The sequence below is a fragment of the Athene noctua genome, unplaced genomic scaffold, assembly GCF_965140245.1.
Source record: "Athene noctua unplaced genomic scaffold, bAthNoc1.hap1.1 HAP1_HAP1_scaffold_180, whole genome shotgun sequence".
In the NCBI taxonomy this organism is placed as follows: Eukaryota; Metazoa; Chordata; class Aves; order Strigiformes; family Strigidae; genus Athene; species Athene noctua.
Window position 1 is genome coordinate 136,828 of NW_027437651.1, and position 67,676 is coordinate 204,503.

Below are 67,676 nucleotides of genomic sequence, written 5' to 3' on the forward strand. Positions count from 1 at the left end.
CCAGGCAGATTAGACAACTGTTTTACCTTTTCTGTATTCACACTGGCCACACCAAAAGCCCATCGGTATCCTTTTGGGTCTTTGAAGTATCCCCTCTTGAGATAGTCAATGCCCAAGATGCAAGGGGCTTCTGGGCCAGTTACAATGGGATGTTTTTCCCACTTGTCCCCAGTCAAGCTAACCTCGGCCTCCAATACTGATAGTTCTTGACAGCCCCCTGTCACTCCTGAGATCCAGATAGGTTCTGCCCCTCTATAACTTGATGGCATTAGTGTACATTGTGCCCCGGTGTCAATTAAAGCCTGGTACTTCTGTGGATTTGATGTGCCAGGCCATCGAATCCACAATGTCCAATACACCCGATCATCCCTTTCCTCCTCCTGGCTGGAGGCAGGGGCCCTCTATTCCCATTCCTGGTCGGAGTACTCACTGTCTGACTCTTGCCGTGCCAGGCCGGAGGTTCCTTCTTCAGGGTCAAGGGAGGTGATCTCAGTCTTTCTGTATCTGGGAGATCGCTGGTTACTTCCTTGTGGTTTTACACCAGCTACATTAACAACCTTCTTGGATGTCTTCTTGTTGGCAGGGGTCTTTCCTCGCAATTCATGTACACGTGCTTCCAACTTAAAGGTGGGTTGACCATCCCACTTCCTCATGTCCTCCCCCTGGTCGCGCAGGAAGAACCAGAGTTCGCCACGTGTCATGCGCCTTGGCTTTCCTTTCCCCCTGACTGGGACAGAAGAGAAATGATTTCTTGGGGAGCTCCCAACATCCAGGGCACTCGCCCGTAGAGATGAGGAGGTACCAAGACTCTCTTCAAAGTTCTGAAGCCAGGAAGAGACTGCCTCCACAGTTGGCGTACATCTTAGTCCTTCTCCTGCATCCATTTCTGGGTAGTACATTGCGGCCAAGCCGGCAGAATACGAGGATGGCGCACCTTTAATCACCTTCCTCCACATGGCCCGTGTGCATGGGACATCCTCTGGATTTTTAGGGGCTTCATCATTATCTGGATCACCATAGATGACTTCCATCACTGCTAATTCTCTCAGGTACTGGACACCTTCATCTGCAGTAGCCCACTTCCCTGGGGTGTGGTCCATAAGATCTTCCTTAAAAGGATACCTTGCTTTAACACTTGAAAGGAGTCGTCTCCACAGACTGCAAATTGCTGTCTCTTTTCCAATTCCCCTTTCAATTCCTCGATTTCTAGCAAGGGAACCCAGTTGTTGGGCTTCCTTACCTTCCAACTGTTGAGCATCTGCCCCATTATCCCAGCAGCCAGGCAGCGATCCGCTCACCTGGCTGGTGGAAATAGTCTTTTTGCAGATCTCGCAGTTCTGATGATGTCACGGACCGGGTAGTTTCTGCCTCCTGTTTCAGTTCTGTTATTCCCTCTTCTGATACCTTTGCTGAAGGACCAGCTTCTTCCTCCTCTTTCTCCTCCCTTATTAATCTAGGGTATGGGCCTGTTGTTCTCCTTGTCCATTGTTTCTTTTTTACTACTGGGGCAATCTCTGTTGTTGTTATTGTTTGAGTTCCCATGTCAACCACAGTCCTTTGAGAGTGCTGAACTGCAGCTCGATAAGCACAGGCCAGGCCCAGTAAAGTGCTAGAAGTTGCTGATTCTCACTGGGATAGGCAAGACACCCCTCTATCAGGTGGTGTGTCAATTTTGTGGGGTTGCTTGCCTGTTCAGGGGTGAGATCCCAGGCTACAGGATGTGATAACCGTCCTAGGAATCTGCCCAACTCCTTCCACTCTCCCTGCCACCCAGGAACAGGCCGCCTCAGAGCACATTTTGGCACCGATTCACTCAAAATTTGCGTTCTCTTACACCAAGAGCATACCGAGCTCCACACAACCCACAACAGGCGAACAGCATTAATAAAGAGTATCAATGAGCTAACATAAGGATGACTAAGTACCTCGGGAGCCTGCAAAATAAAACCACTAGTGATGTTCCCAATTCCTTGCAGCATGTTCCCGAGCTTAACAAAACAAAGATAAGCAGCGCAATAAACAAGCCCGTGACCAGCACAAGAGCTTGTTGCTTAATAACTAATATAGCTACAGCACATTTAATATAAAACTGCCGTTGTTTTGCCCCACGTTGGGCGCCAGAATAGACTGTGATGGTTTGACTCTGGCTAAATGCCAGGTATCCACCAAGTCGCTCTATCACTTCCCCCCCCCCCTTCCCTTTGTTTTCTCAACAGGGTAAAGAGGGGAAAGAAGATAAACTAACCCTTGTGGGTGAAACAAAAGCAGTTTTAATATAAGCAAAGCAAAGCAAAAGTCCGCGCGCGGAAGCAAAAGCAAACAGATTTATTCTCTACTTCCCATGAAGAGGCGATGTTGGGCCTTCTCAGGAAGCAGGGCTCCAATACACGTAGTAGTTGCCTCGGAGGACCAAGGGTGAGCCCACCCCCTTCCTCCTTTCTCCCAGCTTTATACTGAGCAGACGTCATATGGTATGGAATATCCCTTTGGTCGGTTTGGGTCAGCTGTCCTGGCTGTGTCCCCTCCCAATATCTTGCCCACCCCGTCCCACTGGGGAAAATATCAGAAAGAGCCTTGGTGCTGTGTAAGCGCTGCTCAGCAGCAGCCACAACACCAGGGTGCTACCAACACCCTGCCAGCTCCCAGCATAAACCACAGCACCGTGAGGGCTGCTATAGGGGAAAAGCGATTCCAGTTCAGCCAGACACAATACACCGAGCCCAGCCCAGAGCCGAGCCGAGGCCAGGTACCTGCCCGAGCCAAGAGGAGACGAGCCCAGAGCCGAGCATCGAGCTCAGCCTTGAGCCGAGCCCGAGGCCAGCTCACAGCCGAATCGAGCCGAGCCCAGAGACTGACCTAAGCTGAGCCTCGAGCCGAGCCCCGAGCCCAGCCTAGAGTCACGGCGAGCCGAGCCCAGAGCCCAGCCTTGAGCCACGCCTCGCCAAGCGCCGAGCCGAGCCCAGACCTGATACCCTAGCCCAGCCCAGAGTCTAACCTCGAGCCGAGCCCCGAGCCAAGTCGAATCCCAGGCTCGAGCCGAGCCCAGAGCCGTGAGCCCATCACCTAGCCAAGCCCAGACCCGAGCACCGAGCCCAGGCTAGAGCCGAGCCGAGCCGAGTCAGAGCCCAGCCCAGAGCCAAGCCTCGAGCCGAGCCCCGAGCCCAGCCTAGAGCCGCATCGAGCCGAGACCAGAGCCGATCACTGAGGCCAGACCAGAGCCGAGACGAGCCAGCGCAGAGCCGAGCCTCCAGACGATCCCCGAGCACAGACCAGAGCCCAGGCCAGAGCCGAGCCGAGCCGATCACAGTGCCGAGTCTAGCCGAAGACCGAGCAGAGCGCTTAGCCCAGCACCGAGCCGAGAGCCGACCCCGAGCCGAGCCGAACCGAGAGCCGAGGCCCGAGCCCAGCCTTATGCCGAGCAGAGCCAAGCCCAGAGACTGGCCTCGAAACGAGCCTCGAGCCGAGACCCGAGCCAAGCCTACAGCCGAGCCGAGACAGCCCAGAGCCGAGCCTCGTGCCGATCCCAGAGAAGAGCCCAGAGCCCACCCCACAGCTGAGCCGAGCCGAGCACAGAACCGAGTCTAGCCGAAGACCGAGCTGAGACCAGAGCCCGGCCTCGAGCCGAAGAAAGACCAGAGCTGATCCCTGAGTACAGCCCAGAGCAGAGCTGCACCGAGCCCAGAGCCAAACCCAGAGCCGAGCCCCGAGCTCAGCCTCGAGCCGAGACGAGCCGAACCCATAGCCCATCCCCGAGTCAAGCCCAGACAGAGCCACTAGCCAAAAGCCATGCCGAACACAGAGCCGAGCCAAGCCCATAGCCGAACCCCGAGCCCAGCCCTGAGCCGAGTTGAGCCGAGTCCAGTTCCGAGCGCCGAGCCCTGACTAGAGCCGAGCAGAACCGAGTCCAGAGCACAGTCCAGAGCCCAGCCGAGCCGAGGCGAACACAGAGCCAAGCCCTGAGCCGCGCCGAACCCAGAGCCGAGCCCGGAGCCCAGCCTAGAGCCGAGCCGTGCCGAGTCCAGAGCCGAGCCCAGACCCGAGACGAGAGACCAGCCGCGAGACGAGCCTCGAGCCGAGCCAAGAGCTCAGCCTAGAGCCGCGCCGAGTCGAGTCCAGAGCCGAGCCGAGAGCTCAGCCCTGAGCCGAGCCCCGAGACAAGCCTCGACCCGACCCCCGAGCTCGGCTCAGATCCGAGCCAAGCTGAGCCCAGAGTCGAGCCCCGAGACGATCCTCGAGCCGAGCCCAGAGCCCAGAACCGATCCCCTAGCCCAGCCCAGAGCCGAGAGGAGACGAGCCCAGAGCCCATCCCCGAGTCAAGCCGAGCCCAGAGCCGATCCCCTAGCCCAGCTCAGAGTGCACCCCAGAGGCGAGCCAAGCCGAGCCCAGAGCCAAGCCGAGTGCAGAGCCAATCCCCGAGCCCATTCCGGAGCTGAGCCGAACCCAGATACGAGCCTCGAGCCAAGTCCCGGGCCCGGATCAGAGCCGAGCCGAGTCCAGAGACCGGCCCAGAGCCCAACCTCGACCCGAGTATCTCCAAGCACCGAGCCGAGCCCAGAGCCTATACCCTAGCCCAACCCTGAGCCAAGCCGAATCCCAGACTCGAGCCATGCCCAGAGCCAAGCCGAGTAGAACCCAGAGCCAGGCCCCAAGCCCAGACACTGGCCCCGAGCCAAGACGCGAGCAAGCCCCGAGCCCAGCCTAGAGCCTTGTCGAGCCGAGCCCAGAGCCGAGGCTCGAGCTGATCCCAGAGCCCAGCCAATAGCCGAGACGAGACAGGCCAGAGTCGAGCCTCGAGCCGATCCCCGAGCCCAGACCAGAGCCCAGCCCAGAGCCAATCACAGTGCCGAGTCTAGCCGAAGACCGAGCCAAGCCCAGAGTCCAGCACCGAGAGGAGTCAAGTGCCGAGCCAAGTCCAGAACTGGGCCCGAGCCGAGCCGAACCCAGATCCGAGCCCCGAGCCCAGCCTAGAGCCGAGCCAAGCCGAGACCAGAGCCGATGCCTGAGACCAGCCCAAAGCCGAGAGAAGACAAGCCCAGAGCCGAGCATCGAGACGAGCCCAGAGGCAATCCCTGAGCCGAGCCAAGCCTAAAGCAGAGAGAAAACGAGCCCGAGACAATGCCTGAGCCCAGCCCACAGCCGAGCAGCGCAGAGCCTGGAGCCGAGCCCTGAGCCGATCCAAGCCTAGAGCCCGAAGCCAATCCCCTAGCCTAGCCCAGAGCCGAGCCTCAAGCCGAGCCGAGCCCAGAGCCTATCCCTGAGGACAGCCCAGAGCCGAGCCCAGAGACGATCCCCCAGCACAGCGCAGAGCCCAGCGCAGAGCCCAGTGCAGAGCCCAGCCCAGAGCCTAGCCCAGAGCCCAGCCCAGAGCCGAGTCTAGCCGAAGACCAAGCCGAGGGCAGAGCCCAGCCTCGAGCCGAGTCAAGACCAGAGCCGATCCCTGAGTCCAGCCCAAAGACGAGAGAATACGTGCCCTGACCCGAGACTCGAGACGAGTCCCGAGACAATCCCCGAGCCCAGCCCAGAGCCAAGCTGAGCCGACCCCAGAGCCTATCCCCAGAGCCCAGTACAGAGCCAAGCAGAGCCGGCCCAGAGCCGAGTCTAGCCGAATGCCGAGCCGAGCCCGGAGGCAAGCCTGGAGCCGACTCAAGACCAGAGCCGATCCCTGAGCCCAGCCCAGAGCAGAGATGCACCGAGTCCAGAGTCGAACCCAGAGCTGAGCCCCGAGCTCAGCTTAGAGCCGAGCTGAACCGAGCACAGAGCCCAGAGGCGAACCAAGCCCAGAGCCCATCCTCGAGTCGAGCCCAGACAGAGCCACTAGCCAAAAGCCGTGCCGAACACAGAGCCGAACCGAGCCCAGAGCCGAACACCGAGCCCAGTCCAGATCCGAGCCCCGAGCCCTGATTAGAGCCAAGCAGAACCGAGTCCAGAGCCCAGCCCGGAGCCGAGCCCAGAGACCAGCCCCAAGACGAGCCTCGAGCCAAGCCAAGACCTCAGCCTAGAGCCGAGCCGAGTCGAGTCCAGAGACGAGCTGAGAGCCCAGCCCTGAGCCGAGCACCAAGCCAAGCCTCGATCCGACCCCTGAGCTCGGCTCAGATCCGAGCCGAGCTGAGCCCAGAGTCTGGCCCCGAGCCGATCCTCAAGCCAAGCCCAGAGACCTGAACCGATCCCCTAGCCCAGCACAGAGCCGAGAGGAGACGAGCCCAGAGCCCATCCCTGAGTCAAGCCGAGCCGAGAGCCGATCCCCTAGCCCAGCCCAGAGCGCACCTCAGAGGCGAGCCGAGCCGAGCCCGGAGCCGAGCCGAGCTGAGCCCAGAGCCAATCCCCGAGCCCATTCCGGAGCCAAGCCGAGCCCAGAGCCGAGCCTCGAGCCGAGTCCCGTGCCCGGCTCAAAGCCGAGCTGAGCCCAGTGACCGGCCCAGAGCCCAGCCTCGACCCGAGCCTCTCCAAGCGCTGAGCCGAGCCCAGAGCCTATACCCTAGCCCAGCGCTGAGCCAAGCCGAATCCCAGACTCGAGCCGTTCACAGAGCCGAGCCGAGTCGAATCCAGAGCCCAGCCTAGAGCCAAGCCCAGACACTGGCCCTGAGCCAAGCCGCGAATGAGTCCCGAGCCCAGCCTAGAGCCGCGTCGAGCCGAGCCCAGAGGCGAATCTGGAGCCAAGCCTCGAGCCGAGCCGAGCCAATCCGTGAGCCCAGCCCAGTGACGAGACGAGCCAGCTAAGAGCCGAGCCTCATGCCGTTCCCCGAGCCCACCCCACAGCCGAGCCGAGCCGAGCATAGAGAAAGGCACCAAACCGAGTCTCGAGCCAAGCCGAGCCCTGAGCCCAGCCCAGAGCCGAGCCGAGCGATCCCAGAGCCGAGCCTTAAGCCGATTCCTCAGCCCAGACCAGAGCCGAGCCTCGAGCCGAGGCCAGAGCAGAGCCGAGCACAGAGACCGGCCCCGAAACGTGCCTCGAGCTGATCGCCGAGCCCAGCGACCGTCCAGGAGCCTAGCCTCGAGCCGATCGCCGAACCCAGAGACCGTTCAGGAGCCTAGCCTCGAGCTGAGCTGAGCCCAGAGCCGATCCCCTAGCCCAGCCCAGAGCCGAGCCTCGAGCCGAGCCGAGCCAATCCGTGAGCCCAGCCCAGAGCCGAGACGAACCAGCAAGAGCCGAGCCTCCAGACGATCCCCGAGCCCAGCCCGGAGCCCAAGCCAGAGCCGAGCCGAGCCAATCACAGTGCCGAGTCTAGCCGAAGACCGAGCAGAGCCCTTAGCCCAGCACCGAGCCGAGAGCCTACCCCGAGCCGAGTCGAACCCAGAGCCGAGGCCCGAGCCCAGCCTTATGCCGAGCAGAGCCGAGCCCAGAGACCGGCCCCGAAATGAGCTTCGAGCCGAGATCCGAGCCGAGCCCCGAGCCAAGCCTACAGCCGAGCCGAGACAGCCCAGAGCCGAGCCTCGTGCTGATCCCCAAGACCAGCCCAGAGCCCAGCCCACAGCCCAGCCCAGAGCTGAGTCTAGCCAAAGACCGAGCCGAGGCCAGAGCCCAGCCTCAAGCCGAGTCAAGACCAGAGCCGATCCCCGAGTCCAGCCCAGAGCAGAGCCGCACTGAGCCCAGAGCCAAACCCAGAGCCGAGCCCCGAGCTCAGCCTAGAGCCGAGCCGAGCCGAGCACAGAGCCCAGAGCCGATAACGTAGCCCAGTCCAGAGCCGAGTCGAGCCAAGCCCAGAGCCCATCCCCGAGTTGAGCCCAGACAGAGCCAATAGCCAAAAGCCGTGCCGAACACAGAGCCGAGCCTAGCCCAGAGCCGAACACCGAGCCCAGCCCAGATCCGAGCCCCGAGCCCTGATGAGAGCCAAGCAGAACCGAGTCCAGAGCCCAGCCCAGAGCCCAGCCGAGCCGAGGCGAACACAGAGCCCAGCCCCGAGACGCACCAAACTCAGAGCCGAGCCCGGAGCCCAGCCTAGAGACGAGACGAGCCGAGTCCAGAGCCGAACCCAGAGCCGAGACCAGAGTCCTGCCCCGAGATGAGCCCAGAGCCGAGCCAAGAGCTCAGCCTAGAGCCAGGCCGAGTCGAGTCCAGAGTCGAACCCAGAGTCGAGCCCAGAGTCCTGCCCCGAGACGAGCCTCGAGCCGAGCCAAGAGCTCGGCCTAGAGCCGAGCCGAGTCGAGTCCAGAGCCTAGCCGAGAACCCAGCCCTGAGCCGAGCCTTGAGCCGAGCCTTGAGCCGATCCCCGAGACCAGCCCACAGCCCAGCCCAGAGCCGAGTCTAGCCGAAGACAGAGCCGAGGCCAGAGCCAAGCCTCGAGCCGAGCCGAGACCAGAGCCGATCCCTGAGCCCAGCCCAAAGCCCAGAGAAGACGAGCCCAGAGCCGAGCATCGAGACGAGCCCACAGACAATCCCTAGAGCCGAGCCAAGCCCAAAGCAGAGAGAAAACGAGCTCATAGTTGAGACCCGAGACAATCCCCGAGCCCAGCCCAGAGCCGAGCCCTGAGCCGATCCAAGCCCAGAGCCCAAATCCAATCCCCTAGCCCAGCCCAGAGCCGAGCCTCAAGCTGAGCCGAGCCCAGAGCCTATCCCTGAGCCCAGCCCAGAGCCGAGCCTCGAGCCGATCCCCGAGCCCATCCCAGAGCCCAGCCCACAGCCCAGCCCAGAGCTGAGTCTAGCCAAAGACCGAGCCGAGGCCAGAGCCCAGCCTCAAGCCGAGTCAAGACCAGAGCCGATCCCCGAGTCCAGCCCAAAGACGAGAGAATACGTGCCCTGACCCGAGCCTCGAGACAATCCCCGAGCCCAGCCCAGAGCCGAGCCGAGCCGACCCCAGAGCCTATCCCCAGAGCCCAGTCCAGAGCCGAGATGAGCCAGCCCAGAGCCGAGCCTCGAGCCGATCCCTGAGCCCAGCCCAAAGCCGAGAGAAGACGAGCTCAGAACCGAGCCTCGAGACCAGACCGAGACAATCCCCGAGCCGAGCCGCGCCGAGCCCAGAGCCGAACCCAGAGCCCAGCCCAGATCGCAGCCCCGAGCCTTGATTAGAGCCGAGCAGAACCGAGTCCAGAGACCAGACCAGAGGCCAGCCGGGCCGAGGCGAACACAGAGCCCAGCCCCGAGCCGCGCTGAACCCAGAGCCAAGCCCGGAGCCCAGCCTAGAGCCGAGCCGAGCCGAGTCCAGAGCTGAGCCCAGATTCCTGCCCCGAGACGAGCCTCTAGCCGAGCCAAGAGCTCAGCCTAGAGCCGAGCCGAGTCGAGTCCAGAGCCGAGCCGAGAGCCCAGCCCTGAGCCGAGCCCCGAGTCAAGCCTCGATCTGACCCCCGAGCTCGGCTCAGATCCGAGCCGAGCTGAGCCCAGAGTCGGCCCCCGAGACGATCCTCGAGCCGAGCCCAGAGCCCAGAACCGATCCCCTAGCCCAGCACAGAGCCAAGAGGAGACAAGCCCAGAGCCCATCCCTGAGTCAAGCCGAGCCCAGAACCGATCCCCTAGCCCAGCCCAGAGCGCACCCCAGAGGCGAGCCGAGCTGAGCCCAGAGCCAATCCCCGAGCCCATTCCGGAGCCGAGCCGAGCCCAGAGCCGAGACTCGACCCGAGTCCCGGGCCCGGCTCAGAGCCGAGCTGAGCCCAGAGACCGGCCCAGAGCCCAGCCTCGACCCGAGTCTCTCCAAGCGCCGAGCCGAGCCCAGAGCCTATATCCTAGCCCAAACCTGAGCCAAGCTGAATCCCAGACTCGAGCCGTGCCCAGAGCCGAGCGAGCCGAACCCAGAGCCGAGCCCCGAGCCCAGCCTAGAGCCGATCCCAGACACTGGCCCCGAGCCAAGCCGCGAGCGTGTCCCGAGGCCAGCCTAGAGCCGCGTCGAGCTGAGCCCAGAGCCGAGGCTCGGGCCGATCCCAGAGCCCAGCCAAGAACCGAGACGAGACAGCCCAGAGCCGAGCCTCGAGCCGATTCCCGAGCCCAGCCCAGAGCCCAGCCCAGAGCCGATCACAGTGCCGAGTCTAGCCGAAGACCGAGCCGAGCCCAGAGTCAAGCCCCGAGACGAGTCAAGTGCCGAGCCGAGCCCAGAACCGGGCACGAGCCGAGCTGAACCCAGATCCGAGCCCCGAGCCCAGCCTAGAGCCGAGCAGAGCCGAGCCCAGAGCCCGGCCCGGGACCGAGTCTCGAGAAGAGCCGAGACCAGAGCCGATCCCTGAGCCCAGCCCAAAGCCCAGAGAAGACGAGCCCAGAGCCAAGCATCGAGACGAGCCCACAGACAATCCCTGAGCCGAGCCAAGACCAAAGCAGAGAGGAAACGAGCTCAGAGCCGAGACCCAAGACAATCCCCGAGCCCAGCCCAGAGCCGAGCCGCGCTGACCCCAGAGCCGAGCCCTGAGCCAATCCGAGCCCAGAGCCCGAAGCCAATCCCCTAGCCCAGCCCAGAGCCGAGCCGAGCCCAGAGCCTATCTTTGAGCCCAGCCCAGAGCCGAGCCTCGAGCTGATCCCCGAGCCCAGCCCAGAGCCCACCCCACAGCCCAGCCCAGAGCCGAGTCTAGCCGAAGACCGAGCTGAGGCCAGAGCCCAGCCTCAAGCCGAGTCAAGACCAGAGCCGATCCCTGAGTCCAGCCCAAAGACGAGAGAATACCTGCCCTGACCCGAGCCTCGAGACAATCCCCAAGCCCAGCCCAGAGCCGAGACGAGCCGACCCCAGAGCCTATCCCCAGAGCCCAGTCCAGAGCCGAGATGAGCCAGCCCAGAGCCCAGCCTCAAGCCGATCCCTGAGCCCAGCCCAAAGCCGAGAGAAGACGAGCTCAGAACCGAGCCTCGAGACGAGCTCCGAGACAATCCCCGAGCCGAGCCGAGCCCAGAGCCGAAGCTGGAGCCAAGCCTCGAGCGGAGCCGAGCACATAGCCGATCCCCAAGCCCAACCTAGAGTCGAGCCGAGTCCGGAGCCGAGCCCAGAGCCGAGCCTCGAGCCGAACCCAGCTCACAGCCGAGCCGAACCCAGAGACCGGCCCAGAGCCAAGCCTCGAGCCGAGCCCAGCTCAAAGCCGAGCCGAGCCCCTAGCCCAGCCCAGAGCCGAGCCTCGAGCCGAGCCGAGCCAATCCGTGAGCCCAGCCCAGTGCCGAGACGAGCCAGCCCAGAGCCGAGCCTCGAGCCGAGCCGAGCCAATCCGTGAGCCCAGCCCAGTGCCTAGACGAGCCAGCCAAGAGCCGAGCCTCGTGCCGATCCCCGAGCCCACGCCAGAGCTGAGCCGAGCCGAGCACAGAGAACGGCACCAAACCGAGTCTCGAGCCGAGCCGAGCCCTGAGCCCAGCCCAGAGCCGAGCCGAGCGATCCCAGAGCCGAGCCTTAAGCAGATTCCGCAGCCCAGCCCAGAGCCGAGCCTCGAGCCGAGCCCAGAGCTGAGCCGAGCTCAGAGACCGGCCCCGAAACACGCCTCGAGCCAATCGCCGAGCCCAGCGACCGTCCAGGAGCCTAGCCTCGAGCCGAGCCGAGCCCAGAGCCGATCCCCTAGCCCAGCCCAGAGCCGAGCCTCGAGCCAAACCGAGCCAATCCGTGAGCCCAGCCCAGAGCCGAGACGAGCCAGCGCAGAGCCAAGCCTCCAGCCGATCCCTGAGCCCAGCCCAAAGCCCAGATGAGCCCAGCCCAGAGCCGAGCATCGAGCCGATCCCCTAGCGCAGAGACCGGCCCCGAAACACGCCTCGAGCCGATCGCCAAGCCCAGCGACCCTACCCGAGACTAGCCTTGAGCCGAGTCAAGACCAGAGCATATCCCTGAGCCCAGCCCAGAGCAGAGCCGCACCGAGCCCAGAGCCAAACCCAGAGCCGAGCCCCGAGCTCAGCCTAGAGCCGAGCCGAGCCGAGCACAGAGCCCAGAGCCGATAACGTAGCCCAGTCCAGAGCCGAGTCGAGCCAAGCCCAGAGCCCATCCCCGAGTCGAGCCCAGACAGAGCCAATAGCCAAAAGCCGTGCCGAACACAGAGCCGAGCCGAGCCCAGAGCCGAACCCCGAGCCCAGCCCAGATCCGAGCCCCGAGCCCTGATGAGAGCCAAGCAGAACCGAGTCCAGAGCCCAGCCCAGAGCCCAGCCGAGCCGAGACGAACACAGAGCCCAGCCCCGAGACGCACCAAACTCAGAGCCGAGCCCGGAGCCCAGCCTAGAGACGAGACGAGCCGAGTCCAGAGCCGAACCCAGAGCCGAGACCAGAGTCCTGCCCCGAGACGAGCCCAGAGCCGAGCCAAGAGCTCAGCCTAGAGCCGGGCCGAGTCGAGTCCAGAGTCGAACCCAGAGCCGAGCCCAGAGTCCTGCCCCGAGACGAGCCTCGAGCCGAGCCAAGAGCTCAGCCTAGAGCCGAGCCGAGTCGAGTCCAGAGCCGAGCCGAGAACCCAGCCCCGAGCCGAGCCTTGAGCCGATCCCCGAGACCAGCCCACAGCCCAGCCCAGAGCCGAGTCTAGCCAAAGACAGAGCCGAGGCCAGAGCCCAGCCTCGAGCCAAGCCGAGACCAGAGCCGATCCCTGAGCCCAGCCCAAAGCCCAGAGAAGACGAGCCCAGAGCTGAGCATCAAGACGAGCCCAGAGACAATCCCTGAGCCGAGCCAAGCCCAAAGCAGAGAGAAAACAAGCTCAGAGGCGAGACCCGAGACAATCCCCAAGCCCAGCCCAGAGCCGAGCCCTGAGCCGATCCGAGCCCAGAGCCCAAATCCTATCCCCTAGCCCAGCCCAGAGCCGACCCTCAAGCCGAGCCGAGCCCAGAGCCTATCCCTGAGCCCAGCCCAGAGCCGAGCCTCGAGCCGATCCCTGAGCCCATCCCAGAGCAGAGCCGCACCGAGCCCAGAGCCAAACCCAGAGCCGAGCCGAGCCGAGCACAGAGCCCAGAGCCGATAACGTAGCCCAGTCCAGAGCCAAGCCGAGCCGAGCCCAGAGCCCATGCCCGAGTCGAGCCCAAACAGAGCCAATAGCTAAAAGCCGTGCCGAACACAGAGCTGAGCCAAGCCCAGAGCCAAACCCCGAGCCCAGCCCAGATCCGAGCCCCGAGCCCTGATGAGAGCCAAGCAGAAACGAGTCCAGAGCCCAGCCCAGAGCCCAGCCGAGCCGAGCCGAGCACAGAGAATGGCACCAAACCGAGTCTCGAGCCGAGCCGAGCCCTGAGCCCAGCCCAGAGCCGAGCCGAGCGATCCCAGAGCCGAGCCTTAAGCCGATTCCTCAGCCCAGGACAGTGCCGAGCCTCGAGCCGACCCCAGAGCTGAGCCGAGCCCAGAGACCGGCCCCGAGACGCGCCTCGAGCCGATCGCCGAGCCCAGCGACCGTCCAGGAGCCTAGCCTCGAGCCGAGCCGAGCCCAGAGCCGATCCCCTAGCCCAGCCCAGAGCCGAGCCTCGAGCCGAGCCGAGCCAATCCGTGAGCCCAGCCCAGAGCCGAGACGAGCCAGCGCAGAGCCGAGCCTCCAGCCGATCCCTGAGCCCAGCCCAAAGCCCAGATGAGCCCAGCCCAGAGCCGAGCCTCGAGCTCAGCCTAGAGCCGAGCACAGAGCCCAGAGCCGATAACGTAGCCCAGTCCAGAGCCGAGTCGAGCCAAGCCCAGAGCCCATCCCCGAGTCGAGCCCAGACAGAGCCAATAGCCAAAAGCCGTGCCGAACACAGAGCCGAGCCGAGCCCAGAGCCGAACCCCGAGCCCAGCCCAGATCCGAGCCCCGAGCCCTGATGAGAGCCAAGCAGAACCGAGTCCAGAGCCCAGCCCAGAGCCCAGCCGAGCCGAGACGAACACAGAGCCCAGCCCCGAGACGCACCAAACTCAGAGCCGAGCCCGGAGCCCAGCCTAGAGACGAGACGAGCCGAGTCCAGAGCCGAACCCAGAGCCGAGACCAGAGTCCTGCCCCGAGACGAGCCCAGAGCCGAGCCAAGAGCTCAGCCTAGAGCCGGGCCGAGTCGAGTCCAGAGTCGAACCCAGAGCCGAGCCCAGAATCCTGCCCCGAGACGAGCCTCGAGCCGAGCCAAGAGCTCAGCCTAGAGCCGAGCCGAGTCGAGTCCAGAGCCGAGCCGAGAACCCAGCCCCGAGCCGAGCCTTGAGCCGATCCCCGAGACCAGCCCACAGCCCAGCCCAGAGCCGAGTCTAGCCGAAGACAGAGCCGAGGCCAGAGCCCAGCCTCGAGCCAAGCCGAGACCAGAGCCGATCCCTGAGCCCAGCCCAAAGCCCAGAGAAGACGAGCCCAGAGCTGAGCATCAAGACGAGCCCAGAGACAATCCCTGAGCCGAGCCAAGCCCAAAGCAGAGAGAAAACAAGCTCAGAGGCGAGACCCGAGACAATCCCCGAGCCCAGCCCAGAGCCGAGCCCTGAGCCGATCCGAGCCCAGAGCCCAAATCCTATCCCCTAGCCCAGCCCAGAGCCGACCCTCAAGCCGAGCCGAGCCCAGAGCCTATCCCTGAGCCCAGCCCAGAGCCGAGCCTCGAGCCGATCCCTGAGCCCATCCCAGAGCAGAGCCGCACCGAGCCCAGAGCCAAACCCAGAGCCGAGCTGAGCCGAGCACAGAGCCCAGAGCCGATAACGTAGCCCAGTCCAGAGCCAAGCCGAGCCGAGCCCAGAGCCCATGCCCGAGTCGAGCCCAAACAGAGCCAATAGCTAAAAGCCGTGCCGAACACAGAGCTGAGCCAAGCCCAGAGCCAAACCCCGAGCCCAGCCCAGATCCGAGCCCCGAGCCCTGATGAGAGCCAAGCAGAAACGAGTCCAGAGCCCAGCCCAGAGCCCAGCCGAGCCGAGCCGAGCACAGAGAATGGCACCAAACCGAGTCTCGAGCCGAGCCGAGCCCTGAGCCCAGCCCAGAGCCGAGCCGAGCGATCCCAGAGCCGAGCCTTAAGCCGATTCCTCAGCCCAGGACAGTGCCGAGCCTCGAGCCGACCCCAGAGCTGAGCCGAGCCCAGAGACCGGCCCCGAGACGCGCCTCGAGCTGATCGCCGAGCCCAGCGACCGTCCAGGAGCCTAGCCTCGAGCTGAGCCGAGCCCAGAGCCGATCCCCTAGCCCAGCCCAGAGCCGAGCCTCGAGCCGAGCCGAGCCAATCCGTGAGCCCAGCCCAGAGCCGAGACGAGCCAGCGCAGAGCCGAGCCTCCAGACGATCCCCGAGCCCAGCCCGGAGCCCAAGCCAGAGCCGTGCCGAGCCAATCACAGTGACGAGTCTAGCCGAAGACCGAGCAGAGCCCTTAGCCCAGCACCGAGCCGAGAGCCTACCCCGAGCCGAGTCGAACCCAGAGCCGAGGCCCGAGCCCAGCCTTATGCCGAGCAGAGCCGAGCCCAGAGACCGGCCCCGAAACAAGCCTCGAGCCGAGATCCGAGCCGAGCCCCGAGCCAAGCCTACAGCCGAGCCGAGACAGCCCAGAGCCGAGCCTCGTGCTGATCCCCAAGACCAGCCCAGAGCCCACCCCAGAGCCAAGCCGAGCCGAGCACAGAGCCGAGTCTAGCCGAAGACCGAGCCGAGCCCAGAGCCCAGCCTCGAGCCGAGTCAAGACCAGAGCCTATCCCTGAGCCCAGCCCAGAGCAGAGCCGCACCGAGCCCAGAGCCAAACCCAGAGCCGAGCCCCGAGCTCAGCCTAGAGCCGAGCCGAGCCGAGCACAGAGCCCAGAGCCGATAACGTAGCCCAGTCCAGAGCCGAGCCGAGCCGAGCCCAGAGCCCATCCCCGAGTCGAGCCCAGACAGAGCCAATAGCCAAAAGCTGTGCCGAACACAGAGCCGAGCCGAGCCCAGAGCCGAACCCCGAGCCCAGCCCAGATCCGAGCCCCAAGCCCTGATGAGAGCCAAGCAGAACCGAGTCCAGAGCCCAGCCCAGAGCCCAGCCGAGCCGAGGCGAACACAGAGCCCAGCCCCGAGACGCACCAAACCCAGAGCCGAGCCCTGAGCCCAGCCTAGAGCCGAGCCGAGCTGAGTCCAGAGCCGAACCCAGAGCCGAGCCCAGAGTCCTGCCCCGAGACGAGCCTCGAGCCGAGCCAAGAGCTCGGCCTAGAGCCGAGCCGAGTCGAGTCCAGAGCCTAGCCGAGAACCCAGCCCTGAGCCGAGCCTTGAGCCGATCCCCGAGCCTAGCCCAGAGCCCAGCCCACAGCCCAGCCCAGAGCCGAGTCTAGCCGAAGACAGAGCCGAGGCCAGAGCCAAGCCTCGAGCCGAGCCGAGACCAGAGCGATCCCTGAGCCCAGCCCAAAGCCCAGAGAAGACGAGCCCAGAGCCGAGCATCGAGACGAGCCCACAGACAATCCCTGAGCCGAGCCAAGCCCAAAGCAGAGAGAAAACGAGCTCATAGGTGTGACCCGAGACAATCCCCGAGCCCAGCCCAGAGCCGAGCCCTGAGCCGATCCAAGCCCAGAGCCCAAATCCAATCCCCTAGCCCAGCCCAGAGCCGAGCCTCAAGCTGAGCCGAGCCCAGAGCCTATCCCTGAGCCCAGCCCAGAGCCGAGCCTCGAGCCGATCCCCGAGCCCATCCCAGAGCCCAGCCCACAGCCCAGCCCAGAGCTGAGTCTAGCCAAAGACCGAGCCGAGGCCAGAGCCCAGCCTCAAGCCGAGTCAAGACCAGAGCCGATCCCCGAGTCCAGCCCAAAGACGAGAGAATACGTGCCCTGACCCGAGCCTCGAGACAATCCCCGAGCCCAGCCCAGAGCCGAGCCGAGCCGACCCCAGAGCCTATCCCCAGAGCCCAGTCCAGAGCCGAGATGAGCCAGCCCAGAGCCGAGCCTCGAGCCGATCCCTGAGCCCAGCCCAAAGCCGAGAGAAGACGAGCTCAGAACCGAGCCTCGAGACCAGACCGAGACAATCCCCGAGCCGAGCCGCGCCGAGCCCAGAGCCGAACCCAGAGCCCAGCCCAGATCGCAGCCCCGAGCCTTGATTAGAGCCGAGCAGAACCGAGTCCAGAGACCAGACCAGAGGCCAGCCGGGCCGAGGCGAACACAGAGCCCAGCCCCGAGCCGCGCTGAACCCAGAGCCAAGCCCGGAGCCCAGCCTAGAGCCGAGCCGAGCCGAGTCCAGAGCCGAGCCCAGATTCCTGCCCCGAGACGAGCCTCTAGCCGAGCCAAGAGCTCAGCCTAGAGCCGAGCCGAGTCGAGTCCAGAGCCGAGCCGAGAGCCCAGCCCTGAGCCGAGCCCCGAGTCAAGCCTCGATCTGACCCCCGAGCTCGGCTCAGATCCGAGCCGAGCTGAGCCCAGAGTCGGCCCCCGAGACGATCCTCGAGCCGAGCCCAGAGCCCAGAACCGATCCCCTAGCCCAGCACAGAGCCAAGAGGAGACAAGCCCAGAGCCCATCCCTGAGTCAAGCCGAGCCCAGAACCGATCCCCTAGCCCAGCCCAGAGCGCACCCCAGAGGCGAGCCGAGCTGAGCCCAGAGCCAATCCCCGAGCCCATTCCGGAGCCGAGCCGAGCCCAGAGCCGAGACTCGACCCGAGTCCCGGGCCCGGCTCAGAGCCGAGCTGAGCCCAGAGACCGGCCCAGAGCCCAGCCTCGACCCGAGTCTCTCCAAGCGCCGAGCCGAGCCCAGAGCCTATATCCTAGCCCAAACCTGAGCCAAGCTGAATCCCAGACTCGAGCCGTGCCCAGAGCCGAGCGAGCCGAACCCAGAGCCGAGCCCCGAGCCCAGCCTAGAGCCGATCCCAGACACTGGTCCCGAGACAAGCCGCGAGCGTGTCCCGAGGCCAGCCTAGAGCCGCGTCGAGCTGAGCCCAGAGCCGAGGCTCGGGCCGATCCAAGAGCCCAGCCAAGAACCGAGACGAGACAGCCCCGAGCCGAGCCTCGAGCCGATTCCCGAGCCCAGCCCAGAGCCCAGCCCAGAGCCGATCACAGTGCCGAGTCTAGCCGAAGACCGAGCCGAGCCCAGAGTCCAGCCCCGAGACGAGTCAAGCGCCGAGCCGAGCCCAGAACCGGGCCCGAGCCGAGCCGAACCCAGATCCGAGCCCCGAGCCCAGCCTAGAGCCGAGCAGAGCCGAGCCCAGAGCCCGGCCCGGAACCGATCCCCTAGCCCAGCACAGAGCCAAGAGGAGACAAGCCCAGAGCCCATCCCTGAGTCAAGCCGAGACCAGAGTCGATCCCTGAGCCCAGCCCAAAGCCCAGAGAAGACGAGCCCAGAGCCGAGCATCGAGACGAGCGCAGAGACAATCCCTGAGCCGAGCCAAGCACAAAGCAGAGAGAAAACGAGCTCAGAGCCGAGACCCGGGACAATCCCCGAGCCCAGCCCAGAGCCGAGCCGCGCCGAGCCCAGAGCCGAGCCCTGAGCCAATCCGAGACCAGAGCCCAAATCCAATCGCCTAGCCCAGCCCAGAGCCGAGCCTCAAGCCGAGCCGAGCCCAGAGCCTCTCCCTGAGCCCAGCCCAGAGCCGAGCCTCGAGCCGATCCCCGAGCCCAGCCCACAGCCCAGCCCACAGCCCAGCCCAGAGCCGAGTCTAGCCGAAGACCAAGCCGAGGCCAGAGCCCAGCCTCGAGCTGAGTCAAGGCCAGAGCCGATCCCTGAGTCCAGCCCAAAGATGAGAGAATACGTGCCCTGACCCGAGCCTCGAGACAATCCCCGAGCCCAGCCCAGAACCGAGCTGAGCCGACACCAGAGCCTATCCCCAGAGCCCAGTCCAGAGCCGAGACGAGCCAGCCCAGAGCCGAGCCTCGAGCCGATCCCTGAGCCCAGCCCAAAGCCGAGAGAAGACGAGCCCAGAACCGAGCCTTGAGACCAGACCGAGACAATCCCCGAGCCGAGCCGCGCCGAGCCCAGAGCCGAACCCAGAGCCCAGCCCATATCCGAGCCCCGAGCCTTGATTAGAGCCGAGCAGAACCGAGTCCAGAGCCCAGACCAGAGGCCAGCCGGGCCGAGGCGAACACAGAGCCCAGGCCCGAGCCGTGCTGAACCCAGAGCCGAGCCTGGAGCCCAGCCTAGAGCCGAGCCGAGCCGAGTCCAGAGCTGAGCCCAGATTCCTGCCCCGAGACGAGCCTCTAGCCGAGCCAAGAGCTCAGCCTAGAGCCGAGCCGAGTCGAGTCCAGAGCCGAGCCGAGAGCCCAGCCCTGAGCCGAGCCCCGAGTCAAGCCTCGATCTGACCCCCGAGCTCGGCTCAGATCCGAGCCGAGCTGAGCCCAGAGTCGGCCCCCGAGACGATCCTCGAGCCGAGCCCAGAGCCCAGAACCGATCCCCTAGCCCAGCACAGAGCTGAGAGGAGACAAGCCCAGAGCCCATCCCTGAGTCAAGCCGAGCCCAGAGCCGATCCCCTAGCCCAGCCCAGAGCGCACCCCAGAGGCGAGCCGAGCTGAGCCCAGAGCCAATCCCCGAGCCCATTCCGGAGCCGAGCCGAGCCCAGAGCCGAGACTCGACCCGAGTCCCGGGCCCGGCTCAGAGCCGAGCTGAGCCCAGAGACTGGCCCAGAGCCCAGCCTCGACCCGAGTCTCTCCAAGCGCCGAGCCGAGCCCAGAGCCTATATCCTAGCCCAAACCTGAGCCAAGCTGAATCCCAGACTCGAGCCGTGCCCAGAGCCGAGCGAGCCGAACCCAGAGCCGAGCCCCGAGCCCAGCCTAGAGCCGATCCCAGACACTGGCCCCGAGCCAAGCCGCGAGCGTGTCCCGAGGCCAGCCTAGAGCCGCGTCGAGCTGAGCCCAGAGCCGAGGCTCGGGCCGATCCCAGAGCCCAGCCAAGAACCGAGACGAGACAGCCCAGAGCCGAGCCTCGAGCCGATTCCCGAGCCCAGCCCAGAGCCCAGCCCAGAGCCGATCACAGTGCCGAGTCTAGCCGAAGACCGAGCTGAGCCCAGAGTCCAGCCCCGAGACGAGTCAAGTGCCGAGCCGAGCCCAGAACCGGGCCCGAGCCGAGCCGAACCCAGATCCGAGCCCCGAGCCCAGCCTAGAGCCGAGCAGAGCCGAGCCCAGAGCCCGGCCCGGAACCGAGTCTTGAGCCGAGCCGAGACCAGAGCCGATCCCTGAGCCCAGCCCAAAGCCCAGAGAAGACGAGCCCAGAGCCGAGCATTGAGACGAGCCCACAGACAATCCCTGAGCCGAGCCAAGCCCAAAGCAGAGAGGAAACGAGCTCAGAGCCGAGACCCAAGGCAATCCCCGAGCCCAGCCCAGAGCCGAGCCGCGCCGACCCCAGAGCCGAGCCCTGAGCCAATCCGAGCCCAGAGCCCGAAGCCAATCCCCTAGCCCAGCCCAGAGCCGAGCCGAGCCCAGAGCCTATCTTTGAGCCCAGCCCAGAGCTGAGCCTCGAGCTGATCCCCGAGCCCAGCCCAGAGCCCACCCCACAGCCCAGCCCAGAGCCGAGTCTAGCCGAAGACCGAGCCGAGGCCAGAGCCCAGCCTCAAGCCGAGTCAAGACCAGAGCCGATCCCTGAGTCCAGCCCAAAGACGAGAGAATACCTGCCCTGACCCGAGCCTCGAGACAATCCCCAAGCCCAGCCCAGAGCCGAGACGAGCCGACCCCAGAGCCTATCCCCAGAGCCCAGTCCAGAGCCGAGATGAGCCAGCCCAGAGCCCAGCCTCAAGCCGATCCCTGAGCCCAGCCCAAAGCCGAGAGAAGACGAGCTCAGAACCGAGCCTCGAGACGAGCTCCGAGACAATCCCCGAGCCGAGCCGAGCCCAGAGCCGAAGCTGGAGCCAAGCCTCGAGCGGAGCCGAGCACATAGCCGATCCCCAAGCCCAACCTAGAGTCGAGCCGAGTCCGGAGCCGAGCCCAGAGCCGAGCCTCGAGCCGAACCCAGCTCACAGCCGAGCCGAACCCAGAGACCGGCCCAGAGCCAAGCCTCGAGCTGAGCCCAGCTCACAGCCGAGCCGAGCCCCTAGCCCAGCCCAGAGCCGAGCCTCGAGCCGAGCCGAGCCAATCCGTGAGCCCAGCCCAGTGCCGAGACGAGCCAGCCAAGAGCTGAGCCTCGTGCCGATCCCCGAGCCCACGCCAGAGCTGAGCCGAGCCGAGCACAGAGAACGGCACCAAACCGAGTCTCGAGCCGAGCCGAGCCCTGAGCCCAGCCCAGAGCCGAGCCGAGCGATCCCAGAGCCGAGCCTTAAGCCGATTCCTCAGCCCAGCCCAGAGCCGAGCCTCGAGCCGAGCCCAGAGCTGAGCCGAGCTCAGAGACCTGCCCCGAAACATGCCTCGAGCCAATCGCCGAGCCCAGCGACCGTCCAGGAGCCTAGCCTCGAGCCGAGCCGAGCCCAGAGCCGATCCCCTAGCCCAGCCCAGAGCCGAGCCTCGAGCCAAACCGAGCCAATCCGTGAGCCCAGCCCAGAGCCGAGACGAGCCAGCGCAGAGCCAAGCCTCCAGCCGATCCCTGAGCCCAGCCCAAAGCCCAGATGAGCCCAGCCCAGAGCCGAGCATCGAGCCGATCCCCTAGCGCAGAGACCGGCCCCGAAACACGCCTCGAGCCGATCGCCAAGCCCAGCGACCCTACCCGAGACTAGCCTTGAGCCGAGTCAAGACCAGAGCATATCCCTGAGCCCAGCCCAGAGCAGAGCCGCACCGAGCCCAGAGCCAAACCCAGAGCCGAGCCCCGAGCTCAGCCTAGAGCCGAGCCGAGCCGAGCACAGAGCCCAGAGCCGATAACGTAGCCCAGTCCAGAGTCGAGTCGAGCCAAGCCCAGAGCCCATCCCCGAGTCGAGCCCAGACAGAGCCAATAGCCAAAAGCCGTGCCGAACACAGAGCCGAGCCGAGCCCAGAGCCGAACCCCGAGCCCAGCCCAGATCCGAGCCCCGAGCCCTGATGAGAGCCAAGCAGAACCGAGTCCAGAGCCCAGCCCAGAGCCCAGCCGAGCCGAGGCGAACACAGAGCCCAGCCCCGAGACGCACCAAACTCAGAGCCGAGCCCGGAGCCCAGCCTAGAGACGAGACGAGCCGAGTCCAGAGCCGAACCCAGAGCCGAGACCAGAGTCCTGCCCCGAGACGAGCCCAGAGCCGAGCCAAGAGCTCAGCCTAGAGCCGGGCCGAGTCGAGTCCAGAGTCGAACCCAGAGCCGAGCCCAGAGTCCTGCCCCGAGACGAGCCTCGAGCCAAGCCAAGAGCTCGGCCTAGAGCCGAGCCGAGTCGAGTCCAGAGCCGAGCCGAGAACCCAGCCCCGAGCCGAGCCTTGAGCCGATCCCCGAGACCAGCCCACAGCCCAGCCCAGAGCCGAGTCTAGCCGAAGACAGAGCCGAGGCCAGAGCCCAGCCTCGAGCCAAGCCGAGACCAGAGCCGATCCCTGAGCCCAGCCCAAAGCCCAGAGAAGACGAGCCCAGAGCTGAGCATCAAGACGAGCCCAGAGACAATCCCTGAGCCGAGCCAAGCCCAAAGCAGAGAGAAAACGAGCTCAGAGGCGAGACCCGAGACAATCCCCGAGCCCAGCCCAGAGCCGAGCCCTGAGCCGATCCGAGCCCAGAGCCCAAATCCTATCCCCTAGCCCAGCCCAGAGCCGACCCTCAAGCCGAGCCGAGCCCAGAGCCTATCCCTGAGCCCAGCCCAGAGCCGAGCCTCGAGCCGATCCCTGAGCCCATCCCAGAGCAGAGTCGCACCGAGCCCAGAGCCAAACCCAGAGCCGAGCCGAGCCGAGCACAGAGCCCAGAGCCGATAACGTAGCCCAGTCCAGAGCCAAGCCGAGCCGAGCCCAGAGCCCATCCCCGAGTCAAGCCCAAACAGAGCCAATAGCTAAAAGCCGTGCCGAACACAGAGCTGAGCCAAGCCCAGAGCCAAACCCCGAGCCCAGCCCAGATCCGAGCCCCGAGCCCTGATGAGAGCCAAGCAGAAACGAGTCCAGAGCCCAGCCCAGAGCCCAGCCGAGCCGAGCCGAGCACAGAGAATGGCACCAAACCGAGTCTCGAGCCGAGCCGAGCCCTGAGCCCAGCCCAGAGCCGAGCCGAGCGATCCCAGAGCCGAGCCTTAAGCCGATTCCTCAGCCCAGGACAGTGCCGAGCCTCGAGCCGACCCCAGAGCTGAGCCGAGCCCAGAGACCGGCCCCGAGACGCGCCTCGAGCTGATCGCCGAGCCCAGCGACCGTCCAGGAGCCTAGCCTCGAGCTGAGCCGAGCCCAGAGCCGATCCCCTAGCCCAGCCCAGAGCCGAGCCTCGAGCCGAGCCGAGCCAATCCGTGAGCCCAGCCCAGAGCCGAGACGAGCCAGCGCAGAGCCGAGCCTCCAGACGATCCCCGAGCCCAGCCCGGAGCCCAAGCCAGAGCCGTGCCGAGCCAATCACAGTGACGAGTCTAGCAGAAGACCGAGCAGAGCCCTTAGCCCAGCACCGAGCCGAGAGCCTACCCCGAGCCGAGTCGAACCCAGAGCCGAGGCCCGAGCCCAGCCTTATGCCGAGCAGAGCCGAGCCCAGAGACCGGCCCCGAAACGAGCTTCGAGCCGAGATCCGAGCTGAGCCCCGAGCCAAGCCTACAGCCGAGCCGAGACAGCCCAGAGCCGAGCCTCGTGCTGATCCCCAAGACCAGCCCAGAGCCCACCCCAGAGCCAAGCCGAGCCGAGCACAGAGCCGAGTCTAGCCGAAGACCGAGCCGAGCCCAGAGCCCAGCCTCGAGCCGAGTCAAGACCAGAGCCTATCCCTGAGCCCAGCCCAGAGCAGAGCCGCACCGAGCCCAGAGCCAAACCCAGAGCCGAGCCCCGAGCTCAGCCTAGAGCCGAGCCGAGCCGAGCACAGAGCCCAGAGCCGATAACGTAGCCCAGTCCAGAGCCGAGCCGAGCCGAGCCCAGAGCCCATCCCCGAGTCGAGCCCAGACAGAGCCAATAGCCAAAAGCTGTGCAGAACACAGAGCCGAGCCGAGCCCAGAGCCGAACCCCGAGCCCAGCCCAGATCCGAGCCAAGAGCTCAGCCTAGAGCCGAGCCGAGTCGAGTCCAGAGCCCAGCCCAGAGCCCAGCCGAGCCGACGCGAACACAGAGCCCAGCCCCGAGACGCACCAAACCCAGAGCCAAGCCCTGAGCCCAGCCTAGAGCCGAGCCGAGCTGAGTCCAGAGCCGAACCCAGAGCCGAGCCCAGAGTCCTGCCCCGAGACGAGCCTCGAGCCGAGCCAAGAGCTCGGCCTAGAGCCGAGCCGAGTCGAGTCCAGAGCCTAGCCGAGAACCCAGCCCTGAGCCGAGCCTTGAGCCGATCCCCGAGCCTAGCCCAGAGCCCAGCCCTCAGCCCAGCCCAGAGCCGAGTCTAGCCGAAGACAGAGCCGAGGCCAGAGCCAAGCCTCGAGCCGAGCCGAGACCAGAGCCGATCCCTGAGCCCAGCCCAAAGCCCAGAGAAGACGAGCCCAGAGCCGAGCATCGAGACGAGCCCACAGACAATCCCTGAGCCGAGCCAAGCCCAAAGCAGAGAGAAAACGAGCTCATAGGTGAGACCCGAGACAATCCCCGAGCCCAGCCCAGAGCCGAGCCCTGAGCTGATCCAAGCCCAGAGCCCAAATCCAATCCCCTAGCCCAGCCCAGAGCCGAGCCTCAAGCTGAGCCGAGCCCAGAGCCTATCCCTGAGCCCAGCCCAGAGCCGAGCCTCGAGCCGATCCCCGAGCCCATCCCAGAGCCCAGCCCACAGCCCAGCCCAGAGCTGAGTCTAGCCGAAGACTGAGCCGAGGCCAGAGCCCAGCCTCAAGCCGAGTCAAGACCAGAGCCGATCCCCGAGTCCAGCCCAAAGACGAGAGAATACGTGCCCTGACCCGAGCCTCGAGACAATCCCCGAGCCCAGCCCAGAGCCGAGCCGAGCCGACCCCAGAGCCTATCCCCAGAGCCCAGTCCAGAGCCGAGATGAGCCAGCCCAGAGCCGAGCCTCGAGCCGATCCCTGAGCCCAGCCCAAAGCCGAGAGAAGACGAGCTCAGAACCGAGCCTCGAGACCAGACCGAGACAATCCCCGAGCCGAGCCGCGCCGAGCCCAGAGCCGAACCCAGAGCCCAGCCCAGATCGCAGCCCCGAGCCTTGATTAGAGCCGAGCAGAACCGAGTCCAGAGACCAGACCAGAGGCCAGCCGGGCCGAGGCGAACACAGAGCCCAGCCCCGAGCCGCGCTGAACCCAGAGCCGAGCCCGGAGCCCAGCCTAGAGCCGAGCCGAGCCGAGTCCAGAGCCGAGCCCAGATTCCTGCCCCGAGACGAGCCTCTAGCCGAGCCAAGAGCTCAGCCTAGAGCCGAGCCGAGTCGAGTCCAGAGCCGAGCCGAGAGCCCAGCCCTGAGCCGAGCCCCGAGTCAAGCCTCGATCTGACCCCCGAGCTCGGCTCAGATCCGAGCCGAGCTGAGCCCAGAGTCGGCCCCCGAGACGATCCTCGAGCCGAGCCCAGAGCCCAGAACCGATCCCCTAGCCCAGCACAGAGCCAAGAGGAGACAAGCCCAGAGCCCATCCCTGAGTCAAGCCGAGCCCAGAGCCGATCCCCTAGCCCAGCCCAGAGCGCACCCCAGAGGCGAGCCGAGCTGAGCCCAGAGCCAATCCCCGAGCCCATTCCGGAGCCGAGCCGAGCCCAGAGCCGAGACTCGACCCGAGTCCCGGGCCCGGCTCAGAGCCGAGCTGAGCCCAGAGACCGGCCCAGAGCCCAGCCTCGACCCGAGTCTCTCCAAGCGCCGAGCCGAGCCCAGAGCCTATATCCTAGCCCAAACCTGAGCCAAGCTGAATCCCAGACTCGAGCCGTGCCCAGAGCCGAGCGAGCCGAACCCAGAGCCGAGCCCCGAGCCCAGCCTAGAGCCAATCCCAGACACTGGCCCCGAGCCAAGCCACGAGCGTGTCCCGAGGCCAGCCTAGAGCCGCGTCGAGCTGAGCCCAGAGCCGAGGCTCGGGCCGATCCCAGAGCCCAGCCAAGAACCGAGACGAGACAGCCCAGAGCCGAGCCTCGAGCCGATTCCCGAGCCCAGCCCAGAGCCCAGCCCAGAGCCGATCACAGTGCCGAGTCTAGCCGAAGACCGAGCCGAGCCCAGAGTCCAGCCCCGAGACGAGTCAAGCACCGAGCCGAGCCCAGAACCGGGCCCGAGCCGAGCCGAACCCAGATCCGAGCCCCGAGCCCAGCCTAGAGCCGAGCAGAGCCGAGCCCAGAGCCCGGCCCGGAACCGAGTCTCGAACTGAGCCAAGACCAGAGTCAATCCCTGAGCCCAGCCCAAAGCCCAGAGAAGACGAGCCCAGAGCCGAGCATTGAGACGAGCGCAGAGACAATCCCTGAGCCGAGCCAAGCACAAAGCAGAGAGAAAACGAGCTCAGAGCCGAGACCCGGGACAATCCCTGAGCCCAGCCCAGAGCCGAGCCGCGCCGAGCCCAGAGCCGAGCCCTGAGCCAATCCGAGACCAGAGCCCAAATCCAATCGCCTAGCCCAGCCCAGAGCCGAGCCTCAAGCCGAGCCGAGCCCAGAGCCTCTCCCTGAGCCCAGCCCAGAGCCGAGCCTCGAGCCGATCCCCGAGCCCAGCCCACAGCCCAGCCCACAGCGCAGCCCAGAGCCGAGTCTAGCCGAAGACCAAGCCGAGGCCAGAGCCCAGCCTCGAGCTGAGTCAAGGCCAGAGCCGATCCCTGAGTCCAGCCCAAAGATGAGAGAATACGTGCCCTGACCCGAGCCTCGAGACAATCCCCGAGCTCAGCCCAGAGCCGAGCTGAGCCGACCCCAGAGCCTATCCCCAGAGCCCAGTCCAGAGCCGAAACGAGCCAGCCCAGAGCCGAGCCTCGAGCCGATCCCTGAGCCCAGCCCAAAGCCGAGAGAAGACGAGCCCAGAACCGAGCCTCGAGACCAGACCGAGACAATCCCCGAGCCGAGCCGCGCCGAGCCCAGAGCCGAACCCAGAGCCCAGCCCATATCCGAGCCCCGAGCCTTGATTAGAGCCGAGCAGAACCGAGTCCAGAGCCCAGACCAGAGGCCAGCCGGGCCGAGGCGAACACAGAGCCCAGGCCCGAGCCGTGCTGAACCCAGAGCCGAGCCTGGAGCCCAGCCTAGAGCCGAGCCGAGCCAAGTCCAGAGCCGAGCCCAGATTCCTGCCCCGAGACGAGCCTCTAGCCGAGCCAAGAGCTCAGCCTAGAGCCGAGCCGAGTCGAGTCCAGAGCCGAGCCGAGAGCCCAGCCCTGAGCCGAGCCCCGAGTCAAGCCTCGATCTGACCCCCGAGCTCGGCTCAGATCCGAGCCGAGCTGAGCCCAGAGTCGGCCCCCGAGACGATCCTCGAGCCGAGCCCAGAGCCCAGAACCGATCCCCTAGCCCAGCACAGAGCTGAGAGGAGACGAGCCCAGAGCCCATCCCTGAGTCAAGCCGAGCCCAGAGCCGATCCCCTAGCCCAGCCCAGAGCGCACCCCAGAGGCGAGCCGAGCCGAGCCCAGAGCCAATCCCCGAGCCCATTCCGGAGCCGAGCCGAGCCCAGAGCCGAGACTCGACCCGAGTCCCGGGCTCTGCTCAGAGCCGAGCTGAGCCCAGAGACCGGCCCAGAGCCCAGCCTCGACCCAAGTCTCTTCAAGTGCCGAGCCGAGCCCAGAGCCTATATCCTAGCCCAACCCTGAGCCAAGCCGAATCCCAGACTCGAGCCGTGCCCAGAGCCGAGCCGAGACGAACCCAGAGCCGAGCCCCGAGCCCAGCCTAGAGCCGATCCCAGACACTGGCCCCGAGCCAAGCTCCAAGCGTGTCCCGAGGCCAGCCTAGAGCCGCGTCGAGCTGAGCCCAGAGCCGAGGCTCGGGCCGATCCCAGAGCCCAGCCAAGAACCGAGACGAGACAGCCCAGAGCCGAGCCTCGAGCCGATTCCCGAGCCCAGCCCAGAGCCCAGCCCAGAGCCGATCACAGTGCCGAGTCTAGCCGAAGACCGAGCCGAGCCCAGAGTCCAGCCCCGAGACGAGTCAAGCGCCGAGCCGAGCCCAGAACCGGGCCCGAGCCGAGCCGAACCCAGATCCGAGCCCCGAGCCCAGCCTAGAGCCGAGCAGAGCCGAGCCCAGAGCCCGGCCCGGAACCGAGTCTCGAGCTGAGCCAAGACCAGAGCCGATCCCTGAGCCCAGCCCAAAGCCCAGAGAAGACGAGCCCAGAGCCGAGCATCGAGACGAGCCCAGAGACAATCCCTGAGCCGAGCCAAGCCCAAAGCAGAGAGGAAACGAGCTCAGAGCCGAGACCCGAGGCAATCCCCGAGCCCAGCCCAGAGCCGAGCCTCGAGCCGAGCCGAGCCAATCCGTGAGCCCAGCCCAGAGCCGAGACGAGCCAGCGCAGAGCCGAGCCTCCAGCCGATCCCTGAGCCCAGCCCAAAGCCCAGATGAGCCCAGCCCAGAGCCGAGCATCGAGCCGATCCCCTAGCGCAGAGACCAGCCCCGAAACACGCCTCGAGCCGATCGCCAAGCCCAGCGACCCTACCCGAGACTAGCCTTAAGCCGAGTCAAGACCAGAGCATATCCCTGAGCCCAGCCCAGAGCAGAGCCGCACCGAGCCCAGAGCCAAACCCAGAGCCGAGCCCCGAGCTCAGCCTAGAGCCGAGCCGAGCCGAGCACAGAGCCCAGAGCCGATAACGTAGCCCAGTCCAGAGCCGAGCCGAGCTGAGCCCAGAGCCCATCCCCGAGTCGAGCCCAGACAGAGCCAATAGCCAAAAGCCGTGCCGAACCCCGAGCCCAGCCCAGATCCGAGCCCCGAGCCCAGCCCCGAGCTGCGCCGAACTCAGAGACGACCCCGGAGCCCAGCCTAGAGCCGAGCCGAGCCGAGTCAAGAGCCGAGCCCAGAGTCCTGCCCCGAGAGGAGCCTCGAGCCGAGCCAAGAGCTCAGCCTAGAGCCGAGCCGAGTCGAGTCCAGAGCCCAGCCGAGAGCCCGGCCCTGAGCCGAGCCCCCAGCCAAGCCTAGACCCGAGCCGAGACACTGGCCCTGAGCCAAGCTGCGAGCGAGCCACGAGCCCAGCCTAGAGCCGCGTTGAGTCCAGCCCAGAGCCAAGGCTCGAGACGATCCCAGAGCCCAGCCAAGAGCCGAGACGAGACAGCCCAGAGCCGAGCCTCGAGCCGATCCCTGAGCCCAGCCCAAAGCCGAGAGAAGACGAGCCCAGAACCAAGCCTCGAGATGAGGCCCGAGACAATCCCCGAGCCGAGCCACGCCGAGCCCAGAGCCGAACCTGGAGCCAAGCCTCAAGCGGAGCCGAGCACAGAGCCCAGAGCCGATCCCCAAGCCCATCCTAGAGTTGAGCCGAGTCCAGAGCCGAGCCCAGCTCACAGCCGAGCCGAACCCAGAGACCGGCCCAGAGCCAAGCCTCGAGCCGAGCCGAGCCAATCCGTGAGCCCAGCCCAGTGACGAGACGAGCCAGCCAAGAGCCGAGCCTCGTGCCGATCCCCGAGCCCACCCCACAGCCGAGCCGAGCCGAGCACAGAGAAAGGCACCAAACCGAGTCTCGAGCCGAGCCGAGCCCTGAGCCCAGCCCAGAGCCGAGCCGAGCGAACCCAGAGCCGAGCCTTAAGCCGATTCCTCAGCCCAGCCCAGAGCCGAGGCTCGAGCCGAGCCCAGAGCTGAGCCGAGCCTAGAGACTGGCCCCGAAACGCGCCTAGAGCCGATCGCCGAGCCCAGCACCGATCCCCTAGCCCAGCCCAGAGCCGAGCCTCGAGCCAGCGCAGAGCCGAGCCTCCAGCCGATCCCTGAGCCCAGCCCGGAGCCCAAGCCAGAGCCGAGCCCCGAGCTCTGCCTAGAGCCGAGCCGAGCCGAGCACAGAGCCCAGAGCCAATAACGTAGCCCAGTCCAGAGCCGAGCCGAGCTGAGCCCAGAGCCCATCCCCGAGTCGAGCCCAGACAGAGCCAATACCCAAAAGCCATGCCGAACACAGAGTTGAGCCGCGCCCAGAGCCGAACCTAGAGCCGAGCTCAGAACCGATCCCCGAGTCCACCCCAGAGCCGAGACTAGCCGAAGACCGAGACCAGCCCAGAGCCGGAACTGAGCCGAGATGAGCCGAGTCCAGAGGCGAGCCCCGAGCCCAGAGACCGGCCCCAGCTGAGCCTCGAGCCGAGCCCCGAGCCCAGCCTAGAGTCGAGGCGAGCCGGGCCCAGAGCCCAGCCTCGAGCCGAGCCTCGCCAAGCGCCGAGCCTCGCCCAAAGCCGATACCCTAGCCCAGCCCAGAGCCCGGCACCTAGCCGAGCCCCGAGACAAGCCTCCATCCGACCCCCGAGCCCGGCTCAGAGCCGAGCCGAGGTGATCCCAGAGTCGAGTCCCGAGCCGAGCCTCGAGCTGAGCCCAGAGCCCAGAACCGATCGCCTAGTCCAGACCAGAGATCAGACGAGCCCAGAGCCGATACCCTAGCCAAGCCCACAGCCCGGCATAGAGTCGAGCCCCGAGACAAGCCTCGATCCGACCCCCGAGCCCGGCTCAGAGCCGAGCCGAGCTGATCCCAGAGTCGAGCCCCGAGCCGAGCCTCGAGCCGAGCCTAAAGCGCAGAACCGATCCCCTAGTCCAGACCAGAGATGAGACGAGCCCAGAGCCGAAGCTCGAGCCAAGCCTCGAACCTAGCCGAGCACACAGACCAGAGCGGATAACGTAGCCCAGTCCAGAGCCAGTCGAGCCCAGACAGAGCCACTAGCCAAGAGCCGTGCCGAACACAGAGCCGAGCCGAGCCCAGAGCCGAACCCCGAGCCCAGCCGAGCCAAGGCGAAAAAAGAGCCCAGCCCCGAGCTGTGCCGAACCCAGAGCAGAGCCTGGAGCACAGCCTAGAGCCGAGCCGAGCTGAGTCCAGAGCCGAGCCGAGAGCTGAGCCCATTGTCGGGCCCCGAGTCGAGCATCGAGCCGAGCCCAGAGCCCAGAACCGCTCCCCTAGCCCAGCCCAGAGCCGAGACGAGACGAGCCAAGAGCCGATCCCCTAGCCAAGCCCAGAGCGTACCCCAGAGGCAAGCCGAGCCCAGAGCGAAGACGAGCCGAGCCTCACCAAGCGCCGAGCCGAGCCCAGAGTGCAGAGCCAATACCCTAGTCCAGACCAGAGACGAGACGAGCCCAGAGCCAAATCGAATCCCAGATTCGAGCCGAGCCCAGAGCCGTGAGCCGATCCCCTAGCCAAGCCCACAGCTAAGCCGAGCCGAGCCCGTTGCCGAGCCCTGAGCCTAGCCTAGAGTCGAGGCGAGACGAGCCCAGAGCCCAGCCTAGAGCCGAGCACCGAGCCCAGCCTAGAGCCGAGCCATGCCGAGTCACAGCCGAGCCCAGAGCAGAGCCTCGAGCCGAGCCCCAGGCCAAGCCTAGAGCTGCGTCGAGCTGAGCCCAGAGCCGAACTCCTAGCCCAGCCCAGCCTAGAGCCGAGCCACTCCGAGCCCAGAGCTGAGCCCCAAGCCCAACCTAGAGCCGAGCCGAGCACAGCCCAGAGCCGAGCCTCGAGCCAATACCCGACCCCAGCCCCGAGCCCAGGCCAGAGCCGAGACGAGCCCAGAGACCGGCCCGAGCCGAGAGGAGACGAGCCCAGAGCCGAGCCTCAAGCCCAACCTAGAGCCGAGCCCCGAGGCCAGCTCTTAGCCGAGCAGAGCCCAGAGACCTGCCCGAGCTGAGCCTCGATCCGATTCCCGAGTCCAGCCTAGACTCACGGCGAGCCGAGCCCAGAGCCCAGCCTCGAGCCGAGCCTCGCCAAGAGCCGAGGCGAGCCCAGATCCGATACCCTAACCCAGACCAGAGACGAGACGAGCCCAGAGCCGAGGCTCGAGCCGAGCCCCGAGCCGAGCCGAGTCCAGAGCCAATCCCCAAGCCCATCCCAGAGCCGAGCCGAGTCCAGAGCCAATCCCGAGCCCAGCCCAGAGCCGAGCCGAGCCCAGAGACCGGCCCGAGGTGAGAGGAGACAAGCCCAGAGCCGAGGCTCGAGCCGAGTCCAGAGCCAATCCCCGAGCCCATCCCAGAGCCGAGCCGAGCACAGAGACTATCCCCTAGCCCAGAACAGAGCCGAGCCGAGCCGAGCTCAGAGCCCGGACGCGAGCCGAGCCCAACATCAATCCGAGCCCCGAGCCAAGCCAAGCTGACCCAGAGCCGAGTCTAGCCGAAGACCGAGCCGAGCCACTAGACCAGCACCAAGCCCAGCCCAGAGCCGAGCCGAGCCGAGCCCAGCGCCTGGCCCCTAGCCGAGCCCAGGTGTGATCGCCGTGCCTAGCACAGAGCCAAGCCGAGCCCAGCGCCCGTCCCCGAGCCGAGCCGAGTCCAGAGCCAATCCCCGAGCCCAGGCCAGAGCCGAGCTGCACCGAGCCCAGAGCCGAACCTAGAGCCAAGCCCAGAGAGATCCCTGAGCCCACCCCAGAGCCGACACTAGCCGAAGACCAAGCCCAGGCCAGAGCCGGCACCGAGCCGAGATGAGCTGAGTCCAGAGCCGAGCCCTGAACCTAGCTCAGAGTGGAGTACAGCCGAGGCCAGAGACCGGCCCGAGCTGAGCCGAGTCCAGAGCCAATCCCCGAGCCCAGGCCAGAGCCGAGCTGCACCGAGCCCAGAGCCGAACCTAGAGCCGAGCCCAGAGCCCAGCCTAGAGACGAGCCGTGCCGAGTCCAGAGCCGAGCCTCAAGCAAAGCCCCGAGCCCAGAGCCCAGAGCCGAGCCGAGACCAGAGCCTATCCCTGAGCACAGCCCAGAGCCGAGCTGAGCCAGCCCAGAGCCGAGCCTCGAGCCGATACCCGACCCCAGCCCAGAGCCCAGCCCAGAGCCGAGCCGAGCCGAACCCAGAGCCGATAACCTAGCCCAGCCCAGAGCCGAACCTCGAGCCAGCCCAGAGCCGAGCATCGAGCCGATACCCGACCCCAGTCCACAGCCCACCCCAGAGCCGAGCCGAGCCGAGCACAGAGCCAAGTCTAGCCAAAGACCGAGCCGAGGCTCGAGCCAAGCCCCGAGCCGAGTCAAGACCAGAGCCGATACCTGAACCCAGCCCAAAGCCGAGAGAAGACGAGCCCAGAGCCGAGCCCAGAGACAATCCCCGAGCCCAGCCCAGAGCCGAGGCGCGCCGAGCCCAGAGCCGAGCCCCGAGCCCAGCCTAGAGCCAAGCCGCGCCGAGCCCAGACCCGTGCCTCTGGCCGAGCCAAGAGCTCAGCCTAGAGCCGAGTCCAAGGCCGAGCCGAGAGCCCAGCTCCGAGCCAATCCCAGAGCCTATCCCTGAGCCCAGCTCCGAGTCGTGCCTCGAGCCGAGCCCCGAGCCGATCCGGGCCCAGAGACCGGCCCCGAAACGCTCCTCGAGCCGATCGCCGAGCCCAGTGACACTCGAGCCGAGCCTAGCCTCGAGCCGAGCCAAGACCAGAGCCGATCCTTGAGCCCAGCCCAAAGCCGAAGCGAGCCGAGTCCAGAGCCGAACCTAGAGCCAAGCCCCGAGCCCAGCCTAGACACGAGCCGTGCCGACTCCAGAGCCGAGCCTCGAGCAAATCCCCGAGCCCAGAACCCAGAGCCGAGCTGAGACCAGAGCCTATCCCTGAGCACAGCCCAGAGCCGAGCTGAGCCAGCCCAGAGCCAAGCCTCGAGCCAATACCCGACCCAAGCCCAGAACCCAGCCCAGAGAACGGCCCGAGCCGAGAGGAGACGAGACCAGAGACGAGCCCAGCCACGAGCCGAGCCTCACCAAGCACCGAGCCGAACCCAGAGCCGATAACCTAGCCCAGCCCAGAGCCGAACCTCGAGCCGAGCCCAGAGCCAAATCGAATCCCAGACTCGAGCCGAGCCCAGAGCTGTGAGCCGATCCCCTAGCCAAGCCCACAGCCAAGCCGAGCCGAGGCCAGGGCCGAGCCCCGAGCCCAGCCTAGAGTCGAGGCGAGCCAAACCCAGAGACCAGCAGTGAGCCCAACCTAGAGCCGAGCCCCGAGCCAAGCCTAGAGCTGCGTCGAGCCGAGCCCAGAGCCCAGAGCCGATCTCCTAGCCCAGCCCAGCCCAGAGACGAGCCACACTGAGCCCAGAGCTGAGCCCCAAGCCCAAACTAGAGCCGAGCCGAGCACAGCCCAGAGCCGAGCCTCGAGCCGATACCCGACCCCAGCCCCGAGCCCAGGCCAGAGCCGAGACGAGCCCAGAGACCGGCCCGAGCCGAGAGGAGACGAGTCCAGAGCCGAGCCTCAAGCCCAACCTAGAGCCGAGCCCTAAGGCCAGCTCACAGTCGAGCCGAGCCGAGCCCAGAGATCTACCCGAGCTGAGCCTCAAGCCGAGCCCCGAGCCCAGGCTAGAGTCACGGCGAGCCGAGCCCAGAGCCCAGCCTCGAGCCGAGCCTCGCCAAGCGCCGAGCCGACCTCAGAGCCGATGCGCTAGCCCAGCCCATAGCCGAACCTCGAGCCGAGCCCAGAGCCAAATCGAATCCCAGACTCGAGCCGAGCCAGAGCCGTGAGCCGATCCCCTAGCCAAGCCCACAGCCAAGCCGAGCCCAGAGCAGAGCCCCGAGCCCAGCCTAGAGTCGAGGTGAGCCGAGACCAGAGCATAGCCTAGAGCCGAGCCGAGCCGAACCCAGAGACCAGCACCGAGCCCAGTCCAGAGCCGAGCCGATCCCAGCCCAGAGCCGAGACGAGCCAGCGCAGAGCCGAGCCTCGAGCCGAGCCCCGAACCGATCCCCAAGCCCAGCCCAGAGCCGAGCCAAGCCCAGAGACCGGCCCCGAAACACGCCTCGAGCCGATCGCCAAGCCCAGCGACCCTATCCGAGCCTAGCCTTGAGCCGAGCCAACACCAGAGCCGATCCCTGAGCCCTGAGCTGAGCCTCGAGACGAGCCCCAAGACAATCCCCGCGCCCAGCCCAGAGCCGAGGCGAGCAGAGTCCAGAGCCGAACCTAGAGTCGAGCCCAGAGCCGATCCCTGGGCGCACCCCAGAGCCGAGACTAGCTGAGGACCGAGCCAAGCCCAGAGCTGGAAACGAGCCGAGATGAGCCGAGTCCAGAGCCGAGCCCCGAGCCCAGCTCAGAGCCGAGCACAACCGAGCCCAGACACCAGCCCAAGCTGAGCCTCGAGCCGAGCCACGAGCCCAGCCTCGAGCCGAGCCTCGCCAAGAGCCGAGCCCAGAGCAGATACCCTAGTCCAGCCCAGAGCCGATACCCTAGCCCAGCCCAGAGCCGATACCCTAGCCCAGCCCAGAGCCCGGCACCAAGCCAAGCCCCGAGAAAAGCCTCGATCCCACCCCCGAGCCCGGCTCAGAGCCGAGCCGAGCTGATCCCAGAGTCGAGCCCCGAGCCGAGCCTCAAGCCGAGCCCAGAGCCCAGAACCTATCCCCTAGTCCAGACCAGAGACGAGACGATCCCAGAGCCGAATCTTGAGCCAAGCCTCGAGCCTAGCCGAGCACACAGTCCAGAGCCAATAACGTGGCCCAGTCCAGAGCCGAGCCGAGCCCAGAGCCCATCCCCGAGTCGAGCCCAGACAGAGCCACTAGACAAGAGCCGTGCCGAACACAGAGCAGAGCCGAGCCCTGAGCCCAGAGTCAGGCCCCGAGTCGAGCCTCGAGCCGAGCCCAGAGCCCAGAACCGATCCCCTAGCCCAGCCCAGAGCCGAGACGAGATGAGCCAAGAGCCGATCCCCTAGCCAAGCCCAGAGCGCACCCTAGAGGCGAGCCGAGCCCAGAGCCGAGCTGAGCCGAGCCTCGCCAAGCGCCGAGCCGAGGCCATAGCCAATACTCTAGCCCAGCCCAGAGCCGAACCTCGAGCCGAGCCCCGAGCCAAGTCGAATCCCAGACTCAAGCCGAGCCCAGAGCTGTGAGCCGATCCCCTAGCCAAGACCACAGCCGAGCCGAGCCCAGAGCCGAGCATCGAGCCCAGCCTAGAGTCGAGGCGAGCCGAGCCCAGAGCCCAGCCTAGAGCTCAGCCGAGCCGAACCCAGAGCCGAGCCCCGAGCCCAGCCCTGAGCCGAGACGAGCCAGGGCAGAGCCGAGCCTAGAGCCGAACCCTGAACCGATCCCCGAGCCTAGCCCAGAGACCGGCCCCAAAACACGCCTCGAGCCGATCCCCGAGCCCAGCGACCCTACCCGAGACTAGCCTTGAGCCGAGCCAAGACCAGAGCCAATCCCTGATCCCTGAGCTGAGCCTCGAGACGAGCCCCAAGACAATGCCCGAGCTCAGCCCAGAGCCGAGGCGAGCAGAGTCCAGAGCCGAACCCCGAGCCGAGCCTACAGCCAAGCCCAGAGCCCAGCCAAGATGCGAGCCCTGAGCCCAGCAAAGAGCCGAGCCCCGAGCCCCGCCAAGAGCCGAGCCCTAGACCGGAGACCGTCCCCGAGCAAAGCCTCGAGAAAAGCCCCGAGCCCAGCCGAGCACAGAGACCAGAGCCGAGCCTCGAGACGAGCCCAGAGACAATCCCCAAGCCCAGAATAGAGCCGAGCCGAGCCGAGTCCAGAGCCGAACCAAGAGCCGAGACCCGAGCCCAGCCTAGAGCCGAGCCGACTCAGAGCCGAGCCCAGAGCCCAGAGACTGGCCCCTAGCCAAGCCTCGAGCAAAGCCCCGAGCCCAGCCGAGCACAGAGCCCATAGCCGAGCCTCGAGACGAGCCCAGAGAAAATCCCCAAGCCCAGAATAGAGCTGAGCCGAGTCCAGAGCCGAACCCAGAGCCGAGACCCGAGCCCAGGCTAGAGCCGAGCCGAGCCGAGCTGAGCCCAGAGCCCAGAGACTGGCCCCTAGACAAGCCTCGAGCCGAAACCTGATCCCAGCCTAGAGCCGAGCCGAGCCGAACGCAGAGCCGAGCCCTGAGCCCGGCCTAGATACGAGCCAAGCCAAACCCAGAGACAAGCACCGAGCCCAGCCCAGAGCCGAGCCAAGCCCAGCCCAGAGCCGAGACAAACCAGCGCAGAGCCGAGCCTCGAGCCGAGCCCCGAACCGATCACCGAGCCCAACCCAGAGCCGAGCCGAGCCCAGAGACCGGCCCCGAAACACGCCTCGAGCCGATCCCCGAGCCCAGCGACCCTACCCGAGACTAGCCTTGAGCCGAGCCAAGACAAGAGCCGATCCCTGAGCCCTGAGCTGAGCCTCGAGACGAGCCCCAAGACAATCCCCAAGCCCAGAATAGAGCAGAGCTGAGTCCAGACCCGAACCCAGAGCCGAGACCCAAGCTGATTCAGAGCCGAGCCCAGAGCCCAGAGACTGTTCCCTAGCCAAGCCTCGAGCCGAGCCCCGAGCCCAGCCTAGAGCTGAGCCGAGCCGAACCCAGAGCCGAGACCCGAGCCAAGCCTAGAGCCGAGCCGAGTCAGAACTGAGCCTGGAGCAGAGCCTCGAGCCGAGCCCCGAGCCAAGCCTAGAGCCGCGTTGAGCCGAGCCCAGAGCCCAGAGCCGATCTCCTATCCCAGCGCAGCCCAGAGCCGAGCCACGCCGAGCCCAGAGCTGAGCCTCAAGCCCAACCTAGATCCGAGCCTCGAGCCGATACCCGACCCCAGCCCCGAGCCCAGCCCAGAACCCAGCCGAGCCCAGAGACCGGCCCAAGCCGAGAGGAGACAAGCCGAGAGCCGAGCCTCAAGCCCAACCTAGAGCCGAGCCCCGAGGCCAGCTCACAGCCGAGCCGAGCCGAGCCCAGAGACCTGCCCAAGCTGACCCTCGAGTCGACACCCGAGCCCAGCCTAGAGTCGCGGTGAGCCGAGCCCAGAGCCCAGCCTCGAGCCTAGCCTCAACAAGCGCCTAGGCGAGCCCAGAGCTGATACCCTAACCCAGACCAGAGACGAGACGAGCGCAGAGCCGAGGCTCGAGCCGAGTCCAGAGCCAATCCCCGAGCCCATCCCAGAGCCGAGCCGAACACAGAGACGATCCCCTAGACCGGCCCTGAGCCAAGCCGAGCTCAGAGCCCGGACGCGACCCGAGCCCAGCATCGAGCCGAGCCCCGAGCCAAGCCGAGCCGACGCAGAGCCGAGCCACTGGACTAGCACCAAGCCCAGACCAGAGCCGAGCCGAGCCCAGCGCCCGGCCCCTAGCCGAGCCCAGGTGTGATCGCCGTGCCTAGCCCAGAGACGAGCCAAGCCCAGCGCCCGTCCCCGAGCCGAGCCGAGTCCAGAGCCAATCCCCGAGCTCAGCCCAGACAGGGCACCAAGACGAGACGAGTCCAGAGCCGAGCCCCGAGCCAAGCTCAGAGACGAACACAGCCGAGCCCAGAGACCGGCCCGAGCTGAGCCTCGAGCCGAGCCACAAGGCCAGCCTAGAGTCGAAACGATCCGAGCCAAGAGCCCAGCCTCGAGCCTCGCCTCGCCAAGCGCCGAGCCCAGAGCCGATACCCTAGCCCAGCCCAGAGACGAACCTCGAGTCGAGCCCCAATCCCGGCACCGAGCCAAGGCCCGAGGCAAGCCTCGATCCGACCCCCGAGCCCGGCTCAGAGCCGAGCCAAGCTGATCCCAGAGTCCAGCCCCGAACTGAGCCTCGAGCCGAGCCCAGCGCCCAGAACCGATCCCCTAGTCCAGACCAGAGACGAGACGAGACCAGAGCCGAAGCTCGAGCCAAGCCTCAAGCCTGGCCAAGCACACAGCCCAGAGCCGATAACGTAGCCCACTCCAGAGCTGAGCGGAACCCAGAGCCCATCCCCGAGTCGAGCCCAGACAGAGCCACTAGCCAAGAGCCATGCCGAACACAGAGCCGAGCCGAGCCCAGAGCCGAGACCCGAGCCCAGATTAGAGCCGAGCAAAGCTGAGTCCAGAGCCCTACCCAGAGCCCAGCCGAGCCGAGGCGAACACAGAGCCCAGCCTCGAGCCGCGCCGAACCCAGAGCAGAGCCCGGAGCACAGCCTAGAGCCGAGCCGAGTGCAGAGCCGAGCCCCGAGTCGAGCCTCGAGCCGAGCCCAGAGCCCAGAACCGATCCCCTAGCCCAGCACAGAGACGAGCCAAGAGCCGAGCCTCGAGCCGAGCCCAGAGCCCAGAACCGATCCCCTAGCCCAGCACAGAGATGAGCCAAGAGCCGAACCGCTAGCCAAGTCGAATCCCAGACTCGAGCCGAGCCCAGAGACGAGCCAAGAGCCGAACCGCTAGCCAAGTCGAATCCCAGACTTGAGCCGATCAGAGAGCCGAGCCCTGAGCCCAGACTAGAGTCGAGGCGAGCCGAGCCCAGAGCCCAGCCTAGAGCCGAGCCGAGCCGAACCCAGAGCCGAGCCCCGAGCCCAGCCTAGAGCCGAGCCGAGCCGAACCCAGAGACCAGCACCGAGCCCAGCCCAGAGCCGAGACGAACCAGCGCAGAGCCGAGACTCGAGCCGAGCCCCGAACCGATCCCCGAGCCCAGCCCAGAGCCGAGACGAGCCCAGAGACCGGCCCCGAAACACTCCTTGAGCCGATCGCTGAGCCCAACGACCCTACCCGAGCATAGCCTTGAGCTGAGCCAAGACAAGAGCCGATCCCTGAGCCCTGAGCTGAGCCTCGAGATGAGCCCAAAGACAATCCCCGTGCCCAGTCCAGAGCCGAGGCGAGCAGAGTCTAGAGTCGAGCCCCGAGCCGAGCCTAGTGCCCAGCCAAGAGCCCAGCCCCAAGCCCAGCCAAGAGCCGAGCCGAGCCCAGAGACCGTCCCCGTGCCAAGCCTCGAGCAAAGCCCCGAGCCCAGCCGAGCACAGAGCCCAGAGCCGAGCCTCGAGACGAGCCCCGAGACAATCCCCAAGCGCAGAATAGAGCCAAGCCGAATCGAGTCCAGAGCCGAACCCAGAGCCGAGACCCGAGCCCAGCCTAGAGCCGAGCCGAGCCGAACCCAGAGACCAGCACCGAGCCCAGCCTAGAGCCGAGACGAGTCATAGCCGTGACCAGAGCAGAGCCTCGAGACGAGCCCCGAGCCAAGCCTAGAGACGCGTCGAGCTGAGCAAAAAGCCCAGAGCCGATCACCTAGCCCAGCCCAGAGCCGAGCTGCGCTGAGCCCAGAGCTGGGCCCCAAGTCAAACCTAGATCCGAGCCGAGCACAGCCCAGAGCCGAGCCTCGAGCCGATACCCGACCCCAGCCCCGAGCCCAGACCAGAGCCGAGTCGAGCCCAGAGACGAGCCCGAGCCTAGAGGAGACGAGCCCAGAGCCGAGCCTCAAGCCCAGCCTGGATCCGAGCCCCGAGGCCAGCTCACAGCCGAGCCGAGCCAAGCCCAGAGACCTGCCTGAGCTGAGCCTCGAGCCGAGCCCCGAGCCCAGCCTAGAGTCGAGACGAGCCGAGCCCAGAGCCCAGACTCGAGACGAGCCTCGCCAAGCGCCGAGCCTCGCCCAGAGCCGATACCCTAACCCAGACCAGAGACGAGCCGAGCCCAGAGCCGAGGCTCGAGCCGAGCCCAGAGACAATCCCCAAGCCCAGAATAGAGCCAAGCCGAATCGAGTCCAGAGCCGAGTCCAGAGCCAATCCCCGAGCCCATCCCAGAGCCGAGCCGAGTCCAGAGCCAATCCCGAGCCCATCCCAGAGCCGAGCTGAGCCCAGAGACGATCCCCTAGACCAGCCCAGAGGCCAGCCCAGAGCCGAGCCGAGACCAGAGACCAGCCCGAGGCGAGAGGAGACGAGCGCAGAGCTGAGGCTCGAGCCGAGTCCAGAGCCAATCCCCGAGCCCATCCCAGAGCCGAGCCGAGACCAGAGCCTATCCCTGAGCACAGCCCAGAGCCGAGCCGTGCCAGCCCAGAGCTGAGCCTCGAGCTGATAACCGACTCCAGCCCAGAGCCCAGCCCAGAGCCGATCCGAACCGAACCCAGAACCGAGTATAGCCAAAGACCGAGCCAAGATCAAAGCCCAGCCTCGAGCCAAGTCAAGACCAGAGCCGACACCTGAACCCAGCCCAAAGCCGAGACAAGACGAGCCCAGAGACAATCCCTGAGCCCAGCCCAGAGCTGAGCCGCGCCAAGCCCGGAGCCAATACCCGAGCCCATCCCAGAGCCGAGTCGAGCGAAGTCCAGAGCCAATCCCTGAGCCCATCCCAGAGCTGAGCCGAGCCCAGAGACAATCCCCTAGACCAGCCCAGAGGCCAGCCCAGAGCCGAGCAGTGCCCAGAGCCTGGCCCGAGGCGAGAGGAGACGAGCCCAGAGCCGAGGCTCGAGCCGAGTCCAGAGCCAATCCCCGAGCCCATCCCAGAGCCGAGCCGAGTCCAGAGCCAATCCCGAGCCCATCGATGATCCCCTAGACCAGCCCAGAGCCCAGCCCAGAGCCGAGCCGAGACCAGAGACCGGCCCGAGGCGAGAGGAGACGAGCCCAGAGCCGAGGCTCGAGACAAGTCCAGAGCCAATCCCCGAGCCCATCCCAGAGCCGAGCCGAGACCAGAGCCTATCCCTGAGCACAGCCCAGAGCCGAGCCGAGCCAGCCCAGAGCCGAGCCTCGAGCCGATACCCGACCCCAGCCCAGAGCCCAGCCCAGAGCCAATCCGAACTGAACCCAGAGCCGAGTATAGCCGAAGACCGAGCCGAGCTCAAAGCCCAGCCTCGAGCCGAGTCAAGACCAGAGCCAATACTTGAACCCAGCCCAAAGTCGAGAGAAGACGAGCCCAGAGACGAGCCCAGAGACAATCCCCGAGCCCAGCCCAGAGCCGAGCCGCGCCGAGCCCGGAGCCGAGACCCGAGCCCAGCCTAGAGCCGAGCCGCGCTGAGCCCAGAGCCCAGCCTCTGGCCGAGCCAAGAGCTCAGCCTAGAGCCGTGCCGAGCCGAGTCCAAGTCCGAGCCGCGCTGAGCCCAGCCCAGAGCCGAGCAGAGCCGAGCCCAGAGACCGGTCACGAAACGAGCCTCAAGCCGAGCTCCGAGCGCAGCTCACAGACGAGCCGAGCCCAGAGAACGGCCCCAGTAGAGCCACAAGCCGAGCCCCGATCCCAGCCTATAGCCGAGCCGAGCCGAGCCTCGCCAAGCACCGAGCCTCGCCCAGAGTGCAGAGCCGATACCCTAGCCCAGCCCAGAGCCGAGCCGCGCTGAGCCCAGAACCGAACCGAGAGCCGAGCCCCAAACCCAAACTAGAGCCCAGAGGAGACGAGCCCATAACCGAGCCTGGAGCCGAGCCCAGAGCCGAGCCTCAAGCCCAGCCTAGAGCCGAGCCCCGAGGCCAGCTCACAGCCGAGCCGAGCCGAGCCCAGAGACCGGCCCGAGCTGAGCCTCGAGCCGAGCCCAGCCTAGAGTCAAGACGAGCCGAGCCCAGAGACGATCCCCTAGACCAGCCCAGAGGCCAGCCCCGGGCCGAGCAGAGCCCAGATAACGGCCCGAGGCGAGAGGAGACGAGCCCAGAGCCAAGGCTCGAGCCGAGTCCAGAGCCAATCCCTGAGCCCATCCCAGAGCCGAGCTGAGCCGAGACCACAGCCGATCCCTGAGCCCAGCCCAGAGCCGAGACAAGCCAGCGCACAGCCAAGCCTCGAGCCGAGCACCGAACCGATCCCCGAGCCCAGCCCAGAGCCGAGCCGAGCCCAGAGACCGGCCCCGAAACACGCCTCGAGCCGATCGCTGAGCCCAGCGACCCTACCCGAGCCTAGCCTTGAGCCGAGCCAAGACAAGAGCCGATCCCTGAGCCCTGAGCTGAGCCTCGAGATGAGCCCCAAGACAATCCCCGCGCCCAGTCCAGAGCCGAGGCGAGCAGAGTCCAGAGCCGAGCCCCGAGCCGAGCCTAGTGCCCAGCCAAGAGCCCAGCCCCAAGCCCAGCCAAGAGCCGAGCCGAGCCCAGAGACCGTCCCCGTGCCAAGCCTCGAGCAAAGCCCCGAGCCCAGCCGAGCACAGAGCCCAGAGCCGAGCCTCGAGACGAGCCCAGAGACAATCCCCAAGCCCAGAATAGAGCCGAGCCGAATCGAGTCCAGAGCCGAACCCAGAGCCGAGACCTGAGCCCAGCCTAGAGCCGAGCCGACTCGAGTCAGAGCCGAGCGCAGAGCCCAGCCTAGAGCCGAGCCGAGCCGAACCCAGAGACCAACACCGAGCCCGGCCTAGAGCCGGGAGGAGTCAGAGCCGAGCCCAGAGCAGAGCCTCGAGCCGAGCCCCAGCCAAGCCTAGAGCCGTGTAGAGCCGAGCCCGGAGCCCAGAGCCGATCTCCTAGCCCAGCACAGAGCCGAGCCACGCCGAGTCCAGAGCTCAGCCCCAAGTCCAACCTAGATCCGAGCCGAGCACAGCCCAGATCCGAGCCTCGAGCCGATACCCGACCCCAGCCCCGAGCCCAGCCCAGAGCCGAGCCGAGCCCAGAGATCGGCCCGAGCCGAGAGGAGATGAGCCCAGAGCAGAGCCTCAAGCCCAACCTAGAGCACAGCCCTGAGGCCAGCTCACAGCCGAGCCGAGCCGAGTCCAGAGCCAATCCCCGAGCCCATCCCAGAGCCGAGCCGAGTCCAGAGCCAATCCCAAGCCCATCCCAGAGCTGAGCCCAGAAATGATCCCCTAGACCAGCCCAGAGGCCAGCCCCGGGCCGAGCAGAGCCCAGAGACCGGCCCGAGGCGAGGAGACGAGCCCAGAGCCAAGGCTCGAGCCGAGTCCAGAGCCAATCCCCGAGCCCATCCCAGAGCCGAGCCGAGTCCAGAGCCAATCCTGAGCCCATCGACGATCCCCTAGACCAGCCCAGAGCCCAGCCCAGAGCCGAGCCGAGACCAGAGACCTGCCCGAGGCGATAGGAGACTAGCCCAGAGTTAGAGGCTCGAGCCGAGTCCAGAGCCAATCCCCGAGCCCCTCCCAAAGCCGAGCCGAGACCAAAGCCTATCCCTGAGCACAGCCCAGAACCGAGCCGTGCCAGCCCAGAGCCGAGCCTCGAGCCGATACCCGACCCCAGCCCAGAGCCCAGCCCAGAGCCGATCCGAACCGAACCCAGAGCCGAGTATAGCCGAAGACCGAGCCGAGCTCAAAGCCCAGCCTCGAGCCGAGTCAAGACCAGAGCCGATACCTGAACCCAGCCCGAAGCCGAGAGAAGACGAGCCCAGAGATGAGCCCAGAGACAATCCCCGAGCTCAGCCCAGAGCCAAGCCGCTCTGAGCCCAGAACCCAACCGAGAGCCGAGCCCCAAACCCAAACTAGAGCCGAGAGGAGACGAGCCCATAGCCGAGCCTCGAGCCGAGCCCAGACCTGAGCCCCGAGCCCAGCCTAGAGCCGAGCAGAGCACAGAGATCCGCCGGAGCCGAGAGGAGACGAGCCCAGAGACGAGCCTCGAGCCCAGCCTAGAGCCGAGCCCCGAGGCCAGCTCACAGCCGAGCCAAGCCGAGCCCAGAGCCCAGCCTCGAGACGAGCCTCGCCAAGCGCCGAGCCTCGCCCAGAGCCCATAACCTAAGCCAGACAAGAGATGAGACGAGCCCAGAGCCGAACCTCGAGCCGAGCCCCAAGCCGAGCTGAGTCCAGAGCCAATCCCCGAGCCCATCCCAGAGCCGAGCCGAGCCCAGAGACGGCCCGAGCCGAGAGGAGACGAGCCCAGAGCCGAGCCTCAAGCCCAACCTAGAGCCGCGCCCCGAGGCCAGCTCACAGCCGAACCGAGCCCAGAGACCTGCCCGAGCTGAGCCTCGAGCCGAGCCCCGAGCCCAGCCTAGAGTCGTGGCGAGCCGAGCCCAGAGCCCAGCCTCGAGCCCAGCCTCGCCAAGAGCCGAGGCGAGTCCAGAGCCGATACCCTAACGCAGAGCAGAGACAAGCCCAGAGTCGAGGCTCGAGCCGAGCCCCGAGCCGAGCCGAGTCCAGAGTGCAGAGCCGATACCCTAGCCCAGCCCAGAGGCGAGCCGCGCTGAGCCCAGAATCGAACTGAGAGCTGAGCCCCAAAATCAAACTAGAGCCGAGAGGAGACGAGCCCATAGCCGAGCCTCGAGCCGAGCCCAGACCTGAGCCCCGAGCCCAGTCTAGAGCCGAGCAAAGCGCAGAGACCGGCCCGAGCCGAGAGGAGACGAGCCCAGAGCCGAGCCTCGAGCCCAGCCTAGAGCCGAGCCCCGAGCCCAGCTCACAGCCGATCCGAGCCGAGCCCAAAGACCGGCCCGAGCTGAGCTTCGAGCCGAGCCCAGCCTAGAGTTGAGACGAGCCGAGCCCCCAGCCCAGCCTAGAGCCGAGCAGACCCGAGTCAGAGCCGAAACCAGAGCCCTGCCTAGAGCCGAGCCGAGCCGAATCCAGAGACCAGCACCAAGCCCAGCCTAGAGCCGAGCCAAGCCGAACCCAGAGACCAGCACCGAGCCCAGCCTAGAGCCGAGACGAGTCAGAGCTGAGCACAGAGCAGAGCCTCGAGCCGAGCCCCAGCCAAGCCTAGAGACGCGTCGAGCCGAGCCCAAAGCCCAGAGCCGATCTCCTAGCCCAGCCCAGAGCCGAGCCACGACGAGTCCAGAGCTCAGCCCCAAGTCCAACCTAGATCCGAGCCGAGCACAGCCCAGAGCCGAGCCTCGAGCCAATACGGGACCCCAGCGCCGACGCCAGCCCAGAGCCAAGCCGAGCCCAGAGACCAGCCCGAGTGGAGAGGAGACGAGCCTCGAGCCGAGCCTCAAGCCCAACCTAGAGCACAGCCCTGAGGCCAGCTCACAGCCGAGCCGAGCCGAGCCCAGAGACCGGACTGAGCGGCGCCTCGAGCTGAGCCCAGCCTCGAGACGAGCCTCGCCAAGCACCGAGCCTCGCCCCGAGCCCATACCCTAATCCCGACCAGAGATGAGACGAGCCCAGAGCCGAACTTCGAGGCGACTCCGAGCCGAGCCGAGTCCAGAGCCAATCCCCGAGCCCATCCCAGAGCCGAGCCGAGCCCAGAGATGGCCCGAGCCGAGAGGAGACGAGCCCAGAGCCGAGCCTCAAGCCCAACCTAGAGCCGCGCCCCGAGGCCAGCTCACAGCCGAACCGAGCCCAGAGACCTGCCCGAGCTGAGCCTCGAGCCGAGCCCCGAGCCCAGCCTAGAGTCGTGGCGAGCCGAGCCCAGAGCCCAGCCTCGAGCCCAGCCTCGCCAAGAGCCGAGGCGAGTCCAGAGCCGATACCCTAACGCAGAGCAGAGACAAGCCCAGAGTCGAGGCTCGAGCCGAGCCCCGAGCCGAGCCGAGTCCAGAGTGCAGAGCCGATACCCTAGCCCAGCCCAGAGGCGAGCCGCGCTGAGCCCAGAATCGAACTGAGAGCTGAGCCCCAAAATCAAACTAGAGCCGAGAGGAGACGAGCCCATAGCCGAGCCTCGAGCCGAGCCCAGACCTGAGCCCCGAGCCCAGTCTAGAGCCGAGCAAAGCGCAGAGACCGGCCCGAGCCGAGAGGAGATGAGCCCAGAGCCGAGCCTCGAGCCCAGCCTAGAGCCGAGCCCCGAGCCCAGCTCACAGCCGATCCGAGCCGAGCCCAAAGACCGGCCTGAGCTGAGCTTCGAGCCGAGCCCAGCCTAGAGTTGAGACGAGCCGAGCCCCCAGCCCAGCCTAGAGCCGAGCAGACCCGAGTCAGAGCCGAAACCAGAGCCCTGCCTAGAGCCGAGCCGAGCCGAATCCAGAGACCAGCACCAAGCCCAGCCTAGAGCCGAGCCAAGCCGAACCCAGAGACCAGCACCGAGCCCAGCCTAGAGCCGAGACGAGTCAGAGCTGAGCACAGAGCAGAGCCTCGAGCCGAGCCCCGAGCCAAGCCTAGAGACGCGTCGAGCCGAGCCCAAAGCCCAGAGCCGATCTCCTAGCCCAGCCCAGAGCCGAGCCACGACGAGTCCAGAGCTCAGCCCCAAGTCCAACCTAGATCCGAGCCGAGCACAGCCCAGAGCCGAGCCTCGAGCCAATACGGGACCCCAGCGCCGACGCCAGCCCAGAGCCAAGCCGAGCCCAGAGACCAGCCCGAGTGGAGAGGAGACGAGCCTCGAGCCGAGCCTCAAGCCCAACCTAGAGCACAGCCCTGAGGCCAGCTCACAGCCGAGCCGAGCCGAGCCCAGAGACCGGACTGAGCGGCGCCTCGAGCTGAGCCCAGCCTCGAGACGAGCCTCGCCAAGCACCGAGCCTCGCCCCGAGCCCATACCCTAATCCCGACCAGAGATGAGACGAGCCCAGAGCCGAACTTCGAGGCGACTCCGAGCCGAGCCGAGTCCAGAGCCAATCCCCCAGCCCATCCCAGAGCCGAGCCGAGCCCAGAGACGGCCCGAGCCGAGAGGAGACGAGCACAGAGCCGAGCCTCAAGCCTAACGTAGAGCCAAGCCCCGAGGACAGCTCACAGCCGAGCCGAGCCGAGCCCAGAGACCGGCCCGAGCTGAGACTCTAGCCAAGCCCAGCCTAGAGTCGAGACGAGCCGAGCCCAGAGTCGAACCTCGAGCCGAGCCCCGAGCCGAGCCGAGTCCAGAGCCAATCCCAGAGCCCATCCCAGAGCCGAGCCGAGCCCAGAGACCGGCCCGAGCCGAGAGGAGACGAGCACAGAGCCGAGCCTCAAGCCTAACCTAGAGCCGAGCCCCGAGGACAGCTCACAGCCGAGCCGAGCCGAGCCCAGAGACCTACCAGAGCTGAGTCTCGAGCCGAGCTCCGAGCCCAGCCTAGAGTCACGGAGAGCCAAGCCCAGAGCCCAGCCTCGAGCCGAGCCTCGCCAAGAGCCGAGGCGAGTCCAGAGCCGATACCCTAACCCAGACCAGAGACGAGACGAGCCCAGAGCCGAGGCTCGAGCTGAGCCCCGAGCCGAGCCGAGTCCAGAGCCAATCCCCGAGCCCATCCCAGAGCCGAGCCGAGTCCAGAGCCAATCCCGAGCCTATCCCAGAACTGAGCCGAGCCCAAAGACGATCCCCTAGACGAGCCCAGAGGCCAGCCCAGAGCCGAGCAGAGCCCAGAGCCGAGCAGATCCCAGAGCCTGGCCAGAGGTGAGAGGAGACGAGCCCAGAGCTGAGGCTCGAGCCGAGTCCAGAGCCAATCCCCGAGCCCATCCCAGAGCCGAGCCGAGTCCAGAGCCAATCCCGAGCCCATCGACGATCCCCTAGACCAGCCCAGAGCCGAGCCCAGAGCCGAGCCAAGACCAGAGCGTATCCCTGAGCACAGCCCAGAGCCGAGCCGCACTGAGCCCAGAGCCCAGCCTCTGGCTGAGCCAAGAGCTCAGCCTAGAGCCGTGCCGAGCCGAGTCCAAGTCCGAGCCGAGAGCCCAGCTCAGAGCCGAGCAGAGCCGAGCCCAGAGACCGGTCATGAAACGAGCCTCAAGCCAAGGCCCGAGCGCAGCCTAGAGCCAAGCCAAGCCTCGCCTCGCCAAGCGCCGAGCCTCGCCCAGAGTGCAGAGCCGATACCCTAGCCCAGCCCAGAGCCGAGCCGCGCTGAGCCCAGAACCGAACCGAGAGCCGAGCCCCAAACCAAACCTAGAGCCGAGAGGAGACGAGCCCATAGCCAAGCCTCGAGCCGAGCCCAGAGCTGAGCCCCGAGCCCAGCCTAGAGCCGAGCAGAGCGCAGAGACCGGCCCGAGCCGAGAGGAGACGAGCCCAGAGCCGAGCCTCAAGCCCAACCTAGAGCCGAGCCCCGAGGCCAACTAACAGTCGAGCCGAGCCGAGCCCAGAGACCTGCCCGAGCTGAGCCTCGAGCCGAGCCCCGAGCCCAGCCTAGAGTCGCGGCGAGCCGAGCCCAGAGCCCTGACTCGAGCCGAGCCTCGCCAAGAGCAGAGGCGAGCCCAGAGACGATACCCTAACCCAGACCAGAGATGAGACGAGCCCAGAGCCGAGGCTCGAACCGAGCCCCGAGCCTAGCCGAGTCCAGAGCCAATCCCTGAACCCATCCCAGAGCCGAGCTGAGCCGAGTCCCGAACCGATACCTGAGCCCAGCCCAGAGCCGAGCCGAGCCCAGAGACCAGCCCCGAAACACGCCTCGAGCCGATCGCCGAGCCCAGCGACCCTACCCGAGAGTAGCCTTGAGCCGAGCCAAGACAAGAGCCGATCCCTGAGCCCTGAGCTGAGCCTCGAGACGAGCCCCAAGACAATCCCCGAGCCCAGCCCAGAGCCGAGGCGAGCAGAGTCCAGAGCCGAACCCCGAGCCGAGCCTAGTGCCCAGCCAAGAGCCCAGCCCCAAGCCCAGCCAAGAGCCGAGCCGAGCCCAGAGACCGTCCCCGTGCCAAGCCTCGAGCAAAGCCCCGAGCCCAGCCGAGCACAGAGCCCAGAGCCGAGCCTCGAGACGAGCCCAGAGACAATCCCCAAGCCCAGAATAGAGCCGAGCCGAATCGAGTCCAGAGCTGAACCCAGAGCCGAGACCCGAGCCCAGCCTAGAGCCGAGCCGAGCCAAACCCAGAGACCAGCACCGAGCCCAGCCTAGAGCCGAGGAGAGCACAGAGATCCACCGGAGCCGAGAGGAGACGAGCCCAGAGACGAGCCTCGAGCCCAGCCTAGAGCCGATCCCCGAGGCCAGCTCACAGCCGAGCCAAGCCGAGCCCAGAGCCCAGCCTCGAGACGAGCCTCGCCAAGCGCCGAGCCTCACCCACATCCCATAACCTAAGCCAGACAAGAGACGAGACGAGCCCAGAGCCGAACCTCGAGCCGAGTCCCAAGCCGAGCTGAGTCCAGCACCAAGCCCAGCCTAGAGCCGAGCCAAGCCGAACCCAGAGACCAGCACCGAGCCCAGCCTAGAGCCGAGACGCGTCAGAGCCGAGCCCAGAGCCCAGAGCCGATCTTCTAGCCCAGCCCAGAGCCGAGCCACGCCAAGCCCAGAGCTGAGCCCCAAGCCCAACCTAGATCCGAGCTGAGCACAGCCCAGAGCCGAGCCTCGAGCCGCTACCGGACCCCAGCGCCGACGCCAGACCATAGCCGAGCCGAGCCCAGAGACCGGCCCGAGCTGAGAGGAGATGAGCCCAGAGCCGAGCCTCAAGCCTAACCTAGAGCCGAGCCCCGAGGACAGCTCACAGCTGAGCCGAGCCGAGGCCAGAGACCGGCCCGAGCTGAGACTCGAGCCGAGCCCAGCCTAGAGTCAAGACGAGCCGAGCCCAGAGACGATCCCCTAGACCAGCCCAGAGGCCAGCCCCGGGCCGAGCAGAACCCAGATACCGGCCCGAGGCGAGAGGAGACGAGCCCAGAGCCGAGGCGAGGAGAGTCCAGAGCCGAACCCTGAGCCGAGCCTAGACCCGAGCCTAGAGCCGAGCCCAGAGCCGAGCCCAGAGCCCAGCCAAAAGCCGAGCCCAGAGCCCAGCCAAGAGCCAAGCCGAGCCCAGAGACCGTCCCCGAGCTAAGCCTCGAGCAAGGCCCCGAGCCCAGCCGAGATCAGAGTCCAGAGCCGGGCCTCGAGCCGAGGCCCGAACCGATCCCCGAGCCCAGCCCAGAGCCGAGCCGAGCCCAGAGACCGTCCTCGAAAGACGCCTCGAGCCGATCGCCGAGCCCAGCGACCCTACCCGAGCCTAGCCTTGAGCCGAGCCAAGACAAGAGCCGATCGCTGAGCCCTGAGCTGAGCCTCGAGACGAGCCCCAAGACAAGCAGCGAGCAGAGTCAAGGGCCGAACCCCAAGCCGAGCCTAGAGCCGAGCTTAGAGCCGAGCCCCGAGCCCAGCCAAGAGCCAAGCCGAGCCGAACCCAGAGACGAGCCTCGAGCCGATATTCGACACCAGCCCCGAGCCGAACCCAGAGCCGAGCCTAGAGCCCAGCCAAGAGCCGAGCCCCGAGCCCAGCCTAGAGTCTTGGCGAGCCGAGCCCAGAGCTGGGCCCCGAGCCTCGAGACGAGTCCATAGACAATCCCCAAGCCCAGAATAGAGCCGAGCTGAGTCCAGAGCCGAAACCAGAGCCGAGACCCGAGCCCACTCTAGAGCCGAGCTGAGCCGAGTCAGAGCCGAGCCCAGAGCCCAGAGACAGGCCCCTAGCCAAGCCTTGAGCAGAGCCCCGAGCACAGCCTAGAGCTGAGGTGAGCCGAACCCAGAGCCGAAACCCGAGCGAAGCCGAGTTAGAACCGAGCCCGGAGCAGAGGCTCGAGCCGAGCCCCGAGCCAAGCCTAGAGCCGTGTCAAGCCGAGCCCGGAGCCCAGAGCCGATCTCCTAGCCCAGCCCAGCCTAGAGCTGAGCCACGCCGAGCCCAGAGCTGAGCCCCAAGCCCAACCTAGAGCCGAGCCGAGCACAGCCCAGAGACGAGCCTCGAGCCGATATTCGACACCAGCCCCGAGCCGAACCCAGAGCCGAGCCCCGAGCCCAGCCTAGAGTCACGGCGAGCCGAGCCCAGAGCAGATACCCTAGTCCAGCCCAGAGCCGATACCCTAGCCCAGCCCAGAGCCGATACCCTAGCCCAGCCCAGAGCCCGGCACCGAGCCGAGCCTCGCCAAGAGCCGAGCCCAGAGCAGATACCCTAGTCCAGCCCAGAGCCGATACCCTAGCCCAGCCCAGAGCCGATACCCTAGCCCAGCCCAGAGCCCGGCACCGAGCCGAGCCCCGAGAAAAGCCTCGATCCCACCCCCGAGCCCGGCTCAGAGCCGAGCCAAGCTGATCCCAGAGTCGAGCCCCGAGACGAGCCTCGAGCCGAGCCCAGAGCCCAGAACCGATCCCCTAGTCCAGACCAGAGACGAGACGATCCCAGAGCCGGAGCTTGAGCCAAACCTCGAGACTAGCAGAGCACACAGCCCAGAGCCAATAACGTGGCCCAGTCCAGAGCCGAGCCGAGCCCAGAGCCCATCCCCGAGTCGAGCCCAGACAGAGCCACTAGCCAAGAGCCGTGCCGAACACAGAGCAGAGCCGAGCCCAGAGCCGAGACCCGAGCCCAGATCCGAGACCCGAGCCCAGATTAGAGCCGAGCAAAGCCGAGTCCAGAGCCCAGCCCAGAGCCCAGCCGAGCCGAGGCGAACACAGAGCCCAGCCCCCAGCCGCGCCGAACCCAGAGCAGAGACCGCAGCCCAGCCTAGAGCCGAGCCGAGCCGAGTCCAGAGCCGAGCTGAGAGCTGAGCCCAGAGTCGGGCCCCGAGTCGAGCCTCGAGCCGAGCCCAGAGCCCAGAACCGATCCCCTAGCCCAGCCCAGAGCCGAGACGAGACGAGCCAAGAGCCGATCCCCTAGCCAAGCCCAGAGCGCACCCTAGAGGCGAGCCGAGCCCAGAGCCGAGCTGAGCCGAGCCTCGCCAAGCGCCGAGCCGAGGCCATAGCCAATACTCTAGCCCAGCCCAGAGCCGAACCTCGAGCCGAGCCCCGAGCCAAGTCGAATCCCAGACTCGAGTCGAGCCCAGAGCTGTGAGCCGATCCCCTAGCCAAGACCACAGCCAAGCCGAGCCCAGAGCCGAGCCCAGAGCCCAGCCTAGAGCTCAGCCAAGCCGAACCAAGAGCCGAGCCCCGAGCCCAGCCCTGAGCCGAGACGAGCCAGCGCAGAGCCGAGCCTCGAGCCGAACCCTGAACCGATCCCCGAGCCTAGCCCAGAGACCGGCCCCGAAACACGCCTCGAGCCGATCGCCAAGCCCAGCGACCCTACCCGAGACTAGCCTTGAGCCGAGTCAAGACCAGAGTCTATCCCTGAGCCCCGTGCAGAGCAGAGCCGCACCGAGCCCAGAGCCAAACCCAGAGCCGAGCCCCGAGCTCAGCCTAGAGCCAAGCCGAGCCGAGCACAGAGCCCAGAGCCGATAACGTAGCCCAGTCCAGAGCCGAGCCGAGCCGAGCCGAACCCAGAGCCCATCCCCGAGTCGAGCCCAGACAGAGCCAATAGCCAAAAGCCGTGCCGAACACAGAGCCGAGCCGAGCCCAGAGCCGAGCCGAGACCAGAGCCTATCCCTGAGCACAGCCCAGAGCCGAGCTGAGCCAGCCCAGAGCCGAGCCTCGAGCCGATACCTGACCCCAGCCCAGAGCCCAGCCCAGAGCTGAGCCGAGCCGAAACCAGAGCCAAGCCCCGAGCCAAGACTACAGCCGAGCCGAGCCAGCCCAGAGCCGAGCATCGAGCCGATACCCGACCCCAGCCCACAGCCCACCCCAGAGCCGAGCCGAGCCGAGCACAGAGCCAAGTCTAGCCAAAGACCGAGCCGAGGCTCGAGCCAAGCCCCGAGCCGAGTCAAGACCAGAGCCGATACCTGAACCCAGCCCAAAGCCGAGAGAAGACGAGCCCAGAGCCGAGCCCAGAGACAATCCCCGAGCCCAGCCCAGAGCCGAGGCGCGCCGAGCCCAGAGCCGAGCCCCGAGCCCAGCCTAGAGCCGAGCCGCGCCGAGCCCAGACCCGTGCCTCTGGCCGAGCCAAGAGCTCAGCCTAGAGCCGAGTCCAAGGCTGAGCCGAGAGCCCAGCTCCGAGCCAATCCCAGAGCCTATCCCTGAGCCCAGCTCCGAGTCGTGCCTCGAGCCGAGCCCCGAGCCGATCCGGGCCCAGAGACCGGCCCCGAAACGCTCCTCGAGCCGATCGCCGAGCCCAGTGACACTCGAGCCGAGCCTAGACTCGAGCCGAGCCAAGACCAGAGCCGATCCTTGAGCCCAGCCCAAAGCCGAAGCGAGCCGAGTCCAGAGCCAAACCTAGAGCCAAGCCCCGAGCCCAGCCTAGACACGAGCCGTGCCGACTCCAGAGCTGAGCCTCGAGCCGAGCCCCGAACCAATCCCCAAGCCCAGCCCAGAGCCGAGCCAAGCCCAGAGACCGGCCCCGAAACACGCCTCGAGCCGATCGCCAAGCCCAGCGACCCTACCCGAGACTAGCCTTGAGCCGAGCCAACACCAGAGCCGATCCCTGAGCCCTGAGCAGAGCCTCGAGACGAGCCCCAAGACAATCCCCGTGCCCAGCCCAGAGCCGAGGCGAGCAGAGTCCAGAGCCGAACCTAGAGCCGAGCCCAGAGCCGATTCCTGGGCCCACCCCAGAGCCGAGACTAGCCGAGGACCGAGCCCAGCCCAGAGCTAGAAACGAGCCGAGATGAGCCGAGTCCAGAGCCGAGCCCCGAGCCCAGCTCAGAGCCGAGCACAACCGAGCCCAGACACCAGCCCGAGCTGAGCCTCAAGCCGAGCCACGAGCCCAGCCTAGAGTCGAGGTGAGCCGAGCCCAGAGCCCAGCCTCGAGCCGAGCCTCGCCAAGAGCCGAGCCCAGAGCAGATACCCTAGTCCAGCCCAGAGCCAATACCCTAGCCCAGCCCAGAGCCGATACCCTAGCCCAGCCCAGAGCCCGGCACCGAGCCGAGCCCCAAGAAAAGCCTCGATCCCACCCCCGAGCCCAGCTCAGAGCCGAGCCGAGCTGATCCCAGAGTCGAGCCCCAAGACGAGCCTCGAGCCGAGCCCAGAGCCCAGAACCGATCCCCTAGTCCAGACCAGAGACGAGACGATCCCAGAGCCGGAGCTTGAGCCAAACCTCGAGACTAGCCGAGCACACAGCCCAGAGCCAATAACGTGGCCCAGTCCAGAGCCGAGCCGAGCCCAGAGCCCATCCCCGAGTCGAGCCCAGACAGAGCCACTAGCCAAGAGCCGTGCCGAACACAGAGCAGAGCCGAGCCCAGAGCCGAGACCCGAGCCCAGATCCGAGACCCGAGCCCAGATTAGAGCCGAGCAAAGCCGAGTCCAGAGCCCAGCCCAGAGCCCAGCCGAGCCGAGGCGAACACAGAGCCCAGCCCCGAGCCGAGCCGAACCCAGAGCAGAGACCGCAGCCCAGCCTAGAGCCGAGCCGAGCCGAGTCCAGAGCCGAGACCCGAGCCCAGCCTAGAGCCGAGCCGCGCTGAGCCCAGAGCCCAGCCTCTGGCTGAGCCAAGAGCTCAGCCTAGAGCCGTGCCGAGCCGAGTCCAAGTCCGAGCCGAGAGCCCAGCTCAGAGCCGAGCAGAGCCAAGCCCAGAGACCGGTCACGAAACGAGCCTCAAGCCGAGACCCGAGCGCAGCCTAGAGCCAAGCCAAGCCTCGCCTCGCCAAGCACCGAGCCACGCCCAGAGTGCAGAGCCGATACCCTAGCCCAGCCCAGAGCCGAGCCGCGCTGAGCCCAGAACCGAACCGAGAGCCGAGCCCCAAACCAAACCTAGAGCCGAGAGGAGACGAGCCCATAGCCGAGCCTCGAGCCGAGCCCAGAGCTGAGCCCCGAGCCCAGCCTAGAGCCGAGCAGAGCGCAGAGACCGGCCCGAGCCGAGAGGAGACGAGCCCAGAGCCGAGCCTCAAGCCCAACCTAGAGCCGAGCCCCGAGGCCAACTAACAGCCGAGCCGAGCCGAGCCCAGAGACCTGCCCGAGCTGAGCCTCGAGCCGAGCCCCGAGCCCAGCCTAGAGTCGCGGCGAGCCGAGCCCAGAGCCCAGAATCGAGCCGAGCCTCGCCAAGAGCAGAGGCGAGCCCAGAGACGATACCCTAACCCAGACCAGAGACGAGACGAGCCCAGAGCCGAGGCTCCAGCCGAGCCCTGAGCCGAGCCGAGTCCAGAGCCAATCCCTGAACCCATCCCAGAGCCGAGCTGAGCCGAGCCCCGAACCGATACCCGAGCCCAGCCCAGAGCCGAGCCGAGCCCAGAGACCGGCCCCGAAACACGCCTCGAGCCGATCGCCGAGCCCAGCGACCCTACCCAAACCTAGCCTTGAGCCGAGCCAAGACAAGAGCCGATCCCTGAGCCCTGAGCTGAGCCTCGAGATGAGCCCCAAGACAATCCCCGTGCCCAGTCCAGAGCCGAGGCGAGCAGAGTCCAGAGCCGAACCCGGAGCCGAGCCTAGTGCCCAGCCAAGAGCCCAGCCCCAAGCCCAGCCAAGAGCCGAGCCGAGCCCAGAGACCGTCCCCGTGCCAAGCCTCGAGCAAAGCCCCGAGCCCAGCTGAGCACAGAGCCAGAGCCGAGCCCCGAGACGAGCCCAGAGACAATCCCCAAGCCCAGAATAGAGCCGAGCCGAATCGAGTCCAGAGCCGAACCCAGAGCCGAGACCCGAGCCCAGCCTAGAGCCGAGCCGAGCCGAACCCAGAGACCAGCACCGAGCCCAGCCTAGAGACGAGCTGAGCCGAATCCGGAGACCAGCACCGAGCCCAGCCTAGAGCCGAGCCGAGCCGAACCCAGAGACCAGCACCGTGCCCAGCCTAGACCTGAGACGCGTCAGAGCCGAGCCCAGAGCCCAGAGCCGATCTTGTAGCCCAGCCCAGAGCCGAGCCACGCCAAGCCCAGAGCTGAGCCCCAAGCCCAACCTAGATCCGAGCCGAGCACAGCCCAGAGCCGAGCCTCGAGCCGAGTCAAGACCAGAGCCGATACCTGAACCCAGCCCAAAGCCGAGAGAAGACGAGCCCCGAGACGAGCCCAGAGCCAATGCCCCAGCTCATCCCAGAGCCGATGCCCGAGCCGAGCCCAGAACCGAACCTAGAGTCAAGCCCTGAGCCCAGCCTCGAGCCGAGCCGAGCCGAGTCCAGAGCAGAGCCCAGAGCCGAGCCTCGAGCCGTTCCCTGAGCCCAGCCCAGAACCGAGACATACCAGCGCAGAGCCCAGCCCCGAGTTGAGCTCAGAGCCCGGCACCGAGCCTAGCCCTGAGACAACCCTCGATCCGACCCCCGAGCCCAGCTAAGAGCCGAGTCGAGCTGAGCCCACAGCCGAGCCCAGAGGCCGGCCCCGAAACGAGCCTCGAGCCGACACCCGAGCCCAGCCTACAGCTGAGCCGAGCCGAACCCAGATCCGAGCCCTGAGCCCAGCCTTACCCCGAGCAGAGCCGAGCCCAGAGACCGGCCCCAAAACGAGCCTCGAGCCGACACCCGAGCCCGGCCTACAGCAAAGCCGAGCCAGTCCAGAGCCGAGCCTTGAGCCGATCCCCCAGCCCTGAGCCGATTCCCGAGCCCAGCCCAGAGCCCAGCCCAGAGCCGAGACGAGCCAAGCACAGAGCCGAGTCTAGCCGAAGACCGAGCCGAGCCCAGAGCCCAGCCTCGAGCCGAGTCAAGACCAGAGCCGATCCCAGAGCCCAGCCCAAAGCCGACACGAGCCAGCCCCGAGCCGAGCCTCGAGCCGAGCCCCGAGTCGATCCCCGGGCCCAGCCCAGAGCCGAGCCGAGTCCAGAGCCGAGCCGAGCCGACCCCAGTCAGAGCCAAGCACAGTCGAGCCCAGAGACTGGCCCCGTGCCAAGTCCGAGCCGAGCCCAGAGCCCAGCCCCGAGCCGAGCCCAGAGCCGGCACCGAGCCGAGCTGAGCAGAGTCCAGAGGCGAGCCCGAAGCCCAGCTCACAGCCGAGCAGAGCCGAGCCAGAGCCCGTCCCCTAACCGAGCTTCGAGCCGAGCCGAGCCCAGAGCCGAGCCTTGAGCAGAGCCCAGAACCCAGAGCCGATCCCCTAGCCCAGCCCAGAGCCGAGCCGAGCCCAGAGCCGAGCCTCGACCTGATCACCAAGCCCAGCCCAGAGCCACCCCAGAGAAGAGCCGAGACGATCACAGAGCCGAGTCTAGCAGAAGACCGAGCAGAGCCTCGAGCCCAGCCCAGAGCCCAGCCCTGAGCCCAGCCCTGAGCCATTCCTCGGCAAGCGCCGAGCAGAGCCCAGATCCCAGAGCCGATACCCTAACCCAGCCCAGAGCCGAACCTCGAGCCGAGCCCCGAGCCAAGCCTCGAGCCAAGCCTATCCCAGAGCCCAGAGCCTATCCCCTAGACCATCCCAGAGCCGAGCCGAGCCGAGTCCAGATCCGAGCCCCGAGCCGAGCCTAGAGCTGAGCCAAGCCGCGGCCAGAGCCGGCCCTGAGCCGAGCCCAACCCAGACCTGAGCCCCGAGCCCAGCCTAGAGCCGAGCAGAGCCGAACCCAGAGCCCGGACCCGAACCGAGCCTCGAGCCGAGCCGAGCCCAGAGACGACACGAGCCAGCCCAGCCCAGAGCCGAACCTCGAGCCGAACCCCGAGCCAAGTCGAATCCCAGACTCAAGCCGAGCCCAGAGCCATGAGCCGATCCCCTAACCAAGCCCACAGCCTAGCCGAGCCGAACCCAGAGACCAGCACCGAGCCGAGCCTAGAGCCGAGGCGAGCCGAGTCAGGGCCAAGCCCAGAGCAGAGCCTCGAACCGAGCCCCGAGCCCAGCCTACAGCCGAGCCGAGCCAGGCCAGAGCCAAGCCTTCAGCCGATCCCCAAGCCCAGTCCAGAGGCGAGCCGAACTGATCCCAGAGTCGAGCCCCGAGCCGAGCCTCGAGCCGAGCCCAGAGCCCAGAACCGATCCCCTAGTCCAGACCAGAGATGAGACGAGCCCAGAGCCGAAGCTCGAGCCAAGCCTCAAGCCTAGCCGAGCACACAGCCCAGAGCCGATAACGTAGCGCAGTCCAGAGCCGAGCCGAGCCCAGAGCCCATCCCCGAGTCGAGCCCAGACAGAGCCACTAGCCAAGAGCCGTGCCGAACTCAGAGTCGAGGCGAGCCCAGAGCCGAACCCCGAGCCCAGATCCGAGACCCAAGCCCAGATTAGAGGCGAGCAAAGCCGAGTCCAGAGCCCAGCCCAGAGCCCAGCTGAGCAGAGGCGAACACAGAGCCCAGTCCCGAGACACGCCGAACCCAGAGCAGAGCCCGGAGCCAAGCCTAGAGCCGAGCTGAGAGCTGAGCCCAGAGTCGGGCCCCGAGTCGAGCCTCGAGCCGAGCCCAGAGCCCAGAACCGATCCCCGAGTCCAGCCCAGAGCCGAGCTGCGCCAAGCCCAGAGCCGAACCTAGAGCCGAGCCCTGAGCCCAGAGCCGATCCCTGAGCCCACCCCAGAGCCGAGGAGAGCAGAGCACAGAGCCGAGACTATCCGAAGACAGAGCCCAGCCCAGAGCTGGCACCCAGCCGAGACGAGCCGAGTCCAGAGCCGAGCCCCGAGCCCAGCTCAGAGCGGAGCAAAGCCGAGCCCAGAGACTGGCCCTGAAACGAGCCTCGAGCCGAGCCCCGAGCCCAGCCTAGAGCCGAGCCAAGCGGAGCCCAGAGCCCGGCCACGAGCCTCGCGTCGCCAAGCGCCGAGCCGAGCCCCAAGACAATCCCCGAGCCCAGCCCAGATCAGAGGCGAGCCGAGTCCAGAGCCGAACCCCGAGCCCAACCTAGAGCCGAGCCGAGCCCAGAGCCGATCCCTGAGCCCACCCCAGACCCGAGGCGAGCAGAGAACAGAGCCGAGACTAGCCAAAGACCAAGCCCAGCCCAGAGCCGGTGCCGAGCCGAGATGAGCCGAGTCCAGAGCCGAGCCCCGAGCGCAGCTCACAGCCGAGCCCAGAGACCTGCCCCGAAACGAGCCTCGAGCCGAGCCCCGAGCCCAGCCTCGAGCCGAGCCAAGCGGAGCCCAGAGCCCAGCCTCGAGCCGAGCCTCGCCAAGCGCCGAGCCGAGCCCAGAGCCGACAGCCTAGCCCATCCCAGAGCCGAGCCTCGTCGAGCCCAGAGGCGAGCCCCAAGCCCAACCTAGAGCCGAGCCGAGCCCAGAGCCGAGCCTCGAGCCAATACCCGACCCCAGCCCAGAGCCCAGCCCAGAGCCGATCCGAGCCCAGAGACCGGCCCTAGCCGAGAGGAGACGAGCCCAGAGCCGAGCCCCGAGCCCAACCTAGAGCCGAGCCCAGCTGAGCCCAGAGCCGAGCCCTGAGCCGAGCCTCGAGCCGAGCCGAGCCCAGAACATATCCCTGAGCACAGCCCAGAGCAGAGCCGAGCCAGCCCAGAGCCGAGCCTCGAGCCGATATCCGACCCCAACCCAGAGCCCAGCGAAGAGCCGAGCCGAGCCCAGAGAACGGACCGAGCCGAGAGGAGACGAGCCCAGATCTGAGCCCCGAGCCCAGCCTAGAGCCGAGCCGAGACAATCCCCGAGCCCATTCCAGAGCTGATGCCCGAGCCGAGCCCAGAACCGAACCCAAAGCCGAGCCCTAAGCCCAACCTAGAGCCAAGCCCAGAGCCGAGACTCGAGCCGAGTCCTGGGCCAAGCTCAGAGCCGAGCCGAGCCGAGCATAGAGACCGGCCCGAGCAGAGCCTCGAGCTGAGCCCCGAGCCCAGCATAGAGCCGAGCCAAGCCAAGCCCAGAGCCGATACCCTAGCCCAGTCCAGAGCCGAGCCAAGCCGAGTCCACAGCAGAGCCCAGAGCCGATCCTCGAGCCGATGCCTGAGCCGAGCCCAGAGCCCGGCACCGAGCCGAGCCGAATACAGACCCAAGCCCCGAGACAAGCCTCGATCTGACCCCCGAGCTTGGCTCAGAGCCGAGCCGAGCTGAGCCCAGAGTCGGGGCCCGAGCCGAGCCTCGAGCCGAGCCCAGAGCCCAGAACCAATCCCCTAGCCCAGACCAGAGACGAGACGAGCCCAGAGCCGAGGCTCGAGCCGAGCCCCGAGCCGAGCCGAGTCCAGAGCCAATTCCCGAGCTCATCCCAGAGCCGATGCCCGAGCCGAGCCGAGAACCAAACCCAGAGCCGAGCCCCGAGCCCAGCCTTGAGCCGAGCCGTGCCGAGTCCGGAGCAGAGCCCAGAGCCGAGCCTCGAGCCGATCCCTGAGCCCAGCCCAGAACCGAGACATACCAGCGCAGAGCCCAGCCCCGAGTTGAGCTCAGAGCCCGGCACCGAGCCTAGCCCTGAGACAACCCTCGATCCGACCCCCGAGCCCAGCTAAGAGCCGAGTCGAGCTGAGCCCACAGCCGAGCCCAGAGGCCGGCCCCGAAACGAGCCTCGAGCCGACACCCGAGCCCAGCCTACAGCCAAGCCGAGCCGAACCCAGATCCGAGCCCTGAGCCCAGCCTTATCCCGAGCAGAGCCAAGCCCAGAGACCGGCCCCGAAACGAGCCTCGAGCCGACACCCGAGCCCGGCCTACAGCCAAGCCAAGCCAGTCCAGAGCCGAGCCTTGAGCCGATCCCCCAGCCCTAAGCCGATTCCCGAGCCCAGCCCAGAGCCCAGAATAGAGCCGAGCCGACCCCAGTCAGAGCCGAGCACAGTCGAGCCCAGAGACTGGCCCCGTGCCAAGTCCGAGCCGAGCCCAGAGCCCAGCCCCGAGCCGAGCCCAGAGCCAGCACCGAGCCGAGCCGAGCCCAGTCCAGAGGCGAGCCCGAAGCCCAGCTCACAGCCGAGCAGAGCCGAGCCCAGAGCCCGTCCCCTAACCGAGCTTCAAGCCGAGCCGAGCCCAGAGCCGACACGAGCCAGCCCAACCCAGAGCCGAGCCGAGCCCAGAGCCGAGCCTCGACCCGATCACCAAGCCCAGCCCAGAGCGACCCCAGAGAAGAGCCGAGACGATCACAGAGCCGAGTCTAGCAGAAGACCGAGCAGAGCCTCGAGCCCAGCCCAGAGCCCAGCCCTGAGCCCAGCCCTGAGCTGTTCCTCGGCAAGCGCCGAGCTTAGCCCAGATCCCAGAGCCTGTACCCTAATCCACCCCAGAGCCGAGCCGAGTCGAGCTCAGAGCCGAGCCTTGAGCCGAGGCCCCAGCCCAGCCCATAGCCCTGCCCAGAGCCGAGTAGAGCCGATCACAGAGCAGAGTCTAGCCGAAGACCGAGCCGAGCCCAGAGCCCAGCCCCGAGCCAAGTCAAGCGCCGAGCCGAGCCCAGAGCCGAGCCCAGAGCCGGCTCTGAGCCGAGCCGAACCCAGATCTGAGCCCTGAGCCCAGCCTAGAGCCAAGCCGAACCGAGTCCAGATCCGAGCCCCGAGTCCAGCCTAGAGCCGAGCCAAACCGAGTCCAGGTCCGAGCCCTGAGTCCAGCCTAGAGCCGAGCTGAGCCAAGTCCAGAGCCGAGCCCAGAGCCCAGCTCAGAGCGGAGCAAAGCCGAGCCCAGAGACTGGCCCTGAAACGAGCCTCGAGCCGAGCCCCGAGCCCAGCCTAGAGCCGAGCCAAGCGGAGCCCAGAGCCCGGCCACGAGCCTCGCGTCGCCAAGCACCGAGCCGAGCCCCAAGACAATCCCCGAGCCCAGCCCAGATCAGAGGCGAGCCGAGTCCAGAGCCGAACCCCGAGCCCAACCTAGAGCCGAGCCGAGCCCAGAGCCGATCCCTGAGCCCACCCCAGACCCGAGGCGAGCAGAGAACAGAGCCGAGACTAGCCAAAGACCAAGCCCAGCCCAGAGCCGGTGCCGAGCCGAGATGAGCCGAGTCCAGAGCCGAGCCCCGAGCGCAGCTCACAGCCGAGCCCAGAGACCTGCCCCGAAACGAGCCTCGAGCCGAGCCCCGAGCCCAGCCTCGAGCCGAGCCAAGCGGAGCCCAGAGCCCAGCCTCGAGCCGAGCCTCGCCAAGCGCCGAGCCGAGCCCAGAGCCGACAGCCTAGCCCATCCCAGAGCCGAGCCTCGTCGAGCCCAGAGGCGAGCCCCAAGCCCAACCTAGAGCCGAGCCGAGCCCAGAGCCGAGCCTCGAGCCAATACCCGACCCCAGCCCAGAGCCCAGCCCAGAGCCGATCCGAGCCCAGAGACCGGCCCTAGCCGAGAGGAGACGAGCCCAGAGCCGAGCCCCGAGCCCAACCTAGAGCCGAGCCCAGCTGAGCCCAGAGCCGAGCCCTGAGCCGAGCCTCGAGCCGAGCCGAGCCCAGAACATATCCCTGAGCACAGCCCAGAGCAGAGCCGAGCCAGCCCAGAGCCGAGCCTCGAGCCGATATCCGACCCCAACCCAGAGCCCAGCGAAGAGCCGAGCCGAGCCCAGAGAACGGACCGAGCCGAGAGGAGACGAGCCCAGATCTGAGCCCCGAGCCCAGCCTAGAGCCGAGCCGAGACAATCCCCGAGCCCATTCCAGAGCTGATGCCCGAGCCGAGCCCAGAACCGAACCCAAAGCCGAGCCCTAAGCCCAACCTAGAGCCAAGCCCAGAGCCGAGACTCGAGCCGAGTCCTGGGCCAAGCTCAGAGCCGAGCCGAGCCGAGCATAGAGACCGGCCCGAGCAGAGCCTCGAGCTGAGCCCCGAGCCCAGCATAGAGCCGAGCCAAGCCAAGCCCAGAGCCGATACCCTAGCCCAGTCCAGAGCCGAGCCAAGCCGAGTCCACAGCAGAGCCCAGAGCCAATCCTCGAGCCGATGCCTGAGCCGAGCCCAGAGCCCGGCACCGAGCCGAGCCGAATACAGACCCGAGCCCCGAGACAAGCCTCGATCCGACCCCCGAGCTTGGCTCAGAGCCGAGCCGAGCTGAGCCCAGAGTCGGGGCCCGAGCCGAGCCTCGAGCCGAGCCCAGAGCCCAGAACCAATCCCCTAGCCCAGACCAGAGACGAGACGAGCCCAGAGCCGAGGCTCGAGCCGAGCCCCGAGCCGAGCCGAGTCCAGAGCCAATTCCCGAGCTCATCCCAGAGCCGATGCCCGAGCCGAGCCGAGAACCAAACCCAGAGCCGAGCCCCGAGCCCAGCCTTGAGCCGAGCCGTGCCGAGTCCAGAGCAGAGCCCAGAGCCGAGCCTCGAGCCGATCCCTGAGCCCAGCCCAGAACCGAGACATACCAACGCAGAGCCCAGCCCCGAGTTGAGCTCAGAGCCCGGCACCGAGCCTAGCCCTGAGACAACCCTAGATCCGACCCCCGAGCCCAGCTAAGAGCCGAGTCGGGCTGAGCCCACAGCCGAGCCCAGAGGCCGGCCCTGAAACGAGCCTCGAGCCGACACCCGAGCCCAGCCTACAGCTGAGCCGAGCCGAACCCAGATCCGAGCCCTGAGCCCAGCCTTACCCCGAGCAGAGCCGAGCCCAGAGACCGGCCCCAAAACGAGCCTCGAGCCGACACCCGAGCCCGGCCTACAGCCAAGTCGAGCCAGTCCAGAGCCGAGCCTTGAGCCGATCCCCCAGCCCTGAGCCGATTCCCGAGCCCAGCCCAGAGCCCAGCCCAGAGCCGAGACGAGCCAAGCACAGAGCCGAGTCTAGCCGAAAACCGAGCCGAGCCCAGAGCCCAGCCTCGAGCCGAGTCAAGACCAGAGCCAATCCCAGAGCCCAGCCCAAAGCCGACACGAGCCAGCCCCGAGCCGAGCCTCGAGCCGAGCCCCGAGTCGATCCCCGGGCCCAGCCCAGAGCCGAGCCGAGTCCAGAGCCGAGCCGAGTCGAACCCAGAGCCGAGCTCCGAGCCCAGACTAGATCCGAGCCGACCCCACTCAGAGCCGAGCACAGTCGAGCCCAGAGACTGGCCCCGTGCCAAGTCCGAGCCGAGCCCAGAGCCCAGCCCCGAGCCGAGCCCAGAGCCGGCACCGAGCCGAGCTGAGCAGAGTCCAGAGGCGAGCCCGAAGCCCAGCTCACAGCCGAGCAGAGCCGAGTCCAGAGCCCGTCCCCTAACCGAGCTTCGAGCCGAGCCGAGCCCAGAGCCGAGCCTCGAGCAGAGCCCAGAACCCAGAGCCGATCCCCTAGCCCAGCCCAGAGCCGAGCCGAGCCCAGAGCCGAGCCTCGACCTGATCACCAAGCCCAGCCCAGAGCCACCCCAGAGAAGAGCCGAGACGATCACAGAGCCGAGTCTAGCAGAAGACCGAGCAGAGCCTCGAGCCCAGCCCAGAGCCCAGCCCTGAGCCCAGCCCTGAGCCATTCCTCGGCAAGCGCCGAGCAGAGCCCAGATCCCAGAGCCGATACCCTAACCCAGCCCAGAGCCGAACCTCGAGCCGAGCCCCGAGCCAAGCCTCGAGCCAAGCCTATCCCAGAGCCCAGAGCCTATCCCCTAGACCATCCCAGAGCCGAGCCGAGCCGAGTCCAGATCCGAACCCCGAGCCGAGCCTAGAGCTGAGCCAAGCCGCGGCCAGAGCCGGCCCTGAGCCGAGCCCAACCCAGACCTGAGCCCCGAGCCCAGCCTAGAGCCGAGCAGAGCCGAGCCCAGAGCCCGGACCCGAACCGAGCCTCGAGCCGAGCCGAGCCCAGAGACGACACGAGCCAGCCCAGCCCAGAGCCGAACATCGAGCCGAACCCCAAGCCAAGTCGAATCCCAGACTCAAGCCGAGCCCAGAGCCATGAGCCGATCCCCTAACCAAGCCCACAGCCTAGCCGAGCCGAACCCAGAGACCAGCACCGAGCCGAGCCTAGAGCCGAGGCGAGCCGAGTCAGGGCCAAGCCCAGAGCAGAGCCTCGAACCGAGCCCCGAGCCCAGCCTACAGCCGAGCCGAGCCCAGAGAACGGACCGAGCCGAGAGGAGACGAGCCCAGATCTGAGCCCCGAGCCCAGCCTAGAGCCGAGCCGAGACAATCCCCGAGCCCATTCCAGAGCTGATGCCCGAGCCGAGCCCAGAACCGAACCCAAAGCCGAGCCCTAAGCCCAACCTAGAGCCAAGCCCAGAGCCGAGACTCGAGCCGAGTCCTGGGCCAAGCTCAGAGCCGAGCCGAGCCGAGCATAGAGACCGGCCCGAGCAGAGCCTCGAGCTGAGCCCCGAGCCCAGCATAGAGCCGAGCCAAGCCAAGCCCAGAGCCGATACCCTAGCCCAGTCCAGAGCCGAGCCAAGCCGAGTCCACAGCAGAGCCCAGAGCCGATCCTCGAGCCGATGCCTGAGCCGAGCCCAGAGCCCGGCACCGAGCCGAGCCGAATACAGACCCGAGCCCCGAGACAAGCCTCGATCCGACCCCCGAGCTTGGCTCAGAGCCGAGCCGAGCTGAGCCCAGAGTCGGGGCCCGAGCCGAGCCTCGAGCCGAGCCCAGAGCCCAGAACCAATCCCCTAGCCCAGACCAGAGACGAGACGAGCCCAGAGCCGAGGCTTGAGCCGAGCCCCGAGCCGAGCCGAGTCCAGAGCCAATTTCCGAGCTCATCCCAGAGCCGATGCCCGAGCCGAGCCGAGAACCAAACCCAGAACCGAGCCCCGAGCCCAGCCTTGAGCCGAGCCGTGCCGAGTCCAGAGCAGAGCCCAGAGCCGAGCCTCGAGCCGATCCCTGAGCCCAGCCCAGAGCCAAGACATACCAGCGCAGAGCCCAGCCCCGAGTTGAGCTCAGAGCCCGGCACCGAGCCTAGCCCTGAGACAACCCTCGATCCGACCCCCGAGCCCAGCTAAGAGCCGAGTCGAGCTGAGCCCACAGCCGAGCCCAGAGGCCAGCCCCGAAACGAGCCTCGAGCCGACACCCGAGCCCAGCCTACAGCCAAGCCGAGCCGAACCCAGATCCGAGCCCTGAGCCCAGCCTTATCCCGAGCAGAGCCAAGCCCAGAGACCGGCCCCGAAACGAGCCTCGAGCCGACACCCGAGCCCGGCCTACAGCCAAGCCAAGCCAGTCCAGAGCCGAGCCTTGAGCCGATCCCCCAGCCCTAAGCCGATTCCCGAGCCCAGCCCAGAGCCCAGAATAGAGCCGAGCCGACCCCAGTCAGAGCCGAGCACAGTCGAGCCCAGAGACTTGCCCCGTGCCAAGTCCGAGCCGAGCCCAGAGCCCAGCCCCGAGCCGAGCCCAGAGCCAGCACCGAGCCGAGCCGAGCCCAGTCCAGAGGCGAGCCCGAAGCCCAGCTCACAGCCGAGCAGAGCCGAGCCCAGAGCCCGTCCCCTAACCGAGCTTCAAGCCGAGCCGAGCCCAGAGCCGACACGAGCCAGCCCAGCCCAGAGCCGAGCCGAGCCCAGAGCCGAGCCTCGACCCGATCACCAAGCCCAGCCCAGAGCGACCCCAGAGAAGAGCCGAGACGATCACAGAGCCGAGTCTAGCAGAAGACCGAGCAGAGCCTCGAGCCCAGCCCAGAGCCCAGCCCTGAGCCCAGCCCTGAGCTGTTCCTCGGCAAGCGCCGAGCTTAGCCCAGATCCCAGAGCCTGTACCCTAATCCACCCCAGAGCCGAGCCGAGTCGAGCTCAGAGCCGAGCCTTGAGCCGAGGCCCCAGCCCAGCCCATAGCCCTGCCCAGAGCCGAGTAGAGCCGATCACAGAGCAGAGTCTAGCCGAAGACCGAGCCGAGCCCAGAGCCCAGCCCCGAGCCAAGTCAAGCGCCGAGCCGAGCCCAGAGCCGAGCCCAGAGCCGGCTCTGAGCCGAGCCGAACCCAGATCTGAGCCCTGAGCCCAGCCTAGAGCCGAGCCGAACCGAGTCCAGATCCGAGCCCCGAGTCCAGCCTAGAGCCGAGCCAAACCGAGTCCAGGTCCGAGCCCTGAGTCCAGCCTAGAGCCGAGCTGAGCCAAGTCCAGAGCCGAGCCCAGAGCCGGCCCCGAGCCGAGCCGAGGCAAGCCCCAAGCCAAGCCTCGAGCAAAGCCCCGAGCCCAGCTGAACCAGAGGCCAGACACGAGCCGAGCCGAGCCCAGAGCCTATCCCTGAGCACAGCCCAGAGCCGAGCCGAGCCAGCCCAGAGCCGAGACTCGAGCCGAGCCCAGAGCCCAGCCCACAGCCGAGCTGAGCCGAACCCAGATTCGAGCCCCAAGCCCAGCCTAGATCCGAGCCTAGCCGAGTCAGAGCCGAGCCCAGACCCCAGAGACTGGCCCCTAGCCAAGCCTCGAGCCGAGCCCAGAGCCTAGCCTAGAGCCGCGTCGAGCCGAGCCCAGAGCCCAGAGCTGATCCCTTAGCCCAGCCCTGACCCGAATGGAGCCGAGCCCAGAGCCAATCCCTGAGCCCAGCCCAGAGCTGAAACGAGCCAGCGCAGAGCCAAGCCTCGAGACGATCCCAGTGCCCAGTCCAGAGCCCATCCCAGAGCCGAGCTGAGCCGAGCCCACAGCCGATCCCTGAGCCCAGCCCAGAGACCAGCCCAGAGACGAGACGAGCCGAGCCAATCACAGTGCCGAGTCTAGCCGAAGACCAAGCCGAGCCCTTAACCCAGCCCCGAGCAGAGTCAAGCGCCGAGCAGAGCCCAGAGCTGACCCCGATCCGAACCCAGATCCGAGCCCCGAGCCCAGCCTTATGCCGAGCAGAGCCGAGCCCAGAGACCAGCCCTGCAACGAGCCTCGAGCCGACACCCGAGCCCGGCCTACAGCCAAGCCGAGCCAGTCCAGAGCCGAGCCTTGAGCCGATCCCCGAGCCCTGAGCCGATGCCTGAGCCCAGCCCAGAGCCGAGACGAGCCAAGCACAGAGCCGAGTCTAGCCGAAGACCGAGCCGAGCCCAGAGCCAAGCCTCGAGCCGAGTCAAGACCAGAGCCGATCCCAGAGCCCAGCCCAAAGCCGACACGAGCCAGCCCCGAGCCGAGCCTCGAGCCGAGCCCCGAGTAGATCCCCGGGCCCAGCCCAGAGCCAAGTCGAACCCAGAGCCGAGCCGAGTCGAACCCAGAGCCGAGCCCGGAGCCCAGCATAGAGCCGAGCTGAGCCTCGTGCCGAGCCCCGAGCCCAGCTCACAGCCGAACCGAGCCGAGCCCAGAGACCGGCCCCTAGATGAGCCGAATCCAGAGTCAGGCCCCGAGCCGCGCCTCGAGCCGAGCCCAGAGCCCAGACCAGAGCGCACCCCAGAGACGAGCCGAGCCGAGCCCAGAGCCGAGCCGCGCGGAGCCCAGAACCGAACCCAGAGCCAATCCTCAAACCCAACCTAGAGCCGAGCCGAGTCCAGAGCCGAGCCCAGAGCCCGTCCTCGAGACGAGCCCAGAGCCTAGCCTCGAGCCGAGCCCAGCTCACAGCTGAGCCGAACCCAGAGACCGGCCCAGAGCCAAGCCTTGAGCCGAGGCCCGAGCCAAGTCGAGAGCCAATCCGAGCCCAGAGCCGATCCCCTAGCCCAGACCAGAGCCTAACCTCGAGCC

General features: G+C 67.0%; 1 pseudogene; it reads left to right on the forward strand.

Annotated features, from left to right (window-relative positions):
- Positions 1-3,976: 3,976 nt before the first annotated feature.
- LOC141955376 (uncharacterized) lies at positions 3,977-42,918 on the forward strand (annotated as a pseudogene).
- Positions 42,919-67,676: the final 24,758 nt, after the last annotated feature.